The 72,089-nt window shown below is 33.4% G+C and overlaps 2 protein-coding genes across 3 annotated transcripts; one reads left to right on the top strand and one right to left on the bottom strand.

The window, feature by feature from the left end:
• Positions 1 to 38,817: 38,817 nt before the first annotated feature.
• On the top strand, positions 38,818 to 41,712 carry LOC127247913 (transmembrane emp24 domain-containing protein p24beta2-like). The gene is made up of 4 exons (XM_051270000.1): positions 38,818 to 39,220; positions 40,187 to 40,373; positions 40,464 to 40,571; positions 41,187 to 41,712. Exons 1-4 carry the CDS (start codon positions 39,008 to 39,010, stop codon positions 41,318 to 41,320), a joined length of 642 nt encoding a protein of 213 aa, XP_051125957.1. The 5' UTR covers positions 38,818 to 39,007; the 3' UTR covers positions 41,321 to 41,712.
• A 711-nt stretch (positions 41,713 to 42,423) lies between these two features.
• Positions 42,424 to 48,749, bottom strand: LOC127247588 (acetyl-CoA acetyltransferase, cytosolic 1). Of its 2 annotated transcripts, none has more exons than XM_051269508.1 (15): positions 48,631 to 48,749; positions 48,028 to 48,083; positions 47,575 to 47,673; positions 47,307 to 47,480; positions 47,025 to 47,130; positions 46,422 to 46,560; positions 45,972 to 46,049; positions 45,829 to 45,894; positions 44,985 to 45,070; positions 44,715 to 44,814; positions 44,512 to 44,622; positions 44,210 to 44,251; positions 43,905 to 43,991; positions 43,420 to 43,524; positions 42,424 to 42,782 (listed from the first exon to the last, which is right to left on the bottom strand). In XM_051269508.1, exons 2-14 carry the CDS (start codon positions 48,056 to 48,058, stop codon positions 43,435 to 43,437), a joined length of 1,209 nt encoding a protein of 402 aa, XP_051125465.1. In that variant the 5' UTR covers positions 48,059 to 48,083; positions 48,631 to 48,749; the 3' UTR covers positions 42,424 to 42,782; positions 43,420 to 43,434. The 2 variants fall into 2 exon arrangements, with proteins under 2 accessions (XP_051125465.1, XP_051125466.1); XM_051269509.1 differs by lacking the exon at positions 48,631 to 48,749 and adding an exon at positions 48,159 to 48,447.
• Positions 48,750 to 72,089: the final 23,340 nt, after the last annotated feature.

The following is a 72,089-nucleotide window of genomic DNA, read 5'->3' as shown; positions in this document are numbered from 1 at the left end:
CCAAACAATCATCCATGAGCACACACTTTACGGTCATATCAATATAAAGGAGGTAGATTTATTTCTTGTTGAGGACCATAATTTTGACACACCCTTGTGGCTGTTGCGAGGATACGGTTCTCTTCCGATCCAGAATTTGTCATTCTGTGCTGTGAGAAAATAAGAGAACAGTTGAGTCGCATTAGATGGGAGCTTCAGAGACTGTTTTGAAGAGGTTCGACCTCGTGATTAGTCTTGTTTGAACTGGACATAGGACGTGTCCGAGTCGTTAGGAGATGATAGGCCCCTATTGGTTAGGGCCTTTATCATAACAATTGTCCAGATCGAATACTCATTGAGAATGATTTTAAATACGATGACATTCCTTGGCCTGGATCTATGATACAGACTCATCTAATGGCTAATACTCCGTTAACCAATAAATTCTTAAGTTTATCATATCAAGTCGAATCTGTGTAAAAAAATTTTAACAAAACATTTCCAGGTTCATCATGAGGATCTGAGGACGTAACTCGAGACTATTAAATCAATTCTTCAAACTTCTTCTAAACAAACTGATGACCTTTACGAAATACACTTCCTGCTGGCAGATGTAGAGACCAATTATACTACTTTGGTTTAGCAAGAACCATGAACACGACGTACCTTCGGAAGTTATGCGGCTTTCAATAGAGGAAATGGAAACGGGGATGGATAACACAGGCAGGGCTGATCCTGAGGCACTAGCAAACTACGTTAGGATTATGCCCTCACCCTTTGAGAGTACGAAAAATAAATATTGGCTTTGCTATGTTTGGAGTATCAGTGGGAACGGGAGTCTCAAATATGGCTCCAGTTTTAGTCGGTAGTTGATCGTTGGATTTGGGAGATTTAAAAAACATCTTTAAGATACAAAAAATAATATATGTATAAAATAAAAATAGTGTCGTGCGTGTTCGTGTAGTAACTCCAAAAACTTTGTCAAAAATAAAAATCTCTTTAATCGGTGAATGTTCTGATCGAACTCAGGAAATATGCGAATATCTTATATTTAATTAGAAAAAGTGCAATGTGTTAATATGATCGAAATGGGCTGAAAAGATAAATGGGCAAAAATTAAATCTAACTAAAAAGTGATAAAATATATGTATGTCGTAGATGATGGAATGAAGCGTTTGTGTGTGACTTGTGCGTTGCTCAATGACTAGATTTCCGTTGATGAAATGAGCGGAATGACGACAGTGTGCTAGCGAAAAATATATGTATAATTGCGGGGTGGTTTGGAGGAACGAGTGTGATAACACTTTTTCGCTTCAGTCCGACTCTTGACTTGGTTGATACTTGACCTTAGGGGATTTACAACGAGGCTTCAGTGACACCCGACAAAGAATATTATTTGCTAGAAAAGCCGCTGTCACCGGACATTTATGTGATCCGATAGACAAGCACTTATGTCTAATGAATTATTTTTCCACTGTTCCGCTAGTGGTTCTACCCCTCTGATACCTCTCTTTAATCGGGGTTAAATTCGGCTCACAATTAAACAGGTCGACAAGGCCCCCGTGTATTTAGTTTCTATGAACCATCTAATCTCTGTTAATGAATACGACGCGTCATAGAAATTGATGTTAACCCTTCTTCCGCACTTCCACAACTTTGTCGAAAGTCTAGTTTGAACAGCTCAAGTGCGACACATGGAATTTTTTGGTGAAGGTGAAGTGGAGAAGTATGATATGAATTTTTATTAGCTAAATAAATGCAAAAATTAAAAGAAAAAGACAAGAAAATCAGCTTGCTCACGACACGAAACTGAAAATCTCATATTATTAAACTAGGAAAAAAATATAAGAGAAAAAAAATGGAGAAAAATGGAGTGCATGGAATAATGAGTTGTATGTATATGTATATATACAATGAGAATGAATATTTATAGAGGAAGAAACTTTTAGAAGGTTAACCGTTACAACCATCCATAAATAACTAATAATGACTATTTATAGCTTACTAAAAACTACATATCTTATAGAAAGTTTTAGAATAAAAATACACAAAAAAACTAAAAAGTAGTTGAATAATAATGCAAGAATTAATGAGGCAGTTGGGAGAGATATGGTGTAGTATATGCAGCAAGGTGCATGAGCAAATTTATTTTGGCTGACACAGTAAATGCAGAAGTTGGGAGAGTATATATTAATACTGCCGTCGTTAGAATTTCGCGCTTATAAATGAAGTTGCTCAAATTAATGCAACCGCCGCTTATTTTCTGCGCTCGCTGATGTTTATGCAGACGCTACTTGCTTTTCGTACTGAGTAAATGTGTCGTTGGTCAACCGCCGCTCATAATTGCCGATGTTGCTTTTTGTGTAGCTGCCGCTTCGCTCACCTCCATGTAGGGATTTCTACTCTGCTTACAGATTTCGTGCAGCTTCTCGCTGCCTTTCATGCAGCCACCGCTCGCTCAATTTTAGGCATAACATTCCGCTTGTTGACTGCACAGATTTTCGCTTGTTGACTTTTGACTCGCTATCATTGACCATTGATTTTGACCTGCCGTGGTGTTGACTTTGATGTTGACCTTGACTTTTGCACGTACGGCTATTTGTCGGTGTTGAAGCCATTTTTTTTTTTTCGCTTTTTTAGGTCAAATTTGGATCTCAAGTAATTTTTAACCATTATTTCATCTGCATATATGATAAACACCTTACAAATATTTATTTTAATAAATAATACTTATTAAGTAATATTAATTTACCCAAAATTAAATATTTAAATAGTAGATAAATTAATATTTTACAGACGAGATAAACTAAATTAATAATTTAGAAAACAAATCAATTAAATTAATTTATACACCAAAATAATTATAAATTACACCTAAAATTGATAAATTAATATTTTACAGACGAGATAAAATAAATTCAATTATTAGAATAATTTATATATATAATACCACAAAACTCAACATAAATAAATTAATTAGTTAATTAAATATATGCTAAAATATACCAAAATCAAGATTTGTCAATCTCTTTACACTTAACTTTTATTTCTCACCGAATAAATTCATCACTACAAAATAAGATGAATTTTACTACGAATAATTGTTATTAAATTCGTTTTATTTTAAATTAGCTATCACTTTCGCTACAAACTATGTGATTGGTCGCAATTTAAATAAATTATGAGAGAATAATTTCTATAGAATTTATTCATCACAAAATTGTTAGAATAACTGCTACATATATTTATTACTCTTTATTTGTCACAAAACTAAAACTAAAAATAAAACCCTACCCATATGATAACTTTTGATGAGACTTGCCAAACGTTAATTTAATAAAATTTTATATTATTATAAAAAAATATATTAAATAATTATTTATCAATTATTAATTAAGAATTAAGATTTGAATTAATTAAATAGAAATATAAAAAAAAATAATTTAAAAATTATACACTAAATTCAATTTTCTATACACTAAATTCTTCTCATTTACTCCATATTTTTGTTAATTTAATTTTTTACTCCCTATTAACTTAAAATTCCTACAATACTCTTATTAATTTTCTTTTATTAATTTCAATTTTTTTTTTTATCTTTTATGTATACCTTAATTTCTACCGTATAATTTCACTTTTTTATAATTAAAAAATAAATAAATAAGTAACAATATGAAAAGTAAATAATTATATATATATATATATGCAACCGTTAAATAATACTTAATACAAAATATTTATAGAAGAATATCAATTTTGATTGAATAATATATGTGATACTCAATTTTGCAAATATTATTAAACAATAAATAGGTTATTTTATATAAATACTTACAAATCAATTACATTTATATTTAAATGTACACAACTATTGAATCTTAATACAAAATATTTATAAAGGATATTAATCTTCGATTGAATAAAGTATAAATAACATGTACTTCGAATATTTTGTAACGTTAGTGGTCATTTTACGAAAATGATAATAATAATAAAATTAATAATTGTTTACATAAATAAGAGTTTTGAGTTATATTAGGTATATAGAATTATAAAATAAAATATTATTTTGAGTTCAAAATTTAAAGTTTATAGGTGAAAATGTTTAAATTATAAATGAGAAATTATGAAGAATAAAAATCTAGTTACAAAGAACAAATATATGCATAGAAATTGAGAAAGAAAACAATTTTTGAATTAAAAATTTTAGGAGAATTATATAATTTAAAATATAAATATATGAAAATAATATTATATTATTATTTTTTTATATGTTAATAATTATTTATTAAATTTAAATTATTTTATTTTTATAAAAATACAATAATTGTAATTATAATTAAATTTAGGGAAAAAGTCAATTTTGGTCTCAATATAACAAAAATGTATCAATTTTAGTCTCAATATAAAAAACTCATCAATTTTGGTCTCAATATAACCAAAACTCATCAATTTTGGTCTCAATATAAAAAACTCATCAATTTTAGTCCAAATTTAAACAATTTCAATCAATTTTGGTCCCATTATAAACAATTTTAATCAATTTTGGTCCCACTGTTAAAAAACTAACGAAAATTGCTGACGTGGACATGACGGAGGTGACGTGGCAATTGACCTGGAAAGTACACGGCCATGTAGAATTATATACGGTCATGTTGTTACATGGCCATGTATATTTCAGTGTATAATTATACATGACCATGTTGTTACACGACCATGTACACTTATACACGGCCAGGGCCATGTATATTTGTGTATAATTATACATGACCATGTTGTTACACGACCATGTAAAATTATACACGGCCATGTACATTTCTATTTTAGTTTAAAGTTTTTTTTTTATATATTTTTTTAAAAAAAATTATTTTGAATTTAAAATAGTTGATATAGTTAAAATGAACAAAATTAATAGTAATTATAATATTAAAATTTATCAATTTTAATTCAAATATAAAAATTTATAAAATATATTCTTTTGAAAGGTTTTGTCTAAAATTTTATTATTCATAAAAAAATTTTCTCTTACAAACATCCAATTACACAACTATTTTTTAATTTTGTATATTATAGTAGTATTAAAAATTAATTTATTATTTCAATACATTAATTGAATGTTTGTAAGAATTTTTTTTTTTTGCTAAATAGTAGAATTTTAGACAAAATCTTCCAAAAGACCATACTCGATAAATACTTATATTTGAACTAAAATTGATATATTTTAATTATATTATGATTATTATTGATTTTTTTTTTCCATTTTAACTATATCAACTATTCTAAATTTAAAAATATAACAAAAAATTAAAATTTTAAACCGAAACAGAAAGGTACACGGCCGTGTATAATTATAGCCGTGTAACAACATGACCATGTTTAATTATACACTGAAATATACATGACCCTGTAACAACATGGCCGTGTATAATTGTACATGGCCGTGTAACAACATGACCATTTATAATTATACACTGAAATATATATGAAGTTGTAACAACATGGCCGTGTATAATTGTACATGATCGTGTAACAACATGACCATGTATAATTATACACTGAAATATACATGGCCATGTAACAACATGACCGTGTATAATTGTACATGGCCGTGTACTTTCCAGGTCAATTGCCACGTCACCTCCGTCATGTCCACGTCAGCAATTTCCGTTAGTTTTTTAACGGTGGGACCAAAATTGATTAAAATTGTTTATAATGGGACCAAAATTGATTGAAATTGTTTATATTGAGACTAAAATTAATGAGTTTTTTATATTGAGACCAAAATTGATGAGTTTTAGTTATATTGGAACCAAAATTGATAAATTTTAATTATATTGGGACCAAAGTTGATTTTTTCCCTTAAATTTAATATTATAAATTATCTATTATTTTATTTAATGTTAATTGTCCTAATAAAAAATTACACAACACACATCCACAATGCCGCCGCGCCGCCGCTGCACCAGGTCATTCTTCGTTTCTCTTCTTCTTCCTCCCCGTTCTTTCCTCTTTTCCTCTTCTTTCCTTTCTTCCTCTTCTTTGCTTCCTTTTCTTCACCAATTCACCAACGCTGCTACTCGGCTCCAGCATCTTCAACCATTCTCCCGCTCGGCTCCGGCTAGGGCGGATCTAAATTCAAAAAAGTATATAAATGGTCTAACCGCCGGTTTAAACCATAAACTGGCGGTTTGAATCGGCGGTTCACGGTTTTGACAAATAACGGTTCGGATTCGGTTCGTGTGTTAGAACCGTAATTTCCAGTTTGAATACGAATCGGATGGGCAACTAAAACCCTACTTCACAAACAGCAATACCAAACATTTGCTCTCATTTTCATTTTCCAGTATGGTGGTGCAGCGGAGTACGGTGTACGGTGGGAGGATTTTGCTCGGTAAGTTTACGTACGAAGAGTATTGGTAGGTTTTTTTTTTTTTTCTTAAATTCGCTGGTGTGTAATTACGTAAAATTTTCTTCTATTGATATTTGAAATTCTTATTTTATATTGTTGTAAGCACAATGTGGTTAGCACAATGTGGTTGGACTTCTCGACTCATGTTTAGGTTGAAAATTAGAAAAGAGTGTTTTGATAGACCGCGTGGTAGCCGAGAAACAAACAACTTTATTTTGGTAATATGCTAGTAAGTGAAACTCTACTTCCTTGTTTGTGTATTGAAATCTACTTAGTGCTTATCTTCCTGCACGTATTGATTGTTGTATTTGTATCGTTTGAGTTTCACTGTTGGATATTTGCTTAGCAAGTGATTGTTTCTAGAGGAGCTTGATGTTGTTGTTGGTCTTTTGGTCAAGAGCATCTATATCATGATATGCTTATTATTTGGAAATAATTTATGGTATTTTCAGTTCTATGTGATGACTTAATGATGTTATTTTGCTGATATTTGAGAGCAAATGAAGTTTATTGTATTATCAAGTTTAGCAATATCTAACTCTGTTGTGCAATAATTGTAAAGTAAAGTTGTGCAATATCAACTACATACTACATCACAACAATAATAATAATAATAATAATAATAATAATAATAATAATAATAATCATCAGTAATGAGTATTCATTTATGTATCAGAATACGTTACTTGTCCATTAGTTTATTTTGATTCTACTTTTAATTAATCAAAGTATCAAACAATCATAAGCTATCGAGTGGTAGCGATATCATATCACATCATAAGATAGATAGATAGATAGATGACAAAATCACAGTGGTTTGATGAATTTGCTGAAAATTTTTCTCTAAAATTTCATAAAATCTACTTGTGATTTTTAAAATGTTGCACACTTGTCTCTCCTTTTAAATTGCACTGATGAGGTTAAATATTTACGGACCGTTATGCTCTTGCCTTAACCCTATATTAAATCTAGAAATTAAATTTTAATTCCAAATTAAATTTCCAAATCCACCTCTCTCTATCTCTTTACTCTATACCTCTTTCTCTCTCTTTACCCCGTTTCTCACCAACGCCATCTTCTCTCCCTCTGCCAACCCACGCTGTCCACAGCGCGCACCAGCAGCCGCCAACTTCCACCCACCGGCGGCGGCGTCGTCTTCTTCTTCCTCCACCATCGTCACCGCGAGTGCCTCCCTTCTCCGCTAATTTTAGTCGCTTCGCACAGCTCCTTCCTCAGCCACAAATAGCCGTAGGCAGCCGCGGCGCGCCACCAAACTGACTGTGCATTTGGCCGCCTCTCCCTCCGCAGTCCCAATTTCACTTATTAATTCGATCCAAATCTTTCTATTCCATGAAAATTTCTTGGATTTCTTGTGAAACTTGTTCAAATCTTCCGACTCAATAGGAAAGGATTTGAGACTATGGAATTCTGACGTTGATACGATTGCCTTTGAATTTTATTTCCATTTTGTTCCGAGAAGGATTTACGGTTTGAACCAACCATTTTCTCCCTCAATAATATATAATGTGATTGAATAAAAAAGGAAGTTATCAAAAGAAGATGAATTGAAAATTAAATTATTATTATTATTATTATTCTTTAATTAGGGTTTTTTTTAATGTATGGAAAATGAGTTAAATGCTCCTCCCTTAATTAATATATGTTGAGATGCCCCCAGAAGGATATTTTTGTAATTTCACATAGTTATATATCAATTTTTGTATTAAACATTGCAGTCTGGGCGCGTGAGAAGCACTTTCTGTTAAGTCCCGATGGAAAATGAATTTTTTTTAATATTTTTTAAATCACAAGTAGGTTTTTTGAAATTTTCGGACCACAACAAATTCATCAAACCATAGGGAGATTTTTTGCTATTTTACCTAGAAAAATAGATAGATGATAATACTCTTAGATGGATGATATGTCTACATATGAATCTTCTATTTTGTTATGATAATAAATAATGCCAAGGGTTACCTCAGGTCTCCATACACACACATATATATATATATATATATATAGGTCTATATATAAATCTTCTACCTTGTTATTATTGCTCTTCTTTGCCATCCACAAGTTAGAGAAGATTCTCTGTTTATTCTTTCTTTTCACTATTGGACTGGGGTCTCATACTCTCATGAATTTAATCTGATTTTTCATCCAGAAAATTTAGCCGTGCTATGAGGAAATCATTCAGTGGTTTATGCACTGCCATAGATTTCATTTTGTGCAACCAATTAGTATTTCTGCAATATTGGTCGTTTTCTTGCTAGGTGTAAAATCTCATTCATAAGGTGTTTAGTAAAATTATAATAGTTGAATGAAAAATCACCAGTACTGCTTCTTTGCGCCATGTTTATATTCTTTGATTCATGTAGAACTTGAGTTTTATGGAAACTAATACATCTTTTAAATCTTTGTTCGCTTTCTCCACAGTTATATTCGTAATAGATAATTGAGTGATAAGTTGTTTTCCGGTGTTTTGATCCTGTGATGCACATCGAAACTTGATCTTCTTTCTGCACATTCCTGCATTTCTGTGTGGATTAGGCGAACCACGATTCTACAATAGGCTTTCAATGTTTGTGAACTTCCTGTAAGATGCTCGAAGTAGTCGAGTTTTTTGAGTAATACATGACAACAAATGCTGGAATTTCATTTCCATCTAATGGATTTGGGACGACTGAGCTTGCACGATGATTTAACTTTGTTTAGACACGCATGCTGGGTTGCAATTATGAGTTTATTCATTAGTCTTTTCCAGGAAGAGTAATCTTTAAGTCTGATGAAATCTCGAAACAGTTTCTTGTCTTTGCGATTTGTTATTGCTTTCTCAATGCGCTATCTAGGAGAATGCATTTCTGAAAAAGTGAAAACCGTAATCTGATCTGATATGATGTTATTTTGTACAAATTGTTTATATATCCTCATGATTGTTTTTCTGTTTCAGAGTTTTTGGGAATTGTGTGGGGATTATATTTTAAGAGTATAATTTCATAAGTTTTGTTTTGTTTTGTTTTGAGCATGTCTTTTGTCTTAATATGATTTATATGTATATATATACATATACACATTGTTGCTGATAATGTAAGTAGACAAGAAGCCTTTATTTTCTTATTTTTTATTTTTTGGAAATAACATGTAAATAAAATTACATACATATCTTCATTAATAGGAATTCTCAATTGTTATTTTTGTATGTAGTATATAGGATGTGTTTGCAATGATGGTGAATGATTTTGGTGGATTTTGCGGTGTTCATTATTTTGCAATCATACATATGTTGGGGCTACGGATGTAGGGGCTTTGGGTTAGTGTGAAATATAATAAAAAATATTGGTGTAGATTAGTATTAAGTTTGTCTTTTATGCAAGTTCAACTTCATCTACAGTTGCATCTAATGTTGTGCAACGATGTTCCATTAGGATTCAACAAGATGGGAGGTTAGGCTTGTGTTTTAATTATTTGAATAAGTATTACGTTCTTTAAAAGTATTTATAAGAGGTTAAATCATTGTAATTCTTGCAATATTTCAGTGTTTTTTGTCCTCGACAAGGTGTGAGTAAATTTCACAAAGTTTTTTGCTCAAATATTCATCCAGATAGGACTATATGGAAAAAGGTCCTGAGAGACATAAAAGAGTGGTATTGGCATGAGTTAAAAGTTAATAGATTTATGTATTAAATATCAATCTTGTGAGCAATTAAAGTCTATTTTTTTAATTGATGTAGTACTTTAATTCACATAGAGGGTTTCTCAATAAATTACATTGTTCTTGTTTGATGAACTCTTAATATTAATCTATGTGCATATGACTTTCCAATACAGAAGTATGTCACTTAGGACCCTTTGGTTGAAGGAAAAGTAAAGTATTAATATGAGTTGAAGGCATCCGGTGCATATACTCAGTAGATATATGATATTCCAGTGAACAGGGGAGGAAAGAGGATGAGCAGGTCAATCAGACAGTCTTAGATGAGTAGCATAGATTATGGAGTTCTAATAAAGCAAAGGAAAAGTCTGAAACTGACAAAAAGAATAGGCGTAGAGGTAATACGTCTACACCATCCAAGTCGACACATACTAGGGGTCTCGATCTTTTGTGGAGACATCAGAAAAATTGGTATGTAATAATTCACTTATTTATTTTGATTAACATTTATCCAACTTAATGATTGATATATTATTTATCTTTCTAAAAAGATGTTCAATAAGGTTGGAACATATATACAAGGATCCACACCAAAGAACACAATCGGAACACAATCAAGACAAGTTGTAAGTTATTATGAAATCAATAGACTAAAATTTGATAGTTTATTCAAGTAGTCTTTCTCAAAACTAATGTTTGGTGTCTTACTTGAACTCATATTATGAGGACCTTAAAGCCATCGAATAAGATTTGACTCAAGAGGGAACAAAGTACGATCAAGAAAAATTGTTTCTCAAGCTAGTACCACGAGATAAGAAAAATCGTATTTTTGGATTGGGGTCATTGGCTTCGACAGTCCCTCATGTACAATCATCTTTTTCGCACTAGCGACGGGGACACTACAAGTTCATTCGCCAATGATGATCAATAAAAGAAGGTAGAGGACGATGTTGGGGAGATCCGCAGTCACGTGTCTCATGTGGACCAGCGTATGACTAACTTGGATTTTTAATATCAAACCATAATAAATCAGAATTTGACAATCATGCAAGAGCTTAGGCGGATGAGAGAAGGTGAATTCTACCGACGTGATCCTAATTTTGATGGTGGTGGCGCTCCGGTATTGTGATTTCTTACTCATTTTGGATGATATTTGTTGGGATTATCGGAATAAACTAAATTTCTTAATTAATAATTAGGGTACAATGTCATATGTATACAAGAGATATTGGACCGGGCTATATATATAAATATATACAATATATATCAACACCCCTCCTCAAACTCAAGGTGGAACTGTGGAACCCAACTTGAGTTTGCTAAAAAATTACTGAAAACGGCCGGGAAGATGAGGCTTCGTGAAGCCATCGGCAGTCTGATCAACAGAAGAAATGGGAGACAATGAGACGTTTCCATCAGCAACGTGATGGCGTACAATGTGACAATCGATCTCAATGTGCTTCGTACGCTCGTGGAAATCATCATTCGTCAAAATCTTCATGGCGCTCTAACTGTCGCAATGAATAATAGTAGCATAGGACTGAGGCACACCGAGATCAACCAGTGGCCAGCGAAGCCATATAAACTCGGCAGTGGTGTCAGCAAGAGCTCTATACTCGAACTCCGCACTGGATCGGGAGACAACTGTTTGTTTCTTGTTGCGCCAAGAAATAAACGAGTTGCCAAGGAAGAAGCAAAACCCAGTGGTTAAACGGCGATAAGAGGGATCTCCCACCCAATCAGCGTCAGAATACCCGATCAAAACCAAGGAGGAACGAGCTGAATAATTGAAGGCCATGGAGGAGAGTGCCTTTGATGTATCGGAGAATCCGTAGAACAGAAGAATGATGAGTCGTCTGAGGAGCAGACATAAACTGACTGACGATATGGACAACATAGGCAATATAAGGTCGACAGTCAGGTAGATCAGACTTCCCACCAGCTAACAATACAAAGTATGATCATCGAGGGGGATGCCGTCCATCGGAGTAAGACGACAGTTAGAATCTAGAGGCGTAGGAGTGGTCTTGGAGTCAGTGAGACCGGCACTAGATAGAAGGTTGGAGGCATACTTGGCTTGAGAGAGATAGTATCCGTTGGAGGTGTCAGAGATCTCAAGACCGATGAACCAAAGAGGCCCTAAGCTCTTGCAGCTCAAAGATACTGAACACATCATCTCCCATATGATCATATCATCCACATAAAGTAGCAGAACAGTAATTCCAGCGGACCCACGACGAATGACAAAAACCAAATCATGATTGCTAGAAGTAAACCCAAGTTGGAGCAGAACAAAGCTAAATTTCAAAAACCAAGCTCAGGGTGCCTGTTTCAAACCATACAGAGCACGATGAAGTTTACATACCTTGGAAGACGTAGGAAAACCAGGAGGATGAGACATATAGATGTCCTCGGATAGATCACCATGCAATAACGCATTCTTGACATCGAGCTGATGTAGGGGCCACCGATGAGCAGAAACGATAGCTATAAGACAATGGACGGGGTAAGATGAACAAACAGGGAAAATGTCTCCTCATAGTCTATACCATACTGTTGGGTGTAGCCTTTGGCTACCAAACGAGCCTTGTAGCGCTTGATGGATCCATCAGAGTGAGTTTTGATCCGGAATACCATTTACAGCCGATAGGTTTCTTGCCAGAGAGTAAATCAACCATATCCCAAGTATGAGTTTTCTCCAAAGCTTGTAACTCCTCAGACATAACCTGCAGCCATAACGGATTTGCATACGCTTCACAAAAGGACCTGGACTCATGGTGGGACAGGGTGGCAGAGAAACAATGATAATCAAGTAAGTGATGAGGTAGATGACTAACCCAAGTGGAACGAAGAGGGCCACGATCAGGGTCCAAGGTCGGAATAGTGACAGGTTTGTTAGTAGTAGCAAGCTCGGGGGTCAGCGTCGGTTTAGGAGGCGCAACCGGGACGACATTGGGAGCAGGTGACGGAGCTATGTCAGTGGAAGGAAACAAAGATGGTGAGGATGAGGTAAAGAAGGGGGACGAACGATCAAAGGGAACTCGAATGTGGGATAAGGTAGAAAACTTAGTATGCTCCCAAAATGTGATATGATAAGAAATATGTATCACATTGGAAACGGGATCCCAACAACAATAACCCTTATGTTCTACTCCATATCCCTAAAAACAACATAGACGCGTGAGAGGTTCTAACTTAGTGCGCTCATGAGGAGAAAGAAGGACGAAACTGACATAACCGAATGGGCAAATAAAACTATAATTAGGAGCTCGATTAAATAGTCTTTCAAAGGGACTGACATCACCCATGACAGAGGAAGGGAGACGATTTATAGTGTAGACAACAGTAAGCGTGGCTTCCCCCCCAAAAATGATCCGGACAAGAGGCAGACACGAGAAGGGTGCTGACTGTATCGAGGATATGACGGTGTTTACATTCAACACGGCCATTTTGTGGAGAAGTGTACGGACAGGAACGCTGGGCAGTGGTACCTGATCAGAGAGGAAACGAAGAATGGAGGAATATGTATATTCTAGGGCGTTATATGTGCAGAGAGTTTTTATGGTGGTGGAAAATTGGGTCTGTATCATTTTGGAAAAGTCCATATAAATAGAGGAGAGTTAAGAGCACTGTTGCATTAAATAAATCCATGTAAAATGTGAATAATCATCGATAAAAATGACAAAGTAACGAAAACCATTCATAGAGGTAGCGAGTGAAGGTTCCCAAATATCAGAGTAAAATAATGAAAATGGCATATCTTCTATAGAAGTACTATGAGGGAACGATGGAGCAGGTTGTTTCCCCCAATGAACAATCTACACAATTAAAAGACTAAAAAATGACAGAACTCAAAAGACCCTGACTAATCAAAGACCTTAGTTTATTGGAGGACGCATGACTAAGGAGATGATGCCACTGAAGGTAGGATGGTGTAGAGGTGGTGGCAGCAGAAAAGAAGGACGAGGGAGTTGAAGTGACTCAAGCTCAAATAAGTGGCCCGTCTTCCGGCCCTTCCCAAGGGTCCTCCCAGTTTGCGCATCCTGAACCTGCACACCAGAAGAAGAAAAGATCACCGTAAGACCTTGATCAACTAATTGACCAATGAAGATCAATTTCAAAGTTAATTGGGGTACAATAGGTGTTATGGAGGGATAAAGACGGGGTGGATACATATCCGGTATGGGTGATGCGCATATGAGTACCATTTGCAGTAAGGATAAGTGGTAGGGATGGAGTAGTGGATGTGGAGGTCATAAGGTGTATATCAGATGTCATATGGTTGCTACAAGCGGAATCAAAATACCAGGGAGGATTACCTAAGTTGGTAGACATTGCGGTATTGGAAGAGAGAACCTATTTAAGAAGAGCTTCCAAGTTTTAAATCGTAGGAGGCCCAGACGCAGGCATGACAGAGACTGTGATGAAGAAGGTACTAGTTTGAGGAGGTCCACGAGTATGCCGAGGCTTGTAATTAGTGCAGCTAGAGCGAGACAGCCTAGTAGGGCAATACTGTATAGTGTGTCCCAAAACATGACAATAGTGACAATCTACCTTGGGGCAATGTCCGAAGTCATGATCAGAGGACTGACATCGCTTGCAGCGGAGTGGGCGATTTTGACTAGGGTTCCGAGTGGTGACAACAAGAGCAGAATCAAGCGGTGGACCCTTGGCCAGGTGAAGACGGGTTTCTTCAAAGAGAATCTCCTGAATAGCCGCATCCAATGTAGGGAGTGAGGGTCGATGGAGCAGGGAGGCACAAACTGCCTCATACTCTGGATGAAGAACCATCAAAATGTTAATGAGGCGGAGATGATTAGGACTGATCTCAGCCTTATCTAACTGATGCCAAATGGGTTGTCCCTGAGCAAGAAAGTCGTTGACAGATTGTCCTAATTTCTGTTTTAGACATGTAGTGTGCTCCAGAATTTATAATAATGTGCCAAACCAGTAGCGCGGAAGTGGACTGCCAAGAAATCCCAAGTTGCCTTAGCAGTGTCAAATTGGGCAAGTTGAACCTGTATCACAGGATTAGATGTTGTGCAGCCATGTAAGAATCGGATAATTCTTACTGTCTCAATCCTCCAATTTCTCAATATATGATTCGACTGCTTTGGTTGTAGGCGCAACATCTTCTATATAAATAGGAGCAACGGGAGCAATAATATCCCCTGTAACAATCCGCCATAACTTTTTGGCTATCAAAAAATTTTTCATCGATTGTGCCCACATACTATAATTATATCCGGACAAGACAACGTTTATCGGAACATGAAGATCCATCTTATTGAGCCTGAAAGAAGAAAAATTAGACGATTATTAAAGATTGTTCAAACTGAGAAATTGAATATACCATCGGAACGGAAATCAAAAGATTAGCACTACGGTCCAAAAATATCCGGCAACCGCCACCATATGCACCTCCACACGCCGACGAGGCGTCTGATGAGAATTTTCGTCAGGCGCGTGGTGGCTGCACATGCCGCCGTTCGGGTGATTTTCCAATGGCTGGCTCATCTCACAGCGGCGCATCTGGTGGTGGTGGTGGTGACGGTCGGGGAGTACCGAAGCGGCAGATTTGATACTAACAGTGATTTGGTTGTTTTTCGATTGTACGGGGAGAAATTGGGCAGGGCTCTGATACCATGTTGAGATTATTGGAATAAACTAAATTTCTCAACTAATTATTAGGGTACAATGTCATATATATATATATATATATATACAAGAGATATTGGGCCGGACTATATATATAATATATATCAACAATATTCTTTTGATTTTCCGTATATTGTTGATTGTTGGATTTGATCATACTTTATCTTGTTTTGTTATATCATAAATATTTTGGGTGATAATTTGACATTCGGTTAATGTTAATGCATGTATTTTGTTATTGTTACCAGTTTTCTTATGGTTTACGCATTATAATATTTTAGAATAGCATTTATTTAAATGTTGACATTTGATTGCTTAATATTTATATTTTGAAAAAAAAAAATTAAGTGGAAATAACTTTTGCTACGGATATTTGCTACAAATACTATTCTAACAATTTGCTACAAATACCACCCTAAAAATTTGGGACAAAATCATATAGCAATATTTTCTACGGAATGTCATAGAAAATATTTGTAGCAAGAAAGTTTGCCATGGATTCCATCACAATTTTATGTCGTAAATCTTTGCTATGAAATATTCTAGCAAATAGTTGTGATTAAAATTATGTGAGAAAATAAAATGTATCACAATTTGCTTAGCTGATTAGTATTTACTACGCCCAGAATCATATATGGGACGGAAATATTCCATAAAAAAACTGATTTTTTTTTTGTAGTAAATTAGTGAAATTAATCCAAGTATTTTTTAAACAATGATTGAATATTGTCGGCAATATCAACAGTAGTGTGTAAGCGAATCTTAGTTAAAGTTCATATCCTTAACTCATTTATGCATTATTGCTTGTCTACAAATATTATAAATTATGTCTCTCGAAATATTTTCAAACTCAAATATTCGGAGTAGCTTCTAAAGATGATACGACGATTCAAAGCTTTAAATATATTGTCATAATAAATTACATTGTACAATAAATTAAAAAATAAGGCGGTCCGGTAGACTTCGTACGAATAAATTAGATTCGACATTTTTTTTGCCAAGTCAAGTCGCATATAACACTACAAAAAAATAATATATTTGTAATGGAATTTCGTCTCTAAAGTTCACGTAGCTAACGTAATTTCATTCCTAATTCCGTCTCTAATGTCATTAGTAACGGAAAAAGTTGATTTAGTGACAAAAAAATTTTGTTACAAAAATAATTTTTTCTTGTAGTGTAAAGATAATTGAAATCCTCATCACACTAATCGTTCGTCAATCTCGTTTTAAAAGAAACTTAATTAATCCAGTCCGTTAATAAGTGCAGCTAACTAGACAAAAGTTCTAAAAATTAGACAAAGTATGGAACAAATGAAACGAAATGAGATATCAACCAACTCTGTCAAAATTCCGATTTATACTTATACTCAAAAGAATTTCAATTATTGAAAAAAATTTGAATTTAAACTCAAATTAAGCACAATAGAAATCGATTTACTCGAAAAAAAAATAACATATTTCACAGCTAATTTTAATTTAAATAAATAATTAAATTTTCTAAATAAAATATTTTAGCTCAACATAAATTATACAAACATAAATTAAACAATATAATTTACACAAAATAAATTAAGCAGCATAAATTAATAAACATAATAAATAAATAAATATGAATAAACTATGGCAAAATAATTTAGCCCACATAAATTAATCACACATTATTTATTGCGGCTAAATGATACAAAAAGTAAAATTACTGCAGGTGCCTAAATAAATTATTACTACTACTCTAATCGAAATTAAACTAAACTAACAAATTGATAAAATAAGACTAATCAATATACTAATTAAATACTTAGACCATCTCCAACTCATTCCTTCATTTTTGCAGTAACTACAGTAAATGCAGTTGATCTAAGTAATTTTTCTATAACCATAAACTTCAATTTTTCACTCTAAAGTATATTTCCTATATATTTCTCTTTTATATTATTTTATATAACTTTTTATATTTATAAATTACACCTCAATTTTAATTTATTTTTACAATATAACCCAAATATATATAATTACACATTATTTTTAAAAAATTATATAATTATCTATCACTTTTCGAAAGGTAAAATTATATATCACTTTTAAAAAAAAATAAAATTATATTACTTTCCAAAAAATAAAATTATACATAATTTTTCAAAAAATTAAAATTATATATCATTTTCTAAAAACATAAAATTACACAATATATAAAAAAAAAGAAAAAACAAAAACAATACACAAAAATCATATATAACCGCACAAACTCCACTCCAAAAATAGAGTGGAGTGTACAGTATTACTCCAAAAATGGAGTAACAAAAATGTGTTGAGGGGGGGGGGAGGGGAATTTGGGGGTGGATTAGAGCCCCTCCCCCAATTTTTGCCCTTAAATAGCAGCAGACTCAATTTAGAATGAACTACTGTAGTTAGATTGAATGCTATGATTCAATCCTAAACTAGTAAATAACATACCTTGACGAAGCATAACACAAATTGATTACAGATTGAGAATAACTAACAAAATTAATCTAAACTAAACAATTAATCACAAAAATTATACTATATCCAAGTCAAGACAGTTTTACTAGGCTACAGAGGCCAATATAATTCTATGACTCGATACATAACAACTTAGTGCATAACCAATAAAAGCAAAAAAAAGAAGAAACGAATATCAAACACATTAATGAAAATGAAACCAAGCCTAACCTACATCTAATCACAAAATAGATCAAAATTAGTTCCGTGCAGCAGCACGAATTACAACAACAAATATAAGGATGAAATGATGAGCAGCGGACCTGTACTAAACTAAAGCTAACTAAATAAAAGAAGGAATTACACTACAACAAATCAAAGGATTAAAACAAGCAGCAAGGCTGAACTAGGACTTATATTACAACAAAACTAATCTAACTACTAAACTAAACTAGACCTACAAAGCAAACTAGAATAGAGTAATCTAAGGTAATACTAAACTAACCTACAGTACTATCATAACAGCCAGTTCACACTAGAAAACTATTAGAGAGCAACACTAAGATGGGCAAGGAATCAAGATGCAAGAGGAAGAGGAGCCTTGGCCATTATTGGTGTATCAACGACGGGGACGAGCTTAGACCTGTTATTCGCAGGTTTAGACTTATTTGCTCATCTTTCTAATTAAGACATTATAATTGGATTTGGGGTTGGACTTTTATTATTAGCTGGACCTAGTTTTTTTTCAATAAGTTAATAGGAGTATTGAAAGAGGCAGCTACGGTTTGAAGACATTATTATTGATTTGAAGAAATAAAGAGCCTGGTGGCTTTTGGGCAAACGGTTGTTCCGTTTGATTGTTTTCTATTACTTGTTTATGTGCTCTAACAATTGGTCCGACCTTCTGGATCCTGATCCTGTCGTCATGGCAACAACACGATCCACAACAGAGTGACTGGACAAACTTGAAGCTGATCAAGCCGAGGTGAAGGAGAATATGAAGACGACAAACATCCAACTGGAAGAGATCATAGCGACTCTCACTAAATTCTCGAAAGTGATTCTAAAACCCTATGGATCGCAGCAATCGGAGACAGGCCACTATACGGAGAATAGCGTGATGGCGGAGGGTGGCACATCGCCACCCTCAGCAGCCACAACACTACAACCAACACGGCTGGCCATGCCACTACAACCGGCAATTGACTCCCGATTGCAGCCGGGGCCCTATGCAACTTCCATCCTTTAATGGTTCGGATCCGATAGGATGGTTGGGTCGCGCGAATCAACAGTTTGAAATTCATACCACCAATCCGGAGATGAAGGTGCCTGCGACAATGGTGGCTATGGAAGATGCTGCATTATACTGGTCAACCTGGTTACACTCGCACCAACCGGGACTGATATGGGAAGAATTTTCACAACGCTGGTAGCGAGATTTGATACGCATTTTAAAGGGAGTCCCTTTGCACGATTGGCATATATTAAATAAGAAGGATCTATGGACGATTATGTAACGCTATTTGTTCAACTGGCTAGCCAAGTTCCAGGTTTGACAGATGCACACTACCTCGGATACTTTATGAAGGGCTTAAAGGATTCTATCCGAAGTTCACTTTGTCTTCTTAGACCTGGGGACCTCGAAACATGCATGGAATTGGCTAAGGATATTGAGGATAATATCGAGGTGCAGGCTAGTGGCCGCGCATTCCGAAGTTTCAACAGTCAGGCATCACGCGCGAACCTCATGTCTCGACCAAATCCCTTGAACACGAGCACGTTTAGAGGGGGAGCCTATCACCCCAAGATTTAGCTGATCTGAGGGCAAAAGGGTTGTGCTTTCGCTGCAAGAAACCATATTCACCGGGACATGAATGTCCCCTTAAAAAACTGCGAGTCATGATTGCTGATAAGGGAGAAGAGGTCTTGGACCTTCAACAATATGAGTACTAAGAACTCACTGGACAGGAAGAATGGTCGGAAGAATAAACATATGCACTTATAGAAGAGGGTACCTTACCGGTTTTCTCTATGGCGGGTTTACCAAGTCCGCAGACTATGCACATGCTCGGGGTTATGCAAGGAAAGACAGTGACAATATTGATCGATAGTGGTGCTAGCCATAACTTTATATCATCTTCCTTAGTATCCGACTTGCGACTACAACCCGACCGTACAGAAAGATTTGGAGTTCAGTTTGGGGATAGGCGGAGGCAGGAATTTGCAGAAGTGTGTCGGGGTATTACGGTCTCCTTATCCGAGTGCGAGGTAACCACCGATTGTTTTGTATTTCCACTTGGAGGGGTCGATATTATTTTGGGCATAGCCTGGTTGGCCACGCTGGGCGAAGTTCGAACTAACTAGGAAGCCCTAACGATGTCATTTGAGTGGAAAGGGAAACGAGTGTTGCTGAAGGGTGACCCGGCTCTCTGTTGCAACCCAATAAGCTTGAAGATTATAAGTCGAGTTCATAGGGCAGAATTTTGGGCGCTTGTGTTGGAAAAGAAGCCTACGGGAGCCATAGAATCAAAAGTGGGACAGCTCGAGGATATCCTACAAAAATTTACAGAGATATTTGAGGAGCCACAGGGTTTGCCACCGAGACGGCTAACTGACCAGCGCATAGAGCTGAACCCCGGAACAAAGCCGGTATCGGTTAGACCATACTGATATAGTTATATTCAGAAATATGAGATTGAGAAATTGGTGAGCAATATGATAATGGCGGGAATTATTCGACCAAGCTCGAGCTCCTTTTCCAACCCGGTTTTACTAGTGAAGAAAAAAGACGGAAGTTGGCATTTTTGTGTTGATTACGAAGAACTAAATAAAGTAATAATTCCAGATAAATATCCCATACCAGTAATTCAAGAGATGTTGGACGAGTTGGCAGGAGCGGTCATTTTCTCGAAAATTGATTTGCGGTCAGGGTACCATCAGATTAGGGTGGCAGCTTGTGATATCCACAAGACTGCATTCCGGACCCACAGCGGGCACTATGAATTTCTAGTGATGCCATTTGGATTGACTAATGCACCGGCTACATTTCAATCGATAATGAACGACCTATTCAGGCCATTCTTGAGGAGATTCGTCTTGGTTTTCTTTGACGACATATTGGTTTACAGCAAGACGTAGGAGGAACATTGAGAGCATTTGATGCAAGTTTTGCAGATTCTAAAAAACCAAATGTTTAAGGCAAATTGGAAGAAATGTTCATTTGGAAGTATAAAGGTAGAGTACTTGGGCCATATTTTTTCAGCAGAAGGTGTTGCCATGGATCCAATAAAGGTGAGTGCAGTGGCGGAATGGCCCCGACCCCGCTCAATCCGTAAAGTGTAGGGATTTTTGGGACTAACTGGATATTACCGATGATTTGTATGAAGATATGGCATTCCAGCTCGACCGTTGACTACATTATTAAAGAAAACAACTTCTGCATTATTCGCATGTACATCGGAAGTGGAGATTGCTTTTACTAACCTTAAACGCGCCTTGACCGAAGCTCCCGTACTAGCCATTCTTCAGTTTGATTGCATTTTTTTGATTGAATATGATGCTTTTGGCATAGGAATCGGTGTTTTTTTTATGCAAGATCGACGCCCTCTTGCCTATTTCAGCAAATCATTAGCCGACCGAACTCTAACGAGATCTACATATGAGCGTGAATTGATGGGTCTCGTGTTAGCGGTGCAACATTGGCGTCCTTACTTGGTGGGGCAGAAATTTGTGGTCCAAACTGACCACCGTAGCCTCAAGCATCTACTTTCTCAAAGGATTGTGACGCATTCACAATAGATTTGGGTAGTGAAACTATTAGGTTACGACTTTGAAATTGAATATAAAACAAGAATTTCTAATGCCGCCGGAGATGCTCTATCCCGTAAGAATGAAGATGAAACTCTGACAACATTAAGTGGGCCGGAATGGGTGGGACTGACAGATGTCTTGAAAGAATAAAGCCGTGATGACTATATCCAAGGTATTATGCAAGCAGTATCACAACAACCAAACAGTCTTCCAGGGTATGAGGTGCAAGGTGGTCGATTATTCTTTAAAGAGTGTTTGGTGCTAGCTGTGGATTACCACTGGATCCCGCACCTTTTACATGAGTTTCATGATACTCACTTAGGCGGGCATGCAGGGGCATTGTGGACATATAGACGTTTGGCTATAAATGTACATTGGAGAGGCATGTTCCAGCGTGTACAAGAGTATGTAGCCCAATGCTTAGTGTGCCAAAAAGCAAAATATCAAGCTATGTCTCCGGCGGGTTTACTACAACCCTTACCGATACCTGATCAAATTTGGGAGGATATTTCCATGGATTTTATCACTTGCTTGCCGAAGTCACGAGGATACACATCAATCATGGTGGTTATTGACAGATTATCGAAGTACGGACATTTCGTCGCCTTGAAACCACCAGTGACTGCCTGTATGGTTGCAGAGGCATTTCTCCGTGAGATTGTACGACTGCATGGCATTCCACGATCCATTGTCAGTGATCATGATCCTTTATTTGTTAGTGCCTTCTGGAAGGAACTATTTACACTTTCCGGAACCCAATTGAAGTTCAGCTCAACATACCATCCTGAAACAGACGGCCAGACAGATGTATTGAACCAGGTGGTGGAGACATATTTGCGTTGTTTCACTTCTGAACAACCGAAACAGTGGGTGCGGTGGTTGCCGTGGGCAGAATTTTGGTACAACACCCCTTACCAAACAGCAGTCCGAATGTCCCCATTTGAGGCGGTCTATGGAAGAGAGCCGCCCACCATTCGACGATTCTTGCCGGGGGAGTGTCAAATGGCAGCGGTGGCAGATGTGTTGAGCAGTTGAGATGTGATGATCAACCATCTTAAGAAAAACCTAGAGCATGCCCAACAACATATGACCAAGTATGCGAACAAGCAACGCAGGGCCATGGAGAACGCAGTAGGCGACCATGTTTTTCTAAAGGTACGGCCCTATCGACAGACATCCGTAGCACAACGACCACATCACAAGTTAGCTGCCCGCTTCTACGGCCCTTTTTCAGTAAAAGGTAGAGTGGGCCAAACAACATACAAGCTTACCTTACCGTCATCTAACCGGATTCACCCAGTATTCCATGCATCTTAGTTGCGACGTGTGGTAGGGGACCATCATGTGGAGTCAGAATTACCAAACAACTTGGAGTTGCCAGTAAGTCCAACCTTCGAACCTGACTCTATTTTAGCTTGGAAAAATGTGCGAGTAGGCGATGAGGCGACTTGGTTGAGCATGACTCATTTCCGGCGTCAGTTTTCAGACTTTGACCTTAGGGACAAGGTGAATTCGAAGAGGGAAGGAATTGTTAGAGAGCAACACCAAGATGGCAAGGAATCGAGATGCAAGAGGAAGAAGAGCCTCGGCCATTACTAGTGTATCGACGACGGAGACGGGCTTAGACCTGCTATTCGCAGGTTTAGACTTATTTACTTATCTTTCTAATTAAGACATTATAATTGGATTTGGGCTTGGACTTTTATTATTAGCTGGACCTAGTTATTTTTCAATAAGTTAGTAGGAGTATTGAAAGAGACAGCTAGGGTTTGAAGACATGCGCACAGCTGCAGCTTGTTTACAAAATATTCATCGAATTCCCTATATTCAAAAAACACGTGTAATCTATTGCAATATCTTCATGTTAATAATATAAATTCAAAGTAACATGACTTTCCTTGATGTTGTGACGGATTAGGTTTGATGATCAAATAACAAATAGAAAACATAAAGAATACACAAATTTACGTGGTTCACCAATAATGTGTTGGCTTCATCCACGGGCAGGAACGGAGAACAATTTTTATTCACAACGGCTAGGTTATAGATTAGAGAGCCGAGCCACTTGGCCACTTGTTAGAATGGAAATGTATGCCTATTTATAGCATAAGCCTATGCCAATAATATTCAAATCATATTTCTAAAATTAGGATATAATATCTAATATACAATCATATCCCTAAATTCAAGGCATATCAACAAATCTTTGTCTTGACTTGAATCCCACTTGCAGATGCATCATTACAATGCCAGATGAACAAGTGACAAACTAGTTTCAACGTAGATCAACAAATCTCCACCTTGACTTGAATCTTACTTTCAGATGCATTATTGCAATGCCAGATGAACAGACTCCTCCATTCTAACTCGTAAAGGTATTTTTCATCTTTGGTGTTCCACCCTTCTTGCCACATTGAATCCAAATATTCCTTCGTGATATCTCCAAATTGGATTGATGATAGATCAAGAATATCGGGATTGATGGAATCCTTGCTTGCACCTTATTGTGTCATATACTTTACTTATATTATTTCGGTAGAATCTTTCTTCTGGGTTGTGATGACAGGACTATTGTCCTTTGATGAGCTGGCCTGGTGTCTATTACTCTCATTTCTTGGAGATTTGGTTTGTGGAACCTTGACTTTATGTCTTGAGATATAGTTCGACCGTATTTGTTGATCGGGCATTAGGTCCTCCTTTTGGGTTGTACATTTAGCAACTACATTATCAACCAACGCATGCACAGTTGATTGTAAATATAATCATCCGTGGGGATCTTAATCTCTTTGGGGGTGATATCCGCCCAATGAGATGTCGGGACTCCCATTTTCTATTATCCAAAACCACAACCGTAATGTTTGGTCGATTTTTTATTTTCTTTGATAACTTTTTAGACATCAGAGGGAAGGTCGTTAGGAACAGAACAAAGGAGTTGCCCTTTTTGTTCTATTCTCCGGGTTGCATATAGCCTTTGTAATCATCGTAATTGTGACCAGGAAAGCTAAAGATTTTGTAATTCCAAATCACACTGGAACATTCTATTTTCTATTATGTCTCATTTATCAGTATAATTGCCTCAAGGCCTTGGAACCTGTGATTGTGGTTGATACACCTTCACGTCTCTTTTATAGTCGACATCATAATTTTTATCATTGACAAACACCTCAACCACTAGTTTGATGAAAGTTTGTTGTTGACCCTGAACCCTCTGAGTAAGAGGCATGTGATCATCATCATCCTATAATGAACTTTTGGTGTGTGGGTTGGTGAAAGTTCAACGCGGACCCTAACCCTTTTGACCAAGATGAGTTTGATCATTGACATTCTGCAGAGCATTTCTGGCCTACGGATGTGTGGCCTGACGATGAATGTCGGCGCCATAATGGTTGCTTGTAGAATGCTCTTGTGGCTTACCGAGATAAATTATCCGCGCAGAGCCATTTTTCAAGCGAGAGCTTATTCTTCGAGCATCTATCATAAAATCATTTCGGCGGCTAGGTGGTGGTTTGAAAATATTAGAATCTTCAACTTTCTCATTACCTTTATTACGCCCACATGGTGACCATCCTTAGGGCGCTCTGTCATCTTGCAGTGACTCTTCTTTTGGTGAAGTTGGTTGTATTTTTATAGCGGCAATTTGAACCTTTGGAAAAGATTCATTACCCACTTTCATACCAGCGAATTTACTTATTTTTTAGTGATTTCTGTATGATTGGCCTGAAATGAAGGCAATTTTAGTGGCATGTCCAAACGAATTATGCCACTTATAATATTTATGCCCTTTGATTTCCTAGGGCAAGGCCAATTTCTAGCCCTTGGAAATTCCTATTTGGCCATCTTTTATTAGTTCGTCGGAAATAGCATCAACATGTGTGACATCGAATAAATAGTCTTCATTTTGGAGTTTGGGTAAATATTTACCTTTCGGGGGCTTGAGGTTGGACCAATTGTACGGTTTTTCTGGTAGAAACTCTATTGTTGCCTCTTTGATAACATCCGGAAATTTGTATCTGTTTTTCTACGTCAATTACGACTACCTGATGTCCAACCCGTTTATCTCTGCTATTTTTTCATGGAAAAGATGTTCCAAATGTGCAGCCTTAGCCGTCAATTGTGCTAGATTTTGAACTTCATGAGCTGTAAGAATATCTCAATAACTCGGCAATATGTTCCTAATTGCGATATTAGCAAGAACGGACTCACTAATGATCATCGGGCATCAAGCCTTAGTCTGTTTGAGTTTTTTGTTAAAAGATGTGGCTGATTCTCCAAATTTATGTTTTGTTTCCATAAGATTTGTGAGCATAATCTCCGGAATGGGGCTGTAAAATCTGTCATGAAATTCTCACTCAATCTAAGTTCAGTTATGTATGAAGTTAGTACAGAGGGATGAATACACTGTAAAGACAGTCCTTGTAAGATTTAACAAAAACAACTATAGTTAGTAAAATTTATTAAGGGATAATTCCCTAATTAGGATTGTGAATCTGGTCATGTGCTCAACAGATGACTGATCATCTTCTCTGGAAAATATTAGGGAATGGATAATTGCGTTCTACCCAGTCTAGAAAGGGATTCAGGTATGCAAGTCCGTGCAGCCCTTGGCTTTGGACGCCAAGGTGTTGGCGTACAACATCTTGCATCATTCTACTGGTTAACGTAAGGCGCGGCTCCAAGGATATTGTTGTATGGTGGAGTGATCCGTTGTTGATGAGTGAGCTACAAATATGGTTCCCATTGTGTATGGGCGCTGGAGCATAATAGCTCGGCGCTCTCTGTGTTTTGAGGTACACTATAAGTTTGGGTCATGCTTGTGCTTATGTAGCCAGAAAACTATGGATGAGTTACTAGCAAATTCCTTCGGATAGTACCGTATTGCCGTAGGCGGTTGACACGGAAATGTGAGCGGAGCGGAAGGCCATACGTGGAAGTGAGCGAAGCGGAGGTTGCATTAATTCTCGCTGCATTTATTGCCGCTGGTCAATGGTGCATTTACTGCGCCGTCACAATAATTCCTGCACAGAATTCGCTGCATTTATGTCTCCTGCACCCTCAGCTCCTGCATTTACTACACTCTCCCAGCTCCCTTAATTAAATTCCTGCACTACTTTTTAGCCAATTTTTGGCTATTTTTGTGTAATTTTTATTCTAGAACCTTCTAGAAAATAGGTAGTTATTAGTAGTTATATTAGTAGCTATTTTTAGAGTTAGTTATTTAAGGTTATTTTTAGAGGTAGTTAGTCGTTATTTTTAGAAGTAGTTATTATTGGTAGTTGTAACCGCCAAACTTCTAAAAGCTTTTTCCCCTATAAATATCCCCTCTAAATATATACACCATACATACATATACACACCATATATACACAATAATACAAATTCCATACACCCCATTTTCTCCATTTCTTTTCTCCCATAATTTTATCTAGTTTAATAATACGGGATTTTCGGTTTTGTGTCGCGAGCAAACCGATTTTCTCCCCTTTTTTTCTTTTAATTCCTGCATATTATTTTAGCTAGTAGAATTCCTATCATATTTCTCCACCTCACCTTCATCCAAAAATTCCATGTTCGATTTGAATTGTTCAAGTTGGATTTCGACAAGGTTGCGGAAGGGCGATAGAAGAATCGACTATTTCAGCCCTGTTTCGTGCCAAAAGCATATTCCGGGTAGTTCAACGTAGCTAAGTACGCGGGAGCCTTGTCGACCTGCTTAGTTGCTGTTCTGAATTTGATTTCGATTAAAGAGATGTATCAGAGGGGTAGAGCCACTAGCGGAACGGTTGGAAGAAGAATAATTCATGGGGCATAGGCGGTGGTCTATTGGGTCACAAAAATCTCTAGTGACAGTAGAGTTTCTTGCTTATAATGTTCTTCGCCGGGTGTTGCTGAAGCCTCGTTGTAAATCCCCTAAGGTCGAGTACCAACCGAGTCGATAATCAGCTTAAGCGAGCAAATGCGATCACGTTCATTCCTCCGAGCCGCCCCGTAATTATACATATATTTTTCGCTATCACGCCATCGTCATCCCGCTCATTTCATCCATGGAAATCTAGCCATTAAGGAACGCAAAAGTCAGACACAAACGCCTCGCTTCATCCTTTTCCCTAAAAGATATTTTTTTAAAAAATCTCCAAAATTCTTCGATCAAATTTTGGCGCCGTTGCCGGGGAATAAGCCTAGTATGTTTGTTTTCATTGGAAAATATTGAGTTTAATGCTAATTTAATTTTAATATTGAATTTTATATTATTTTGAACCTCTAATCATCGACCGTATGCTTTGTAGATTTTGAGAGTGCGATATGCTTCAAGGATCAAACCTGCACAACATTTATCTTCGGGAAGAAAATTCAGAAAATTTTCAAAAAAAAATAAAAAAATCGCTACATCAGTGCATTGCTCTGCGCTGCTGTATTCTATTTACCCTTTGTTTATATATATATATGTACATACATAATAATAGAATAATACTAGTAACAATAATAATAATAATAATAACCGTAATAATAGTAATAATAATTATTATTATTCAAATAATTAATCATTAATAATAATATGGCGCCCCTTTCCTTATCTGTTTTTTTTTTGTTCCGTTGTTTCCTTATATATATAATAAATAAATAATTAAATAATGAGTATACTCATCATATTTATTTTTTTGTTCATTCGGAATTTTTAGCGACCGGTTCATTCATATTGAAAGCTAAATCCAAATAAAACCGGCGTATATCCTTGTGAACAAGTTGTGATTTGTGATCGCTCCTCCCAAGCGGTGATCCGCCTAGTTGAAATCACGGCAGTTTCAAGCCCCAAGCGCAGCACAGCTAATGGACCAACATATTTAAAAAGAGCAGTAATCGTTTGAGCGGCAGCGGAAACATTCAGCCCAGCGAGACCCAAACCAGCGGCGCTCGGCTATTGCAACCTGGGCGTTGCTTTCCTCTCCTCAGCGGAGAGAATGAATCGTCATATTTCAATCCTGGACGCAAAAATTCAGAACGTAAGGATTTATCAATTTCAAGTGAAGAAATCCCCAATTTCCAACCAGTTGCACTCTATCCTTGTCATTTTAATGAAGCCCGCTCAGTGATGAAGACGCCGAGTCCATCCGCTGCAGCGATGGTAATTGAATTTGTGCAGTTTCTTCTAAGCGCCAACCGGCGATCTGCCCCAGCCAAGCGGCCAGACTGCAAGTGAACCTATGGAGTCCAAAGGAGATGCAGCAATGAGCGATGCCTACATGCAAAGCAGCGACTTCAGCCGGACACAAGCGAGCGAAAACTTCGGTGAGCAATGGCACCGATCAAGCCCTGTCTCAGCGCCCTTTTTAAGCAGCGGCCATGAGCGGCGATTGTCCAAACGGGAATTAGCAGCGCCGTTTGTAACCAGTCAATCAGCAAGCAAAGAGATGGACAATCTCAAGCGATAGAATGGAAGTCGCTCCTCAGCGGCGTCTTCTTCACCCAATTTAGGGCAAAATTATATTTATTATTATTATTATTTTATTTTATTTTATATATATATATTTAATTATTTTTTTCAAAAAAAAAGGGGTTTGCGCTTCATATATATGTTTTTAGCAATTATTATTATATATATATTTTTTAATTAATTTTGTTTTCTTCTTCACCCAATGCCATTCAAAGGATCAGTTCATCTGAAGTTTGAAATAGAATCAAAGCGAAGCGGCATTAATGTCTCTGTGTGCAAGCGAAGCGACGAAAACAAGCGGGGGAGATGTGAACGGGTCTGCAAGCGAAGCCAATTTCAGGCAAGTGCAGCGAAGGGACGCAGACCAGCCCCTCCTGCAAGCGAAGCTATGAATTTATTCTTCTTTATTTTGGGCAAAAGTTCATTTTGTTCCACGGCGCCTACTAAGAAAATCCCAAATCATAATCTTGGGCTAAAGAGATTTCAGATTTCAAATCAATAGTCGGTAATTCCAGGTAAGAAGATTTTTATTTGTATATTCTTTCTTCCCCAAATTATTTCTCTCCCTTTTTCATCGTTCTCCTTTTTTCCATCGTTCACCCAGTACTTTCTTCCCTAAAATTTTCGCCATTTCAGTAAGCCCTAGCTACTTACGCCTTCAATCTCTTCGTTCCTTCCGTCATCTTCATCACCTAATTCTGAGAAAAATCTGAATTTCACACCCGATTTCTTTCAATTTCGTCAAGCCCTAATTCTTTTACCGCAAGTTCCCCCAATTTCTTTATCGTAACCTCTTTTCTCCCACCGACGACGATGAAGCCAACCACACCACTTGCTCCAATTCTAGCTGCCTACGAATCCACCAGTACACATTGGAAGAAAGGTTGTATTATTCAATTTCACCTTCTCTTGCCTATTTTCATAGAATTTCTTAATTTCGAACATAATACTAATAATCTGAAAATTTGCAGGGGCTGCTATGGGATGGATTTTACCTCTTGTAATTATGTTAATTATGCTCCTTCTGATATTTAATTTAGGATTTAGTTGTGATTGAATTAAATTATGTTGGAATTTGGATTTGGGTTAGATTGGAATTAGTTGTCGAGTGTGTATACATAATTGGTATTTGATTGGTGAATTGTAGACTGTGTCTAGGAGATTTGAGTAAGATGAGTTGTGAGTTTATTTCTTATGATGATTTTAGGATTAATCGGTAATTTAGACAAGACACGAACAACCTCCCAGGGCTGATTGCAGGCTGTGTTGGATTGATTTGATTTGAGGATTGATAATTGAGGGCATTCGATAAAAATCTGCATACAACAGCTACTGGTGGTTGCAAAATCTGAAATTTTCAGATTCATTCCGTGGTGAATTGACGCTAAGGAGGAGGCTGCTTTGAAAATTCCGAAGCAAGAAGACTTATGTAACTTTGAAAAGGGAGTTTTACTGTCTTTTATCTCTTGAATTCTTTGACAAATAATGTGATTGTATCTAATCTTTCTCTGTTGAAAATAATGTTTGTTTTTATTGCAGTCCCTACCGAGCTTACTCAAGGTTGTTCGAGGGCGAACAACAATTCAAGTGTGAGGAGGGAAGTCATCGGCGCCACCAAAAATTTTGAACAAAAATCAGGCTGCAAGACATGAATCAGGGAAGTTCTTGATTCCCTTATCGATTATTTATGCCGGCTTATTTATTGATTGCGAACTTGTTAGATAGCAGAATATGTGTTACTTAGATAAATTAGTAGTTGTAATATAGTTGTATTAGGTTAATTTTCAGATTGGTTTAGAAGTAATGATAGAATAGTTTAGCTTATTGTGTAGATAGATCAGTTAGTTGTAAGTTCTGTTCATAGTCTAAGTAACTTAGTCTTAGAAATAGGCTGTTGTGATTAGTAGTTAGCATAATTGGCTTAGTTATTATTATAGCATTAGTTCTATATAGTGCATCATTAAGTTTGTGTTATGTAGTTATTATAGTTTAGGCTGCTGGTTTGGTATCAATATTATTCGAATTTGTAAATGATGTAGCTTAGCTTTTCTGTAATGTAATATATTACCCCAATTTTGTTGCATAGTTTGAGTTTTTAATTTTGTCTTGCTGTCAATTGTTGAAACCAGCTTGGTTGGTTTAACTTATTGGTTAGTCTAGCTCTGTGTTAGTTTTAGTTTAGTTCACGTTATTAATTTAGATAATTAGCATGAACAGCCTGCTTGTTTGAATTAATGTGTCGGGTAGTTTACTTCTATGTTTGATTTTAGTCCATGTTACTTGTTTTTTTTAGATAAACAACTTGCAGCATGCTTGCTTGTTTACTTAATTAATTATGTATTTAATTAATCCGTTTAGTTTAATATTTTGTGTGTTGTTAGTATTTCAATAATCTAGTGTCAAAAGTTTATATATTGTTTTAGAATTTAGTCTTTTCCCAGGCTTTGCTGCCATTCTTTAAATTCTATTAGGATAATTGTTGTTTTATGAATTATTTATTGTTTTTATTTATAGCAAATATAGGGTTGTTCAATGGATATTTATTTGAGTACTTGTTTGGCTTAATTTTAAGATTAGTAGGTTGTAGTCTATTTTTCTTGAGATCATTAGTTTAGGATGTTGATTATTTGTATGCTTTTGTTTAGCCGTAGTTTAATTCTAGTTTTAATTTTATAATAATGTGTATTCTCAGCCGTAATAAATAATATATGCTAATTAATTTATTTTGGCTTAAATTATTCATATTGATTTTTAATTTATGTTCTTTAATTTATATCGATTAATTTATTTTGTGTAATTTATTCTTGTGTAATTTATATGAATTAAATTATTTTATTTATAATATTTAATTTATTTCTTTAAAATAAAATTAGTCGTGAAATATGTTATTTTCTCGAGTCAATCGATTTTCATTGTGCTTAATTTGAGTTTGAAATTGAATCTATTCAATAATTGAAATTCTTTTGAGTATGAGTATAAATTGGGATTTTGATAAAGTTGGTTGATATCTCATTCGTTTCATTTATTCCATACTTAGACTAATTTTTAGAACTTTCGTCTATTTAGTTGCGCTTGTTAGCGGAAAGGATGAATTAAGTTTCCTTAAAAATGGGATTGACGAACGAATAGTGTGAGGAGGATGCCGATTATCTTTATATGCAACTTGACTTGGCAAAAAAAAAAAAATCGACGCAAAAAAATGTCAAAATTAATTTATTATCGGTAGCAATGTCTACCGGGCCGCTTTGTTTCTTAATTTATGATTTATTATGGCGGTTTATTTAAAGTTTTGAGTCGTCGCATCATTTTTAGAAGCTACTCCGAGCACTTAGGTTTGAAAATATTTCGGGAGACATAATTTCGAATCTTTGCAGATGAGCAATATCGCGTAAATGGCTTAAGGACCTGAACTTTAGCTAAGATTCGTTTACACACCACCGTTGATATTTCCGACAATATTGAGTCCTTACTAAGATTCGTTTACACACCACCGTTGATATTGCCGACAATATTGAGTCCTTATTTAGAAAATACTTGGTTTAATTTCATTAATTGAATTTATTCGAGGACGAATAAAGGTTAAGTGTGAGGAGTTTGATAACTCTTGATTTTGCCATATTTTATAGCTTATATTATTTATTTAATTATTTGTTTATGTCGAATTTTGATAGTTTTTATGTTAATTTATTCTAATAATTGTATTCATTTCATCTTATTTGTATAATATTAAATTATTAGTTTTTAAGTATAATTTATAATTATTTTGGTGTATAAATTAAATTAATTGATGTGTTTCTTGAATTATATTTTTTGGCATTATTTATGTGCTATTTAAGTATTTAATTTTAACTAATTAATTTTATTTAATAAGTATTATTTATTTCAATAAATATTTATAAGATGTTCTATTTATATAGGTGAAATAATGCTTGAAAACTGATATGGGAGTCCAAAATTGGCCTTAAAAAGTGAAATAATAGCTTCAGAAGCGAAAAAACAGTCACTGGCGTGAAAGTCAACAAAAGTCAACGGTCAACGCCATAAAGTCAAACCGCGAAACTCAAAGTCAACCGAGCGCGGAAGACGGAAGGCAAGTGACGGCTGATACGGAAGGTGAGCGACGGCTGACACGGAAGGCAAGCGACGGCTGCATAGGAGTGCGCGAGCGCGGAAGGCAAGCGGCGGCTGGAACGGAAAATGAGCGGCAGCTGCATAGGAGTGCGCAAGCGCGGAAGGCAAGCGAGCGCGGAAGGCGAGCGGCGGCTGTATTTATGAACACGGAAACAAGCGACGCTGCACGGAAATAAGCGACGGCTGCACGGAAACTTTGGCATTGAAGTGAGCAAAGCGATGGCGGCTGGAACGGAAGGCAAGCGGCAGCTGACACGGAATGTGAACGGAGCGGAAGGCTATACGTGGAAGTGAGCGAAGCGGCGGCTGCATTAATTCTTGCTGCATTTATTGCCGCTGGTCAGCGGTGCATTTACTGCACCGCCACAATAATTCCTGCACAGAATTCCGCTATATTTATGTCTCCTACATCCTCAGCTCCTGCATTTACTACACTCTCCCAGCTCCCTTAATTAAATTCATGCACTACTTTTTAGCCAATTTTTGGCTATTTTTGTGTAATTTTTATTATAGAACCTTCTAGAAAATAGGTAGTTATTAGTAGTTATAGTAGTAGCTATTTTTAGAATTAGTTATTTATGGTTATTTTTTTAGAGGTAGTTAGTAGTTATTTTTAGAAGTAGTTATTTATTGGTGGTTGTAACCGCCAAGCTTCTAAAAGCTTTTCCCCTATAAATATCCCCTCTAAATATATACACCATACATATATATACACACCATATATACACAATAATACAAATTCCATACACTCTATTTTCTCCATTTATTTTCTCCCATATTTTTATCTAGTTTAATAATACGGGATTTTCGATTTTGTGTCGCGAGCAAACCGATTTTCTCCCCCTTTTTCTTTTAATTCCTGCATATTATTTTAGCTAGTAGAATTCCTATCATATTTCTCCACCTCACCTTCATCCAAAAATTCCATGTTCGATTTGAATTGTTCAAGTTGGATTTCGACAAGGTTGCGGAAGGGCGATAGAAGAATCGACTATTTCAGCCATGTTTCGTGCCAAAAGCAGATTCCGGGTAGTTCAACGTAGCTAAGTACGCGGGAGCATTGTCGACCTGCTTAGTTGCTGTTCTGAATTCGATTTCGATTAAAGAGATGTATCAGAGGGGTAGAGCCACTAGCGGAACGGTTGGAAGAAGAATAATTCATGGGGCATAGACGGTGGTCTATTGGGTCACAGAAATCTCTAGTGACAGTAGAGTTTCTTGTTTATAATGTTTTTCGTCGGGTGTTGCTAAAGCCTCGTTGTAAATTCCCTAAGGTCAAGTACCAACCGAGTCGATAATCAGCTTAAGCGAGCAAATGCGATCACGTTCATTCCTCCGAGCCGCCCCGCAATTATACATATATTTTTCGCTATCACGCCATCGTCATCCCGCTCATTTCATCCATGGAAATCTAGCCATTAAAGAACGTAAAAGTCAGACACAAACGCCTCGCTTCATCCTTTTCGAGATATGTATATTTTATCGCTTTTTAATTAGATTTAATTTTTGCAATTTATCTTTTCAGTTTCTTCGATTGCATTAACTCATTGCACTTTTTCTAATTAAATATAGAATATTCGCATATTCCCTGAGTTCGACCCGGACACTCACCGGTTAAAGAGATTTTTTATTTTTTACGAAGAATTTTGGAGTTACTATACAAACACACACGACACTATTTTCATTTTATACATATATCTATTTTTTGTATCTTAAAAGATATTTTTTTAAAAAATCTCCAAAATTCTTCGATCACTGATTCTCCAAATTTATGTTTTGTTTCCATAAGATTTGTGAGCATAATCTCCGGAATGGGGCTGTAAAATCTGTCATGAAATTCTCACTCAATCTAAGTTCAGTTATGTATGGAGTTAGTACGGAGGGAGGAATACACTGTAAAGACAGTCCTTGTAAGATTTAACAAAAAAAACTATAGTTGGTAAAATTTATTAAGGGATAATTCCCTAATTAGGATTGTGAATCCGGTCATATGCTTAACAGATGACTGGTCATCTTCTCCGGAAAATATTAGGGAATGGATAATTGCGTTCTACCCAGTCTAGAAAGGGATTCAGGTATGCAAGTCCGTGCAGCCCTTGGCTTTGGACACCAAGGTGTTGGCGTACAACATCTTGCATCATTCTACTGGTGAACGTAAGGCGCGGCTTCAAGGATATTGTTGTATGGTGGAATGATCCATTGTTGATGAGTGAGCTACAGATATGGTTCCCACTGTGTATGGGCGCTGGAGCATAATAGCTCGGCGCTCCCTGTGTTTTGAGGTACACTATAAGTTTGGGTCATGCTTGTGCTTATGTAGCCAAAAAATATGGATGAGTTACTAGCAAATTCCTTCGGATAGTACGGCCGTATTGCCGTAGGTGGCCAAGTTTGATGCTTCCTGGCCATTAGATGGTGCTGGCCTCTCCATCCGAGTTGGAATGAATTCTTCCAGGATAGATGTTGGATGTGGTGGAAGACCTGAGGATGTCGTGTGGACGACATTGGTTTCTTCCGTTGATATTATTATTTCTGAATGAGCCATCAGGTGATGTACAAGTCTATCTGATTGTAATCTGATGAATTCGAAATGATTTTCCATGATGAAAAAGTTATTGTCCCACTAGGCGTGCCAAAATGTTAAAGTGGGTTAACAATTTTCAACTGATGATAACCAATGGCTTCTTTCCGAAGGATTTAGAATAATTAAATCCTTAATTTATACCAAACGTAGTGCTTAAATGTTTGATAGTAAGAAAAGTTAGAGAAGAATTAGGAAGTGCGAAAAATTATATAAATTGCAGAAAAGTAAAAGAAATTAAAGTTTGATTGAGATCTTGGAATCGGAGTTTTACAAAGCATACATCAACCTATTAATAGAATCTAAAAGTTGTCTTACGAATCGAACACGGCGTTGTGCTATATTAACAATGTGAAGAGATGCAACTCTTCTATATGAAAAATAATCATAATTAAATAATTTTCTAAGTTATTTTCTAACTTTCTAAAATTAAAAACCATTGAACTTCTTAATTTAGATATGATAAAATAAAATAAATATAATATTGTAATATTGGGGGTGCCCTTTCTTCTGTAAAACACGGCCAGACCTTTGTAAAAATATCTGAAAATATGCTCAACCTTCTCAAACTATAAAAACACGCCCAGACCTTAAAAATTATATTTGAAAATACACTCGTACATTTGAAAAATTACATCCGATAGCACCTTGCCTTTTGAAAAATATATTTTACGCACCCGGACTATATTAAATATATCTGGCAGCACCCTGTCTTATGGAAAATATATATGACAATGCCCGTACTATATAAAATATATTTGGCAGCGCCCCACCTTCTTAAAACACACCCGGGCCTTTGTAAATATATCTGAAAATACGTCAGGCCATTGTAAATACTTCTTATTGCACCCAAACTATCCAAAATATATCTGGCAGCGCCCCGCTTTTTGGAAATACATCTAACAACACCCAGACCTCCTGAAAAACACGTCCAACCTTTTGCAATCATCTGTCACCACTTGTACACCTATTTGGATTATGTGTCTTCTATCTAGGCAACTTCTGCATTAACCCGGGCAACTTTTGCATCAATGAAAATGACTTTCGCATCAATCCGGATGACTCCTGCAGTACTCCGGAAAACTTTTTTAGTAGTTCAGATGATTTCTGCATTAGTTCAGACAACTTCTGCATTAGCCTAGGCGATTTATGCATCAATCCAGGCGACTTGTGCATTAGCCTAGGAGATTTTTGTATCAGTCTATACAACTTCTGCATTAGTCCAAACATTTTTTGCATCGATTTCGAATGCCATCTGCATCCATTTGCAATTCGAAAGCTGATCGCCTATACCACCAGTCGGACATGTATATCCATCGCCACTACTCTAATTTTCCTATGTATGGTCTTAGTTTATTCTTTTGATTGTTATCTTGATTCTTGATTTTCTAAAATTTCGACCAATCAATCCCCTTTTTATTTATTTGTTTATTTATCTTTGTGGGATAACACCTTATTTATCCAAACTCTTTATAGAGCTCCCAATTTCATAACAAATATTAAAATTTGTTCTAATATACAATACTTTATCCTTCAAACTTTTACCCGGAAGACTATAACAAAACTTTAGATTGGTTTCCATCCCACCCGTCATTACATATAAATCAACGAAAGTTCAATAATTAAACTTATCCCTATCAATATCTTCAAATTTGACTTTTATGCCTTTCATGTACTTTACAAAATGAGTCGCAAATTATATAGTCATCTTCCCCATTAGAACAAAATGATGGAATCTTTCCTATGGTATTTGCAATACACGGCAAATATTAAACTATTCCACACCACAATTGCAAACAACTACTATATTGAATTCAATCTTTTATACATTTAATTTATATTAATTATAAATGACTAAATATATATTTTATTTGCATATTCATATTATAAAATACTCTCTTCGTCTCAACATAAAATAATAGGGACATTTGAGATGTACACGGAAATTAAAAATAATAGTATTATATTGATAATTGGTATATAAGTATGTTGAGACTAAAATATTCATATTTTATGTAATTATTGTGAAAAAATTATGATAGTTTTGTAAAAATACAAGGAAATTGTTACCAAAAATAAAAATGAGACAATTGTTTGGAACGGATGAAAATGTCAAAATTGAACTATTGTTTTAGGACAAAATGAGTATATTTTTATGATAATCTCTTTTATCTGATTTTTTTTTTATTGCTATATAAATTTTAAATTATTTAAATATACTCCCTCCGTTCCAGATACCATGTCCAACGTTGCCGTTTTTGTTAGTCCCACATACATGTCATTTTCATTTTTTGAAAAATGATTACATACTTTAATCTCATTTTAAATTTTTTAATTTTTTTTAATTTTAATTAAAGTTATTTTAATCTTAATTAATAATTATTTATATTATAAAATAATTATTTTCACTAATACATTTTTAATTATATATTAATTACATCCAAAAATACTTTTTATCTCCAATGTAGCAGAGATGGTACGTGGTAATATGCGAAATGGCAGGCGATTCAGAGTGGTCCGGGTGTGCTGTAATCATGACATGACAGCAAAATAATTTTTTCTTTTTTATTATGGGAAGGAGAATTATTATTTTTTTCTTTTTTATGGGAAAGATTGGAAAATATTTTTTTCTTTTTAATATGACAGGTGGACGGGACTATAATCGCAGGAGCTTTTGAAGATACAGGTGGACGAGTGAGCCATGCACTGAACCGAACCATGATCAGAAATATGTGCAAGAACCGCAAACCAAAGAGCGCTGTGATTCTTCTGCGTCTTCATTTCATCTTCCTCATCCTAATTCTTCTTTCGTCTCTTTCTTTTGTGAATGAAACCCTAGCAGCCAGCTAGCTACCTAAATTAACATTATTCGCCAGAAATTACTAAGAATTGGTGGTCAGAATGCCGAAGGCGGCGACGGCGGTGGTCTGGGTGGTGTGGTGGCTAACAATGGCGGATTTAGGCGGAGTGCTCTCGATCCGGTTTGGGATCGACAAAGAGGAGTGTTTGTCGCACAATGTTATGTACGAGGGGGAGACTGTCCACATATCGTTCGTCGTCATTAAAGCAGATTCGTCTTGGCATTTTGGTGGCGAAGAGGGAGTCGATCTTGTTGTAAGGATTCATGTATATGTATATATATGCCTATTTATTTCAAATTAATTGTTTCAATATTTGGTTTCCCATTGACGAGTTGGATTTTGTTTTGATTCAATCAGTGTTAGATATGATTCGATTTTTTATTGCAGTGATCCTAATAACTAAGTAGTGTATGTATTATATATGCTCTTCTGGGATTGGGATTTTAGGAATTACATTGATGGAGTTGATTCCCACATTGAGGAGGTCTTGTTTGTTTTCATTCATGTTCCTGATTCAGTTAGTTACATTCTGTGATTTGTGCAAACTTGATGTATAGATAGTGGATGGATCTATAAAATCGAGCTGTTCTGTTTGTTGTAATATTGAAGAAATTCATTGACTCTGCATTTAGGGATGAATTGAATGATCACAGTGCTTGAGAGAGCTAATTGCTTATTAAGTTGCTAATGTTGAAAAGAGGTCACGAGTTTGATTCTCGCTCGCTAGCTCGTTCTTAGCGATAGTGTCATGTTTAAAAGGCTCTGATGAACCATGTGGATGCGAGCAGAGCTTAAATCCAGGCTACTCGAGTTTTAGATCATTCAAATGGGACAAGAAAATATTGAACTTACTACAATTTGGTAGTTTCTTTTGGATATGTTTGATTTATAATTAAAGGTATAGATAATTTGGTAGGGTATGTAATTAAGAGGACACAAACGGCATTTAAATCAAGCAATGCGTTTAGATAGAAATTCTTGGAGCTTTGAAAATAATATGGGAATAGTAAAAAGTTTTGATGTTATGTTTTATGAGAAAAATAATCTATATGTTTGATGTGATATTTTTGAAAAAGTTATTATAGATGAATAGTGTCAAAAGTTCTAAAAGTGTCGGTATAAACAGAACTTAATAATATGTAGCCCCACAAGAGTGTAGCTTCTTCGCCTTAACTTAGTTTATTGTTGTATCCAATAACTTTTAAGATTCGATTGTCAGGTAAAAGGACCGGATGGTGAGCACATTCATGATTTTCGCGACAAGATAAGTGAGAAGTTCGAGTTTATGGCTCAACACAAAGGCATACATAGGTTTTGCTTCACGAACAAATCTCCTTACCATGAGACCATTGATTTTGATGTGCACGTTGGTCATTACTTGTACTACGATCAACATGCGACAGATGGTATGCGTGTATTTGTATCTCTCAGTATATCCTTTTTTCACTTTCCATATTCTTCACTTTAATTGAAACAAAACTTTTTTATTTGTGTAGAACATTTTAATCCGATGCTAGAAATGATTTCCAAGTTAGAAGAAGCTCTCTACAACGTCCAATTCGAACAACATTGGTTGGAGGCACAAACAGATCGCCAAGTTCTCGGTAACTTATCAAATTATATGCGCCCGATCACACACATACATGCACAATCATTACTTTTCATTTTTATTGGCATTCTCTATTACAAGTTTTATGCTATTTCATTATAAACTGCTGTAAAATCTTTTATTTTTTGGATTTTATAGTGCATTGTTATCGAAAACACATAGGTTTTGTTTATTTGTGAATTTGGATTTAGATTTTTAAATAGTAAAAGAGTGAATTTGATTAGTTGTTTAAAGTAATATAATAGATGTTGATGTGATATTTTTAATGTAAAATTATTTTTTCAAATAATAAGAAAAATAACAAATAGTTACATAATTTGATATTTTTTTAAAAAAATAAAATTAAATGAACATTAAAAATCTTGTCAGAAATTCATAAGAGGTTTGCGTAATTATAGTTTATACAAAAAAAAGGAAGAAAGTTATAACTTAATATAGGATTGCAACACATCACTTAAGATTCTTCTTGAAAAAGCTATTGTCCAATTTGCATAAGCATCGAACATGCATGCTTATTATCCTTTTTCTTCCAAATAGATGGACCGAATCAATCTATCTTATACAATCATAAACACTAAGATGTGGTATGCTTTGTTTTTGATATCTTTAGTGAACGAAGCAATGGGCAAGCGAGCGGTGTACAAGGCGATATTCGAGTCACTAGCGCTCGTTGGAGCTAGTTTCCTCCAAGTTTATCTTCTCCAACGACTCTTTGAACGAAAACTTGGCACATCTCGGGTGTAAGTAGCGTTTGTAAGCTTATATTTTTGCACGACGGCTAATTTACGGATAACTTGGGTCTGGAAATCCCCTTGGTTTTCTTTTTTTATGACGTTGGAACCCGCAACGGCTAACTGAAAGTGCGATATGGGTAAAATCCCCGGCCGAATCTAATAGCCTACAAACTAGGCCCCGACAGATTGTCTTATTTAAGCATATAGAGGTGAGATGGTAACAAGCTAAGGGGAAGTCAATCCACACGAGTTTTGTTAGTATTAAGGTTGTTATGCGATAGCTTCTTTTTGTTTTTTGTTTTTTTTAAAAATTGTTAGGTGATAACCTAGCTGACCTGAGCGAGCTTAGCTTTGGTGTTGTTTTTCATTCATTCAATTCATTGTTGGAAATTATGATTTACAGTTAGAATGGGTTTGATTAACTGCTTTGCCATTACTATTATTTTCTCAAAAGAATTCCATGGCCATTTAATCCATAGATTTTTTTTAGAGTTCTGAAGTTTTGAAAAATTAAAAATAGTAAAATATTATGTTTAATTTGATATTTTGTGAAAAACAAATATATTTGATATAATAATTTAAAGGAAAAAGATAAAAAATGATCCCAATGAAAACGAAATCAATCAATTTTGATTCCATTATAAAAAAAAAAAGAAATTATCATTTTTTATTTTATTAGAAAAATTTTTAATCACTTTTGGCTTTACTAATCAACACGGCCATGTTTCAAAACAACGTGGTTATGTACAATACCAAAACAAACACAGCCATTTAAAAAGAAAAAAAAAATATATATATATATATATATATATAAAAACAAGAAAAATATCGGTGAGTGTTTGGTACGTGTGCTGTGATTCATTTTCATTTTGGTAATTAAGTTGATAGACAGACAATTAGTTTGCTCTTGCTTCCAAGTGAAACTTAAAACATCAATTATGAATCAAAACACTGGTGTGCAAGTTGGAGTCCGGCAAAATAATGGCGGCATTTCTCTTCTCCAAGAGTGAGTCAGTGGAGGGGTAGGGCAGGGCAGGCAGGATGAGAGAATGTTTGGAATTGGAGTGCTGCTGTACTGTGCTGCGTTGAGTTGAGTTGAGGGTTTACACTCCATTTCAAACTCCAATCAAGTTTACCTTAATATTAACAAGAGTTGAATGGCGCCATTCACACACACCCCTTGGCCTGAGGAGGAGACTCACTATCAAATCCATTAGGGTATTTTTTGGAATAATGATGATGATTGAAGATGGTGATGATAAAACGAAAACAACACCAATAATCACTAACATCTCAGTCTCCTATTTTTCTCAACTGGACTAATTTTATTCAAACGGAAACACATAGCATAGCAAGAGGTAACAAAACAACGTCTAAACAAACATACACACACACAACTCCTCTTGGCTCCCTCTTCCTTCCTTCCTTGTAGGATAGTCGGGCTGGCTTGCCTGCCTGCCCCGTGCAAATTTCTGCAAAAACATCAGCCAGTTGGACCCGAGAGTCTTTACTGTAAAACATCATCTATCAACTATATACTATAGTATACTACTACATGTGTTGAAATTTAAATACATAAGCACATCCTTGTATTAATCAAAATAATGCATAAGTAAACATTTATTAGTATACAAAATCTGTGTAGAACTATTTATTACAAGAGATTAGTTTTCCTTTTTTACTGGTAAGAAAGTTTTTCTTTTTATTGGATTTCATTTCCTTTTTCTAGAGATATCCTTTCAATTATTCTTGTGTCTATAAGATGAATAAAAATCAAAGAATTCATTCCAGAATTCATTCAACAGCATAGATTATTTTGCTAACACAAAAGTGAATTATGAATAAGATAGACATCGGATAGATATTTCAAACATTAAGATACCATACCCCTACCATATATGCATTTTACACTACAATGTTAGTAGTATATAAAAACAAATTATGTGGATTTATATTGAATATAAAGCATGCTTTTTATCTACACAAATTAATCAACAAGTTTCTGGATGCATAAGTGATTCCAGCTTGGGCTCACAAAGAATTAATTACTAGTGGAGTTTGCATATATAATCTGATACCAGTATAGTTAGTTATGAGATGGGGACGTACCAAAAAATTGAAAGATTATGCAAGCTCGACAACAAGGGCTGAGGCACCTCCTCCTCCATTGCAAACACCAGCAACACCGTGTTTTCCTTTCTTCTGCCTCAATACCTGATACCAGCCAACATTGCTCAAGCTTGTCAGCATGATGTCCAAACTCATATTTTATTTTGTATTTGTAACTAAGAATAATAATAATAGCAACTGTGAAAATCATGAGTAATGAGAAACGCCCTGCCACGCTTGACAACAAAAAACACTGTGATGTTTCAAAAATAGCCTTTCTCAAAATAACTGACCCTAAACTCCACTGTAATAAAAGTTAAATATAGAAACTATTTTTATTATGTCATTCAATAACTACATGATGTGTGTGTGTCTGTAAATTAAAATCTACTACACCCACAAATAAATTATATATAATAATATATATTCACAGTATCTGGCACAAAATAATAAAATGAAAAATGAACAATTAAAGAAAAGTATACCCCCAAAAGAGTAACCACGATACGAGCTCCACTGCAACCAAGAGGGTGGCCAAGTGCTACAGCTCCACCATGTACGTTAACTTTTTCCTGCAAAAAGGATATTTAAAATAGATGTTTAGATTCATAACTATGGAATACATCTAGCACAAGAAGCAGCGTTCAAACTTCCCAATAAGGGTTTTTGAGTTAACACAAAACAGAGTTATCTCAATGATTCTTTTGTATACACTTGTTAGTTTAATTTATATGCAGATACTCCAAGATCACTCACTCGAGGCTGAACAAGATTTGAATTGAAAACTCACCGGATTCAGATTCAATAACTTCTGATTTCCGAGAGCTACGACCTGCATAGAATTACATACGTGGAATTAGACTGCAAGCTTTTCAAATAGTAATGTAGTGAACTCATCTAATGTAAATCTTCTTGTGTTGACTATTGAATAAGTGAACAAATCTAAAATGTGCTCAAGTTAGACTCAGTAAGCAAATATTTCACTTGAGCTCAAGCTTGTGCTTGTTTATCACAAAGCAAATAAGCAATCAAGCTCAAGCATGAAATTCCTATCAAACCCTAGTCCCTACTCTTATCTAGTGGTAAATTTACCGCAAAGGCTTCATTGATTTCGTAATAATCTACTTGAGACGCTTCTAAACCAGCATTTGAAATTGCTTTGGGTATTGCGAGAGATGGTGTAGTTGTGAATAATTCTGGGGCCTGCAAATGTTCATGATTTAATCAGTTTAGAATTGAACATGACAAGTTAGATAAAGGTGAAATAGGGATTAAACTTTGACATGAATGCCTACCTGAGCAGCATCAGCATATCCCGTGATTTTTGCGATGACTTCAAGCCCAAGCGACTGTGCCTTTTCTCCACTTACTAATACAACTGCAGCAGCACCATCGCTGCATATGAAAATAAAATTAGTTGATCAAAGTACATTAGGGCCAATCACCGAAAATCAACACTTTAATTAATAAGCCAAACAAAAGTTTCAGATAGTCAAGTATTTGAACAAGAATGAATTGAATTAGAAACTAAGGTTGCTCAGAAGGATGAAATAATGCCCACAGACCTTATGCTGGATGCGTTACCAGCCGTGACTGTGCCACCATTTTCCTTGAAACTGGGTCTCAGCTTCTTCAACTTTGCAGCATCAAACTAACCAGGACAAAAGAGCATTTAGTGCTGAGAAACAGTCACTTTGTGTTCGCATTCAACTCATTAAACACACAAGCGCGTGCCACATGGTTATACAATGCACCATAAATATACAGAGATAGTTTCTGGTTGGAGTCGGAACAACTACTAAGGACACTAAGGCGAGATTCTGATGTCTGAAAAATGGAAATAGGCTTTACCTTTCTTTCATTAAATATGCGCATGTCTTTTGATGCTATATGTTTCAAAGCGTAACTTAGCATGCTTTGCTTAAACAATCACCATACAATTCAAATTGCCAGTTATTATAAACAATTTTTAGTAATAATAATAAAGAAAACAATCTCCATGTCGTGATGTTTTCCTAAATTAAATATATTTTCACATGTGTATATATATATATATATATTCAAACATGCCATTACCAAACTTAACTTTCACAACGTTACTTCCCCCTCTCTCAGAAAATATAAGCAATCTAACAATTTAACTATTATTCAATCTCATTGCAAATTGAAATATCATTAACCACTGTATCATAGACATAACCCTAACCACTAATCTTATGTTCTATAATCTATATCATAACAAAACTTTACTATGCAAATTTCAAGTCAACAAAAAACACAACTTTATTACACACAAGCAAAATAAAATTCCAAAACTGCATCCAAACAATGAAATTGAAAGAAAAAAAACAAAAACAATACATGCAACCACTGTATTTGCATTGACGAGGGGCAGACAAATAAACTCACCTTCCCAAGACCTTCATCCTTCTCAACAATTGTAGATGGTCTTCCTCGCCCACCTGACACCTCAACCTGAATGCAAAAGATTAAAATGCATCATAAAAATGTACAGGAGCTACCTAATGTAAGCTTAGGTCCAGAGGCCATACAGGAACAATCTCCCATGTGAAGGCGCCAGCATCTTGAGCAGCAATCCCACGCTCAAAACTTTGGATTGCATAATTGTCCTAGACAGATTAAGCCATATAAAAAATACATCCTAGCACATTCTTCCTATTTGAAACTAAAAAGAACATGAAAAGCAGAGAGTAAGCAGGACACCCCAAATAACAAGCCAGATTCGTATCACCCTTGCCATAACACAAGACATCAAAATTGAAAACTCAGATCCAGGATTAAAATCTAGTGTTGATATATAAAGGCACAACAAGAGGGAAATGGAAATTTCCTATCAATGAGAAGAAATGCAAATAATACCAGCCTTCAAAATGTATCTGCTTACAGAAAACAAGTGGTATGCTAGAAAACAACTCATAGAAAGGTTGATAAAACCTTTAAAACTATATGTACATATTTGGGACCAAAGAACATAAACAAACCTGTTCCTCTCTGGTAATATTGTGTTGTTCAGCACATAATTCAGCACAATTCCCCATGCTACAGTCATTATATACATCCCAAAGTCCATCTTTCAGCATTCCATCAACAAGAGAATCATGTCCAAGTCGAGATCCTTTCCTGTAATATGCCAAGTTCAAATAATTAAGAATAATACGGCTAAATTTCAGCATGCTAGATAACAAAACAATTTCAACTGCAAAAGATGAGAGTCTAGCTGCTTTTCAAGAAGAATACCACAACCCAATAAAAGAAAGAATTGTGTCACAAAAATCATTAAATCTTTTATAGTATCTAATTATTTCGAAAAATCATGAAGTACATGCTCAAGAGAAGGCCTTCATAATAACTCTCAAATTCTTTCATAAAAGTATATGATCTAAATATTAGAAGCGGCATTGTTTAATAGAAACAATTAGCACAGAGAGGAGACAGCCTTCAAAATAACTATTTGGTTGTCACATTCATCAATATTTGGTTTCTTTTAGTTCACAATTTCATGTTGATGTAGAAATTTATCCTATTCTAGTCAGATGCAATTCAATTAAAGGCTTAAAGCACATATTCCTTACAAGAACACCTACCTTGCCTCCGCCAGGTACTTTGGGACATTTGACATGCTCTCCATGCCACCTGCCACAACAACATCATTGATTCCCAACTGAATGCTTTGGGCTGCCTGCATGATTGCTGTAAAAATAACATCAAGTCAGAAATCATGTATGACAGAAACATCTCATTCTGGGGGGAAAAATTACCATAATCTGTATAGTATTACCAGAGGATCTAGGTTTCTATTTGGTTGTCTCATTCTGGCACAAACTAACTTTTGAGAGGATCTAGGTTTTTAAAGATAAGAGCCAAACCTTTCATTCCAGAGGCACATACTTTGTTGACAGTTGTGCAGACAACAGTATTGGGGATCCCAGCGCCTAAGGCTGCCTGCCTTGCTGGGGCCTGTCCTAAGTTTGCGCTAAGCACATTACCAAAGATAACTTCTTGTACAAGTGATGGGTCCACATTTGCTCTTTTCAGAGCATCTGTATATGGCAAGTTGAACGAACTCATTATATACTAAATGCTAAAGTTAAGACTTTCCATTTGAACAACGGAACACTAAGTTTGTAGTCTTACTCTCAATAGCAATGGATCCAAGTTTGGTGGCCGGTAATGATGAAAGTGTACCAAGAAAACCACCCATGGGTGTTCGGGCAACACCAACAACACAGACATCTGAATTATAAAGCATAAGCGTAGTTCATTAGGACAAGATATAGAAAGTTCAAATGTAATCTGGCAATAAGGGAATAATTGGAGGTGCTTAGGAGTTTTGAAATTCAGAAATTTTCACATTCAAGGAAAAAAGGAAAACGAGACAAGTATAAAACCAACATAACCAATTCAATCAGAACGGTGAACAGAACCAAAGGAGAAATATTACTAAAACAAGCAGCCAAAAATTTCAACTAAATTGGTATAAACGATAGCAGTAGCCTGCATCATAGCTATTTGATGCAAAACAGTTGTTCTTTTCCTTTATTATTAATATTATTATTACGCATTGAAAGAGAGTCAAGGAAAAATCACCTCTAGGCTTAATCGCTGCTGCTGGAGCCATGATCAAGTTGTGCGTAATTTAATTTCTGTTACAGGAATTGCATCAGAATTGGAGGGAAAAAAAACAAAACAAAAGAACATAAAATGGTCGATAACTTAACATTGCACCGGAAACAACGGCTTACACGTGATCCTTAATTTCCAAAAATAAATAAGATAAATCCCCTTGACCAAAAGAAATTAAAATCATCCAAACTCCTAACCAACCAAAATCCTCATTCAATCAGCTAAACTGCATCAGCTTAAACTTTCCTCTCTCTATCGCCACATTAAAGGCTTATGATTTTCATTTCCTCAATATGTTCCACATAATAAACACACCACCCACGCCGCACAGATCTCCGGCTGCTAACTCGATTCCAGCAAATTAACAAACAATCAGGTATCGGATGCACTAGATCCAACCACAGCACAAAAACACCGAGATACTGGGAGGGAAAACAAGCAGGAAGCTCTTCCGTGTTAATATGCATGAAAAATTAAGCGATTCTCGGGAAGAAGAAACGGCGATCGGCAAGACAAACGGAATCTAGGCATGGTGGAATGATAGCTAAAATGTAAAAGAGAGTATACCTGTGGAAATCGGCGAGAAGTGAGGAGGCAGCAAGAGAGAAAACACACGTGAATGGCCGATGTGGAAAGCAAGCCGAGCCGGTTGTCGTCTATATATAGTGGGGGTGGGTGGGGTGGGGTGGGTTGGCGGCACGATTTAGGTAGTCTTTCTTTTTTTATTTAAGCCTTCGGAAACAGGGAAGATGGTCACGTGATAGCCAGCCAATGCAACGAGTTGGTGCTCAACTAATTTATACATTAACTATCTCTTATTGTCATTAATTCTATTATATTATTTTTTTTATCTCTCATTCGTATAATATTTATTTTAATATCTAAATTATTCTATTTATCATCTGTTATGGTAAATCATATTCAACTTATTTCTATATATAAACAATTTAATCATTTATACATATTTCCATATATTTTTTTTATTATCTAATAATATTTTTAATTTTTAAATATTAACCTATAAAAATTTTAATAATAGAATATATTTGAAATAAATCAACATGTATATTAACTAAAAATAATATAACAAAAATCATGATAATTAACAATAAATTTAAGAATTATTATTTTTATTTTCAAATCATATACAAATAATATATACAGTAAAGTAACAATAAATAATTTTAAAATATGATAGATAAATACGTGAGAATTAGTTAATAAATTTTAAATATATATAGTTTATGTTATATTTATAATTTAAAATTTTGAAATTTTAAAAAAATTTTGATAGTATTTAATTTAATTCTTTTTTAATTTTTGTTGAAGGTAACCAGTTCTTAGGTAATAAATTTTGATAACTGAATTTCTTTTTTAAAGGTAATGAATTTTGTTATAGTAAGATAATAAAGAAGATGATTGTAGCGGATGCTCTTATTGAAAATGTATTAAATACAATTGGTGGTATTTTATAATTTTATTTTATTTTTTTATGATCCTTATTATTGTATTTTTTTTATAAAAATAATACAATATTAATTTTTATATCACTAATAGTATAATTTACTATATCTAATATAGAAATTAAAAAGAAATGCATCCATTTGGGATGTGTTTGTTTTTAATTTTAAATCTAAATTAAATTATTTGACCTGTAATGGTGTGTTCTTTTAATTTAGTTTCGACAATTTTAGTCTAGGTTTAATATTAAAATAATGAATAATACAGTTTTTTTATGAGAAAAAAAAAATTATTATTTTTAAAAACGTTATAATACAAATAATAAAAATTTGAAATTTAAATGATATTTGTAGAATATTATGTTATATTTAAATTGAAAATCAAATAAAAAATTTTAATTCAAATAAAAAAGATATACTCCTTCCGTCCTGAAAGTATAGTTTTGGTTGTGTTTGGCACGAAATTTAAGAAATATTGATATTATATTGATAGTGGATAAAAAGTATAGCTAAAATATATTTTTGTCTTGTGAGTGTATTAGTGTAAAAAGTCACGACAATTGTATAATAATAATGAAAAAATAAGGGTAGTTTTATAGCGATATAGTTATTTATGGAAATAAGACTATTATTTTAGAACGAACAAAAATAGTAAACAAGACTATTGTACTGGGACGGATGGAGTATTATCTAACTCATTTATAACACGAATTCGTCTAATTCTTTTTTAATAGGCGACCTTGTAATATTCTGAATTTAATTATATGCAATTCTCCAACAAATTAAACCTGAATTGACTTTAACCTTAATAAATAAATAACAAAAAAAACACAGGTGTAGAATTTGGCAAGTAAATTCAAACATATATACAAATTAAACATTTTCAATATTAAAAAGAAAAAATTATGAGGTATATTTCTATATGTTTTTCTTTTCTTAGTTATCATTTTAAATTTCAAATTAAATATTTTTTATTTAAGATATTATACAATATATTTATGTTTATGTTATAATATTAAAATTTTGATTTAAATTAAAATTATTATACAATATTTTTTTTTTATTTCAAATGGTATAATTCACATAATTTAAAAGATTCCAAATAAATTAAATTACAAATAAATATACAAGAGTTTCTAATAATATTAATAATAATGTGCAGAGCAAGAGGATTTTAGTCGAGTAAAAAATGGTCGATCTTTTAGTTGTTTTTTTTGTTTTTTTTTTTTTTGTTTTTTCAATAATAATAAAAAATTATCTATCTTTGGCGAGGAGCCAATATTGACTCAACAACGCGCACTCACGTACATGGAGAGAGTAACGATGAAGTTTTACTTGTTTGTTTTGAATCTGTATTTACATATTATATTTTATATACCGCCGTGTCTGATACGAAATTTAAATTTATTAAAAAAATACTTCCTCCGTTCAGTTAAAAATTATACACAATTCTATTTTGAGACGTCCAATTACAAAATAAATATTTCATTAAATACCTCACTTTTATCCACAAATACCCTTACTTTACATCACATCATTATTTTTATACCAAAAAGTAAGGGCAAAAATGTCATTACACTACTTTTAATTACCCACTATAATTAAAAAACTATTATTTCTTAAACATCGTGCCAAAAGTAAATGTATATTTTATCCGTGGACGGAGGGAGTATTACAATACTCCCTCCGTCTTAATTACGAAAATGATTTAGGGGCGTGTTTGGCAATTAGCTGATAGCTGTTAGCGGTTAGATGATTCAATTAACTGATAGTTGTTAGCTGATTCAATTAGCTGATTTAACTAGTTGATTCGATTAGCTGTTTGTATTAAAATATTTGGTAAAACAACTGTTTAATATTAGCTTTTTATACGTAAAATGACAATTGAGGACATTTCTATTTTATTGTTGTTTCTAATATATTCAATTATTTTCTTTTGAGTTTAGAATGTTTAAAATTTTTTGTTATTAGTTATTGAAAATTGTAAAAGTGTTATAAAAGTATTTATTTTTATTACAGTTAAATTTAAAAAATAATATTTTTTTATTAAAATATATAAATAGCTTTTTTTTATTGAAAATGATGTAAAATATAAAATAATAAATTTTTCGTGTATATATTTATTATGTTAGTTATCGATTAGTTCATTATATTTATAATTTTCAATAAATTTAATTTATTTTTAGTATAAAATTTATATAATGTAATTTTAATAAAAAAATAAATTAGTAATATTTATATTTTTTATTTTATGTTGATTTTTATAAATTTATATATTTTACAATTAAAATAATTTTTATATAAAAAATTATTATTTTAAATTTATAAAAGTAAAACTATAATATAGTAAAATATTCTAATATAGTTAATTAATAATCAAAATATATTTATTTGTGTAAAATGTATAATAAATTTTTAAGGGGATATAAGGAATAAAAAAATTTTTACAAAAAAAAACTATTTCAAAATGTTGGGTAAGTTAACTTTTCAAAAATTAACTTTTTGGGTCCAAAAAGCTAATTTACCAAACACTTGAATTAGCTTTTTGACTGGTCAAACAGCTAAAAGCTCTTCAATAAGCTATTTGCCAAACACCCCTTTAATTTTTTTTAGATAGGTATATTAAAATACAGGGTAAACTGTTTTTTAGTCTCGTAACTAGATCTTCTTATCATTTTAGTCCCGTAAATGGGACATGTCGCAAACTAGTTCCATAAATGAAAAATTTTCGTTGTTTTAGTCCTCTGGCATCGGAGACGCACGCGTGGCTCGCCGGAGGCTATGTGTCCGCCAGGTGTCGCCGTGGATTTTATTATTTTTTATTTTTTTAAAATTGATTTTAAATTAATTTTCAATTTTATTTGTCTTTTTTAATTTTTTTATTTGATCCAATTGAAAAAAATTAAAAAAATAAATAAAATCCACGTGTCCGTCAAGTGTCTCTAACCTGGTGGACACGTGGCTTCCGACGAGCCATGCCGACGTCTCCGGCGCCGGAAGGACACGTGGGTTTGAGTGATTCCTTGTCTTATTCAATTTTATCTGTCACTTGTAGATTGTTGTGAAGCAATGGGTTTCTTTCAGCCATATTGTAATTTTGTTTAGGATCTATTCCGAATATTAGTTTTTATGTGTTATTGATCTCGTGTTACCGATTTCGGGTTTAGGTCTGTCGATTTGATCTGCGAATTGGATTTATTATTTGGGGGTGGGTAATTCGTTTCGGTAATTCATTTGGAATATCTAAATCTCTATCACTGAAATTTTATGAATCACAATGTTGTAATTTTTGTTTATAATCAATTTTCGAGTCGCTATTCTTGAATCACATTTTTGGAACCCTTGCCGTTGTAATTTTTAGCATCGCACCTTTTGAATCGAATTGAATGTTAAGGATTTATATCAAGTATATGTTGTTTCTCCCATACTGGAAGCCGTATCGTACTTACGAATCTGCCTTAGGAATTTTTCGTGTTCCTTTAAATTATATGTTGATGTTGTCCTCCAAAACAGACGTTTCAATTCTAGTCCCTTAGATCGCGTTTTGAAGTTGTTGTACATGTGCCACAAACAGAATCGATGCTCCGCCCTCGGTGCTCGATCGGCAATCTCCTCTACCAAACCCTTTTTTTGATCGAAGATGAACGTCCACTCCCTTGTCCTCGAATCCCCAAGGTCTCGCGACAAGCGTTTTAAAAACCAGTCTCACATTTCGTACCTCTCAATCTCTACAAACGCAAATGCAAAATGGCAATGGGGTAGATATTCTCATTCGAATCTCACACGATGGCCATGAAAAGCTGCCATTTGTATAATCTCTTAAGAAAACAGCCGTCCAACCCAATGATGTCCGACAGCCCGCCTTGAAACTATTCTCAGGGCTACCAGACAGTAATTCATCTTCTTCAGTACTGGAAGATTAAGTCTACGATCAACATGCAAAATACAACTGATCCCCAAGTTGTACTTGCACACTCTAGCACAGTAATCATAAAGTCTATTGTACTGCTCGATCGTGCTTCCCCTTTATCAACTCTAATGCATACCGCTTGGCTCGGTACAATGTCCTTAATTTTTCTCCCGAGGTACTTGTAGTTCGTTTGTGCATTAGCTGACTGATGTGCACAATTATGGACTCACTTTAATATTTTGATTTGGAAAGTGTCTTCCCCCATGACACAAAATGCATGTATCCTCCACTCACAACCTTTTTTGCACATGATTGTCACCTTCATTTTTTTATTCTTTAGTAGATTCAAATTCCAACCACGAAGGACAACCCAATTTCGAAGAGCCCATCTATATTTATCTCGACTGACGAATTTCATCCCAACCTTCAAATCATGTGCAACTAAGTCCACGTCATCATCCTATTCCTCGAACACCAGACCCCCATCCCTCACTGCGAAGAAGCCCATCCTTCTCACTCGGGCAATAAAAAATCAACCCTCGACTGCCGCATTTCCTCCCTTTATGCTCGCACTCCCTAGCCCTCCCATTTTCTTTCACTTGCGGGAGTTCATCTATCGGATATGCCCCATCTCATCCATAAGCGAAGTATCTGAGCAAAGATCCCCATCCACATCCTCGCTCTTCTACTCTTCGCTATTTGAGCCTCTCTTCGAATTGTCATTTTCCATTTCACATGCAGTCTCCTTCTACCACTCTCGATAAATCTGTACATCCTCTCAATATTCATCGGCATCGGTGTTGTGACTGTCATCCTTATCATTCTCGTCACCCTCATCTACATAGTTTATGAAATTTTCAGCCACATGTTGATGAAAATAAATAAGAAAATAAGATAAAAAGTCATGTGAAATACTGCCAGATAGTGGGCTTGCATGCTCCGTCTCACGCCAACTAAGAGCTCTCATTCCTTTAGTGTAATCTGTATACACTGGTTTCTCAACACCTATGTACTCGAATCCCCATGGCTTTCCTCGTCATCATCGTCACCATCGCTCTCCTCGTCATCGTCGTCACCATTGCTCTCATCGTTCATTTCTGTTATGCAATATCTTTCCCTTTTCGATCAATTTGTTCGTCGCGCGGATCAAATCCACATGTTAAGTCCTCAACCCCTTGGATTTGAAAATCATCATTCCTAATCCCACATATATCATCCATGACCACTGCATCGTCATCATCCATATCATCACCAACATCCTCACCGTCTTTGTCCTGCTCGACAAACACGTAAGGCGGACTGCTACTTTCCCGAATTTTCCCCTACTTTGCTATGTCATTCCTGATATTTGTACATCCGTTTCTAGATTCTTTGTGAGACTCTCGTACCGATTGCATATCATCATTGGAAAGCCCTTTTCATCAGCATATATGGAAATTATATTTTTTCCTTAATGGATCTTGAACATTTCCATAACATCTTCGTCGCATCTAATCGTATGAATCGGATTCCAAAGATTAGCACCATGGCCGTTGATGGGGTTGCAGTGTGTGAGCTCTACAAACCCTTCTCTTCTACTGGCACAGGCATACATATATCTAAAAGAGCACCATAATAAATCCGATCCTTGTCGATTTCAGGAAATCAAACAGTCCTACCACCCATGTAACGACGACAGCCCTCCCACTCAGTATACCCACCAAACCACATACATATAGTGTATAAATTGTCCATTATTGGAGAGGACCACAACCAGTCACAACCAGTAGCAATCTACACCCACAACAATATCGAATTTTAGAATGAATCAAACGCCATCAAAATTGGTAAATTCCTACAAAAGATACGAAAAAAATATGCATAATAAATATTGGAATAAAGTAACCCAATACAAAAAGAAAAAAACAAAAACCCATGTTTTTCAAGAAACTAACATGTTTGTGCCATATATATGGCTAACCGCGTGTGGACCCTCGTGAAACAAAAATAAAACTTAAAACAGTTGTTTTTGGCAAAAATTAATGTGTTCCTACTCACGATTCGACACACATTTGCAGAAGTTTACCTAAATATAAAGGGCTCGGCGTATTGATCCCTAGATTGGTCTGTCAAAATGTGATCGGCATCGAACAACTTCTATTCACTGTAGGCGGCGGGCGACCGACCACTACGATCGAGATCGTGCGACAGAATGGCGTGTTGAGGTAGGTGGGAGTGAAATCGCGGGAAGAGTGTCCTACGGTTTGCCCTAGTTCCTAACTACAAATTACACTAAGAGGCAAAATGGTCCACCAAGGGTTATATTTAACGCCGTCAATGCCTTTTGGAAGATGGGATGAGTGTCCAACGTTTTAAAAATCACAAATAAATCTTTTGGAGTTTTAGAACCATATGAGGTTTTCAACAACTTCGTGAAATCATAGTGTAGTTTTATGTCATTTTGCCAATAAACAATATATCAAAATTTTCAAATTTGGTTCTTGATAGGAATACTTTGTTACGATGTACCAAAATTAAACTCTATATACCGATTGTTTTGTACGGTATCAATAAACAAACAAAAAAATTAGTATAATATACAATATACTTTGGTATTTTTGGTATACCGTACCGAGTCTATCTCTAACCGAATTGCATATATTATATTAAATATAATAAAATATAATATTATATGCCAAAATACTAAAATAAAAATTAATTTTATCATTTTAAGCAGACAATGAGTTTTTTTTTTTGTTTAACATGGAAAAAAAATTCAAAATCAAATTTCATAATTTCTCAATAATAAACTACCAAATCAAAGATTAATTTTTTTATATATTAAATTATAAACTAATTTAAAATTGTAAACATTATATAAATATATATATTTATATTATTATATTAAATTTATATTTACAATCAAACAAACAATAAATTTGAAAATATTAGTAATTTAATAAAATGTTGCTAAATTTTTAATTTTATTTATTATTTATTAATTATTACAATATTAGGAAGACGGACTAATTTGGTGGGACGACTAGAAAAAAAATTGGATACTATTTTTATTTTATAACAATTAACATATATGATTACTTTTAGTAAATTTATTAACTTTAAATATACTTAAATCAACTTCATTAAATTTCTAACATTTTATAAGTATCTATTCAAAACTCTTTTTTTTTTTAGTTGTCCTTAATAAATAAATATTTTATATATATTTAAAAAAATTTATTTTTTAAATAAAATCTGTTTATGTTAGTTATAAATAAATATTGTAATTTTTTTATTTATTTGTATTATATAAATTTTTAATTTTTTATAAAATAATATTCATATTTTATGCATTTTATTGATATATACCTTTTTAAATATTTAAATATATATTTTAAATTTATTTTAATTATAATTACTTTATGGACTCATTGTTTGTTTTGTATTTTGATTTGAAGAGAATCTATTTTATGTGAGGTATAGAGATTTGTGTAGGTAATATAAAAATAATTTGTTCATATATTCAATAGTGGATAAGAATGTCACATAAGATAGGTTTGACATAACATATGATATTATGGATCATGGCAAGTGATATTGATGAGTTAATGGATAACTGATAAGATATATTTCAGTCCTCACACTTTTTATTGTCTTTGTTCATATCAGCACTTTGTAGACTAGGAAAACATTTCCAACAAACAAATGTATTAGAAGGTATGTAGAGTAAATATTACGCATGCAACATATTAAGGCTACTCACATTATAAGCAAATATTTTTCATTGATGTGTACATAAAATGTGTCATTTAGTGCTTTCAGAACGGTGTGGTGAATAAAAGTTTTTTCACTACATGTCGAATATGTATTTAGTTACTTATAAATTCTATTCATCAATAGGAGTACATGCAATCATATCTGAAGTATATAAGTTAGTTACATGAAGGAACATATGCCTTCATCAGGGGTATGTTGCTCAAACTTAGGAGTTTCTCGACACTCAACCACAAAATTTTGCGAACTGAATTATATTTATTAATTCGTGGGTACGTACCTCTACTACTAAAGTTCATATTTAAGGAGAGCCGTATATATCGTATGTTAAAGTAAAAACTAAAATATCCTGAAAGTTTTTAGCAAAATGTAGCATCAAATAAAAACTAAAATAATCCTTAAAGTTTTTAGCAAATAATAATATCAACAAATATCTACCCCAATTTGACAACCATCTGCTTCAAATTTCAAATGTTTTCAATTCATGCATAACAATTAACATATAATTATGATACAATGATACTAGGCAGTCCCTCCAGGGCCTCCGATAAAATCTTTACAACAATTTTCACTCAATATATCTTAACATCGTCGAATTCAACAATTTATCATTTAGGCGGGTAAGTTTTTGTGTTGCATAAAACAGAGCTCCCGACGAAGATGAGTATATATATAACACCAATACAAATAGCAGGATTGGATAGATAATATAAAATGAACAATTAGGATGAAAAATACCGAATATTATCTCTTACAAATTGATTTAAAATAAAATAATGATAATGAATATAAAAGTTATTGAAAATCGTCCACAAACAATGCCAGAGAAGATTTATTTTTGGAAAAATACAGAAATGTCTTATTGGACTGAGTTGCATATCTTCAAGTTTTCTTATTCATCTCATTTTTCTCTCAAATAATCTTGAAAAGTTTTTACATAGTACAATAGCATTATCAGACATATACACATATTTTGCGTATAATCCAAAAACTATAGAGACTTCCTTAGAAGAAAAACTTAATTCATATTCATCTCTAATTCAAAATGACCCCGATGTGAAACATATTGACAATCAGCCACAAGCGATTCCAAAATAGCTTCACTTCTGAACAAATAAGAAAATACAAAATCAAATGAGTTGTAGAGCTTTCTGTTGTTCTTCGTTCAGCATAACTTTTAGTTTAGCCATTTTTGTATAGAAGAAGCGTATAACAAATTTGGAGGTAAGTCATTTGTATCATTTTTCGGGTCTACTATTGTTTCAAACAAAGACATATTTTTATAAGTATATCCAGCACCGATACAAGTTTATGACATAATTACGGAGGTAAATAATGTTCCGGTTGAGACATGTAAATTACTGTAATTGAGTATATTAATAAAAATTTTAGGTACATTATTCTGAAATTTTCTTTGTACAATGGGATAAGTTTGGAATACGCAATTAGATAACATAGGTTTATACAAAGTTAACTAAAGTACATAAAATATCCGTTACATTATATTGAGATTTCAAGGGTAAAATGGATAGTAGAGAGTTAATTATAAATAGAAATGAAAAGTAGATAATGCAGTGTCTTCTTAAAATAGGGAGAGGCTGAACTTAAATGTTGTTTACCTTTGGGGGATTTTAATCCAAGTTGTCCTTACATAAATAGTTATTAATTTGAGATTTAAATATTGAATATTAAAAATTTTAAATTTGAGCTTTTACTTGTAAGATTTTATATTTGGTTTTACTGTTAACTTTTCTTTTCCTCTCAAAATGTGAAATCACACTCCTATTTTTTTTTATTATATTATACTAAAAAATTTAATTATATATTCAAAATATCACATCAATGCATATTGATAACACGTCAAACAATTATTTTAATTCAAAATTTTACTGTTCAAAACTAAAATCTTACAAGTTAACACACATTTAATTTGATATTATATAAATATGTATTTATAAAATATTTTTTAGTATGAAATTATTTTAATATAATATAAAAAATAGAAATTTTATTTGATATTTAAAAAAAAAAAAAAAAAAACAAAACGGAACAATGGAATAACTTTCATCATCTAATGCTTTTGTACGGAAAATTGGTAAATAATAAATATTTTACGTAAATTCAACAAAATACAAGATTTTTTTATTTATATTTAAGTAATTATACAATAATTTGTTATAAAAAAATTTTAATTATTATTTTCTTAAAAATAGTATTATTACAATTAATTAGATAAATGATTTGTCGAATACAAAAATTATTTGTGACAAAATTAATTAATATTTATTTCACTCTAAAACATAAAATTAATAAATATATTTCACTCTACTACAATAGCCGTATCAACTAAATTAAAAATAATTAATTTTTTAATAATCATGGAAAAAAAAAAATAGAAAAACCTGACTTAATTGGGCAGGATGAAAAGAGTATTTGTTTAACAACTAATAAAGCAGATATTTTTGGGAAAGTGATGAAGCACTAAAATAAAATTTGGTAATAATCTGACAACATGAGTTGATTTGGTTGAATGTTGGTGCCTAATTTTGTGCAGCCGTTGTGGACTTGGTTCTAATTTTCAGTACACATCACCTCTTGGATTTAAATAGTAAAATTTTTAAATTTAAATAATTGTATATTGTGATATAAATAGGTATTGATGTAATATTTTGAATGTAAAATTGATTTTTAGTATAATATAAAAAATAAAAAATAAGTGTTTAATTTGATTTTTTTGGAGAAAAAATGAGATAATCAGTGGATTTAAAATCCATTTCCCAAACAAAAGACACATGTTTGTTAGTGAGGTTTTGCCTTTTAAGTTCTAACTATAAAAATTTTAAATTAAAATAATTATTTAATATGTTATAAATATATATTGATGTTGTATTTTAATTATAATATATTAAATTTAAAATTAATATATGATTTGATATTTGGATTAAAAAAAATTAAAATAATAAAATTTATCTAAAATCCCACAAATCTAAAAATGATTTTTTTTAAAATAAATTAAATATTATATAAAAAAAATTCTTCGTCAGGTCATGCTACACCATTAAGCCATATCTCACTAAGATATACCAAGATGTGTGTTTAATTATAATAATAATAATAATAATATATAAAAACAATTAATTTATATATGAGTATTTTTATTTATATGTAATACTTAAATAAAAATTTTAAATTATAATCAAGTTACTAAATTTAAAAATATAAAATTTTAACAATATTAGAAACTTAAAATTATTAAATGCTATATTTATAATGGTAGAGTACAATTAATTTAATATTAAATTATAATTTTAGTTATTATTTATATAGTATACTTAAATTAAAATATGAAAGTATAAGTCACCAAATTTAAAAATATATATTCTTATATTAGATAATTTAAATTTTTTAAATATAACTATAAATTTTAAAAATAAATTTTAAAAATGTACTAAAAAAAATACAACTATATTAACATGTCATTTTTTGTAATTTTAACCATTTAAAAATATTTTTAATTTTATTATATTTTCATATATATATATATTTATAAAAAATATTCATATATAAAATCAAATTATTTTTGCTTTATCTTCTACTTATTTTTTAAACTAATTCAAAAGAACCCTTATTATATTAGCCACAGTAAATGAATATCCGGACAACATTTTTTATTCTGTTACTTATTTTTTAAATAATTTATGCAATAATCATAATCATAATAATAATAATAATAATAATAATAATAATAATAATAATAATAATAATAAGATATGTTGATCATGAAAACAATACTATATTATAATTAATTCTCTATAAATTTTTTTTCTGACGATTCAACCAATTTTGACTCAATAAAAATAGCACCAACAAAATTTGATTCTTGATTTGTTTATGTGACATCAAACGTGAAACTTTATTGACTTCAGAAGTATAATAATAATAATAATAGGAACAAATAATTAATATGTGGTGGTCTACACTGGTATGCTCCAAAATAATACATTTATATTATCTTGTCTTCTCACTCAATTTAATAATTTGCAATTTAAGCAATTTGTTCCATTCAATTATCTCATTCAAATAATAATAATAATAATAATAATAATAATAATATATTTCATTTTCAACCACTAGTTATAACTGTAGTGAATTAGTACATGCTCGTTAACACAAATACGTTAACCATCTCATATAAAATTAATTTATTATCTTTGAATTTATCAAAAATTAAACCCTAAGTGCAAGATCTTGTTGAAATAATTGAGATAAAAAAAAGTATAAGACAAATAAATCTAACCTGATTTTAAAGCGTTGTTGAATTCGAATCTACAAATTGATGAAATGTTTTGTGTTCTTCAAGTTTATGATGGAACCCCTCTTGAGAAAACTTGCAGACTTTATATCGTTATTTTCACGATTAGATATGAAAAGCAATGAATGTTCTGCCTAAACCTGATATCACAACTCTAATATATATCTCTTATTATTAATTGGTCTCATCACCTCATTAATAAATTACCGGGTTTTTGCACATAGGAGACCCACATTTACTAGATGCATTTTAAGCCCAATAATTTTAATAAATCACTTAATATAGGTTTAATCTGACTGATAGTCAAATAGTTACATTTAACCTACAATTGAATTTTTAATCCAATAATCTCCTACTTAGGTAGATATACATTGTATAACATTATGAGTTCATGAAATTTTATTTATAAGATCTTTAATGTATTTTATCAATCTTATCTATAAATTACATCAATGCGGATCAAAGGGGTCATTACTGCAATTTATCGCGATGAGACCGATAAGTGGTTACAACATTAATGTAACTTAAGATTCGATCAAGTGCGGATGCACAGTATAAGAAATTTTATGTAATGTGATCTTAACATGTCTATTTCCAATTGATCTACCTTAAGTTTAATTCAAAATAACTGATACGGAATATTTCAAACTGAATACTGAACATTACTAATCAGCTTTTACTAAACTGAAATATCAAGATATGGTTCTACTCTCATATGCGCAAAATGCTCACTATATAACTTACGTGGAAACCATTTAATAATTAAGCGGATCCACAATCATAGAAGCTATACATATATGTTCATTAACTAATTCATGATATGAAGCCATACAATTAAGTAATGTAATGATTATTATTATTAAATAATGTACAAGTTCCAATCGATTTTGAATTCTTGAAGAGAAACTCCTTTCATTTCGAATGAACAATAATAACCAAATTTGTTCAAAATAAAGATTGAAACCGGATTCCGTCTAAAGAAGGTACCATAAAAAATGTCTCATCCAAATCCAAATAATAACCAGTACTTAATAATAACCTAAAATTATCAATGACTTCAACTTTAACTTTCTTGTCGTCATCCATATAGATGTATTTTTTACTATCAATTGATTTTCGGCAATAAAGACAATCTTGCATAGGTACACTGATGCAAGTTTTTACACAAACTCCACCCACATGTGTGTCTATAAACTGAAATTAAATTAATTTAAGAACAAACTAAAGTAAGAAAAGTGTCTTTCATCACGCGTCATTCGTGATATTTAGCGCAATTCTTTTTATCATGTCCAACTTTCTTGAAAAATAAGCAAATCTTATCCTCAGGACGAGCCTGATGAACTGGAGATGGAAGTGAGAGCAAGACCAATATCTAATTTAAGTGCTCTCAATTTAAAAGTAGCATTAGACATATTAAGGATATATTCTCTTATATTTCCTTTCCTGTTGTACCTCATGGTAATGAGACTTCTGAGAAAATTACTCATTTCTGCCTTATAGCTTTTGGTGAAACGCTTCTAAGTTTTGACAATGAATCCATTGACAGTAGTGATATCATCAGATATCGTACCTTAAAAAATTTATGGAATATTTTTATTTATGATCATCAGACTTAGGCGTTTGACCTATCACACTTCTCAAATAACTGCTTTCTATCTGCAGTACTTTTCGTCATATGAGTGGTTGGTCTACTCTTAATGCCAAGTCAAGATTCATGCAGTCCAAATTAATTAATATTGATTCTTGGCAAAACAGCAAAAAATCCCCCCGTGGTTTACCAAATCTGCTGAAAACCCCCCGTAGTCCTAAAACTCCAAAAAAACCTATTCGTGGTTTGTAAAACGTTGCAAAAAATCCCCCCTCCATTAGGATTTAACAGAGGTTGTATATCACGCGCCTAAAATGCGATTTTTGGTCCATAGAGTGATATATTTCTGTATAAAATTACTAAAATACCCTTATTGACTACTTTTTACAACTTCTTCTTCTTCCTCGTTCTTCTTCTTCCTTATTCTTCTTCTTTCTTCTTCTTCCTCATTCATTTTTTTTATTTTAAATCCGCTAAACACAACATAAATTTTACCAAATTTATCACAATTAATTGACCGGACATGGAGATGGAGATGAGAATGCGTAAGTTATTATTCACCGTCGATTTCTTCTTCTGTTTTACCAAACCCAGAAACACTTCTTCTGTTTTTACCAAAGCCATAAATCTAAAAATTCAATTTGACATCAAGATTTGAAATCAATCCAAGAAGAAATAAAGAACTTGCTGGTGGTTGCAATCGTGTACGAAAGAATTAAGGAGAAAGAATAAAGAAGAAAGAAAATTGGGGAAAAAGAGATAGAGAAAGAAAAATAAAATTGGAGAAAAAAAACCTGATGTCCAGCCCCTTCTTTCTCATCTTCTTCTTCCCCTTCTCTTCTATATTCTCTTTCTTTTCTTCCTTGCTCCAACCGTTTTTGCCCGTCATCTTCTTTCTCTTCTTATTCTTTTGCAATTCTTCATTCTTCAAAGAACAATTGGAGATGAAAAAGAAGAAAAAAAAAATTGGGGGAAAAAGAAGAAAAGAAAGAAACGGGTGGAATTGCTATGGCCTGAAAAAGAATTGGAGAAAAAGAAGAGAAAAATTGAGGAAAAAGAAGAAAAGAAAGAAGCGGGTGGAACTTCTATGGCCTGAAAAAGAATTAGAGAAGAAGAAGAGAAAAATTGAGAAAAAAGATGTGTGAAGAAGAATTTTGGAAAGAAAAGAAGATGGAAGAAAGAAGTTGTGGAGAAGAGAAGAAGAAAGAACAGAAGAGAGAGAAACCACAAGGGCATAACGGTCTGATACAGCTAAAATTTAACGGCGTCAGTGTGATTTAAAAGGGGGGGGCGAGTGTGCAACGTTTTACAAACCACAAGTAGGTTTTTTGAAGTTTTAGGACTACGAAGGGTTTTCAGCAGATTTGGTAAACCACGGGGGATTTTTTTGCTGTTTTGCCTTGATTCTTTCCCGTGCTTACATTTGTTCTCATACTATGTTGAGACCGAAAAATATATATATTAATATTTATAAAGCATAATGAAGCTCAAGAATAATGCATTCTCATCCCAAGACACTAAGTACAACATCAACGATCAATCTTTTGATCAATAACATTGATTGCTAGCAGTCATCTTGTTGCAATAAATATTTACAGATAATAATTAATATTAAACATCAAATCACTCTTTGAACTGATTCACTATTCACATAAGTTAAAGTCATATAATCATCCCATATATATTATCGCAGATGTATATTTCATTATGTCAATTGTCAACTACCTTTGGGCCGACGAATAATCACATGAAGTAAAATATACATAAACACTTATGTTATCAAATAAAAATTTCATATAAGAGAGGTTGCTTTGGCAACTTCAAATACTTGATTTTCACCGTCAAAACGTAACAAACATTATTAATAAAATTTTAATATCCTTAAACCAAAGTAGAATCAAAATCACGTTCAATGTGTACAAGTTTGATTTTATAAAAATAAAGAATGTATATAAGCAACTGAATGCACATGTTTATAAACAATTGAATGCTCCGTATGTGAATTTAAAATAAAGTAGCAATCACATCACAAGTTATCGAGGAGCATCAGCAATTGTCTTTGGATAAATTGTTGACTCGCTAGTGATAAACTTATTTTGACGATTAAATATTGACAATAAAATAGTGTACCAAACAATATTCCGTCTTTGGACAGATCTATTGTTCACATACAAATAACCAAAGTATCATCACTACATTCAATGTCATTAAATATGTATGTAACTACTTAATCGCTGACTTTTCTTTATGTCAAACAACAGTCTTATAAGTCACACACAACATTCTATGATTCTAATATATAAAATAAACTGATTTACACAATAGAGACTGTTTTAACAGTATAACTATTTCAACCAATTCATAAAATATATTATATTGTATTATTTATTGCTAATTAAATTCACATTAAAATAAATATGTATGTCCAATATATATGACAACCATAATAGCAACAGTTAATTTATGGACGTATTAAAATAATCAAGTAGTCTAAAAATATAATATATGCGGCAGAATTATACAGATAATAATACGCATTTGTTCCCATACCATGTTAGAACCGAAAAAATATATATTAATATTATGAAGCATAATGAAGCTTAAGAATAATGCATTATCATTCCAAGACATTAAGTGCAACATCAACGATCAATCTTTAGATCAATAACTCTTATCAGTCAGATTAAACCTATATTAAGTGATCTATTAAATTTATTGTGCTTAAAATGTATTTTGTAAGTGCGGGCCTCCTATGTGCAGAAACCCGATAACTTATTAATTGAGTGATAAAACCAATTAATAATAATGGATATATTAGGGTTGTGGCCCCAAATTTAGGCACAATGTTCATTACTTTTCATATCTCATTTGAAATTAACGACATAAACCCTGGAGGTTTCTTGCGTCATGGACTTGAAGAACACAAAACCCTCAATCAATTTTTATATTCGAATTCGACAACGCTTCTGAAATCAGGTCAGATTTATTTGTCTTATTTCTTATAAGTTCTACAAATATATATGACCTGATTTCAAAAGCGCTGTCGAATTCAAATCTACAAATTGATAAAGAATTTTGTGGTATTTAAGTTTATGACGTTCTCCTTATATTTATACACAAAGGCCATATACAGTGTATATATATGATTGGTTTCTTTATTTTGTGTTATATTTATACACAAAAGCCATATAGACTATATATATATATAATGAGTTTATTTTGTATTTTTGAGTTAACAATTTTATGTTAGGTATGAGCGATTGTATTAGTAATATAATTTAATATTTTGTGTTGTATTGTTAAATTATTTTGTGAGCGAATAAAATATATATTATATATTATGTTAATATATGTATATTATACTTTTCAAATAATATTTATAGATAATTGTTTCATCTAAAAGCACAAAGGGAAGAAACCTATTGTGCATACAATATTATTATTATGTTTTGCTAGCATAAAAAAATACTCTCTCCGTCTCATATGTATATATTCATTTACTTTTTGTACGGAGATTTAAAAATATTAGTATTATATTGAGATATAGTCGAAATAAAAGTAAAAAGACTAAATTAACCTTATTAGTATTGTATGATAAAAAAGTAATGATATTCGTGTAATATATTATAAATTGGAAGAGTATTCGTAATGTTATGTAGATATTATAATTATTAAAAAAATAAATAAATATTTTGTTATGGGAGATACCAAATAAAAAAATTGTTAGATTATTAAGAGATGGAGGAAGTATAATCCAACTTACGTACCAATTTGTTTTTTTAAGTAAATTAAAATAATATTATTTTATCACAAAGCAACTAATATGTAATAGCTAAATTGCTTATAACGGAGATGATTGATTTATTTTCAATATTTTTATTTATTACTATTTTTACCTTAAAATCATTAGATAAAATACTTATTTATTTATCTAAAATGTCATGTAGATATATATAATATAAAATTTTATTTCAATTTATTTTAAACCTACCTATATTCCAAACCTAAACTAACCTAAGACATTTCAAAAGAAGCAAATTCGAGCAATTAATGAATGCAATATTCGTTTACTAATTTGATAATTTAATGATTATATTCTACTAAAGTACAATTAATCATTAACGGGATTTGGTTTTAAATCTCATGTGACTATTTTTATTTACAATTCGTTTTCAGGATTTTTTTCTGTTTGCAAAAATTGTCTAGAAGATAATTTTATAGTATTGCAATATATTAAATTCTTAAGGGTCCGGTGTGTTTACTTGGGGGATTGGATTTTAAATCCACTATTCATCTCATTTTTTCTCTTAAAAAATATCAAATCAAACACTTATTTTTTATTTTTTATATTATACTAAAAATAAATTTTACATTTAAAACATCACATCAACACCTATTTATATCACATCATATAACTATTCAAATTCAAAATTTTAACTATTCAAATCCGAACTCAAAATCCAAATCCCAAACAAACACACAAAATTAGTCATTTTAAATACATTTTAGAAATATTGTTTAGCTAAAACTACACTTAAAATTCACACTCTATTTCAAAAACATTCTATATTTCGTTTCAATTCTTTTTTATTCAATTCTTACTCTATGATATGCTTTTTCTGTTGATCTTGTATTTCTCTACAATTATATTATTTGCATTCCTTTTAAGGTGTCAAATGGGCCTTGATTTTTAAAATAAATAAATAATTAGAGTCTTTACTAGTCGGCCCATTCTAACTCTAACGTAGGACATAATTTTTTAAACAATATTTGCTCTTGGCCTTGGTCCTAACTCATAATCAAGGCGTATGTATGCAAAAAATATGGTATATGATTTTGATATTTTAGTATTCAATATATATATATCCATAATTCGATACGATACATTATATAAATATTCTACCGAATTTTTGTTATGATATCGATATAGAAAAATATCATAAAAAAAAAATTGGTACAATATAAGGTGATGCGGTATAAAATTTTCTATATTCACCCTTAGTTTAGCTTAAATGGTTCTGCGCAAAATAAAAGGTAAATTTTATAATACAAACTTGTACTTTATTATAAAAGAACAAAATATTTTATTCTTTTTTTTTTTTTAATTTATAGTATGTAATATGTTTATATTAAATTAAATTAGAAGTAATCATTTTTGTTCAAACCTGATATTGATTGTAAGCACACATCTAAATATGCAAAAACACAAATAAAAGAATAAAATATTTTAAATAATTTTTTTCAATAAAATAAATAAATAAATAAATAATTGATCAACCATTCATTTCAAATTCATTTTAAAAAATGATCGAATATGCAAAACATTACCATCTCTATTGCCTTTTTGAGATGATTGCTCTCAAATTATTTCACAACCACAACTATACGGCCATGAACCTCTTGGAAAAGCTTTAGCATTTATAGATAAGCTAATCATGGTATGCTCTTCAATGACACAATTTACCAAGACATGAATATGCACAATATCTAATCATTGGCAATATTGATATCACTTCAGAATCTCTTTCTAACCAAATTCAATCATTTATTTTATTCAAAGTTAAGTTATTTAAGATAACTTACAATGAATTTTGGCATATATTAATAGACTTGTGAGCTGCTGTTAGTTAGTTGCCGTGGTTGTAACCACCATAAGGAGTTTTGTGATCCCTCTTAATCTGCAAGTAGCTGACGATTGGTATAGATATTCCTCTTGACAACACAGGTCGTAGGACTTGGAGTTTGGAGGGAAATACATGAGTCTAAGAAGAATGTATAGTATGTTTGGATAGTCGCGTCAGCATGTAAGTAGTTCGCATCAACGGAAGAAGTTCACAGATTGGCAGGACTTAAGACGGAAAAAGACTCTCTAGTAGAGGAGCTACCATCGATAAGAGCTCACGACTTTTCTGACTTCCAATTACAAACCTTGCATTTTCTAGACCTTTTATGTATAAATATGATATTTGGAAGCTTGGATTATTTCAAATGAAATATAATGATATGTATGTCCAAGAAAAATTCTATTGTGAATCTATCTCCTGATGGTACGGTACAATCACCACCTCATTCGATCAAGTTGCGAGAGATTTCATGGATTTCCATACGAACCTTCTTGGTTCCTCCTCGGACGTTCTGGATTTGGATGAAGAGGTCATCAAATTCGTCCCCGCCATTCCGGACTCCCTTTATGGGGATCTCCTGGCCCCGGTTACCACGGAAAAAGTTTATTCCATCATTAATTCTATTATAGTGTGAGTTACTCTGTCGAATTTTTTCATTGCAGTTTGGGACATCATTGGTCTTGATATGTTTACAACAGTCAAGTATTTCTTTTTTTCCATAGAAAAATGCTCAAAGTGGTGAACTTTGTTCTCATCCCGAAATCCACCTCCTCCCTCGGAGTCAGTGATTGAGAAAATTCTGGAAAATCATATTAAAATTGGTCTTCATGCTATTATCGATTTATCCCAAGGGATATTTTTCTAAGGGAGACTTATGACTGATAATATCCTCTTGCTTCAAGAGTTATTCAAGCATTATTCAAGGAAGAGAAACTCACATGTTGTATAAATTAAGCTCGATCTTATAGAGGCTTTTAACTTGATGTCTTGGGATTTTCTTCGGAAAACTTCTCCTAAAGCTGAACTTTTTGGAACAATTAGTTGGAATTCTTATGGAGTGCGTAGAGTTTGTTTGTTCCGCCTCTTGGTCCTTAGAAATTAATGACAGTACATATAGTTTTTCCGTGGCAAGAAAGACTTGAGACAAGGGGATTCCCTTTCTCCTTACCTTTTTATATTCTTTGCATGAAATATTTTTTCCGGCTCTTGAATTTGGAAAGCCAAACTAGGGAAATTCACTACCATCCGGGTTGTTCGCCTCTTGAAATTACACACCTTGCATTTGCGGACGATGTTATCCTATTCTCTCATGACGACTATCATTCCGTGGAATTCTCCATGATTGATAGCATTGTCCAATTTGGCAAAGTCTTTGGACTAGCACTGAACATTTTTTTTTTTTTTTGATGAAAAAAAAGTTCTTCGTGTGCTACGCACGCATTTAATCTCCTTCGGATGGATACTTGAGAGCTTTATAAAACAATAACATTCAATGGTTGTATTTACTTCCTCACTATTTTGGATGACTACTCGAGAGCTATGTGGACATATCTTTTGCCAAAAAAATCAAATATCCATCAACTCCTTGTCTAATTTATTACTCAGGTTCATGATCAATTTGGAGTTACTATTGAGCAAGTTCAGATATATATATTCCACAGCCTTTGTGATACCCCAAAATTAAGTAGAGATACATAAAGTTTAAGTAGATTAATTAAACTATTTATGTTAACAATATATGCATATTTATTTTTAAGAGTCTACTTGAGAAAACTCTAGAATTAAGTATACTTGCTTTAGGATAATTTTAGGATGGATGACCATTTGGAAAGTCTCTCATGGTGCATGTGAGTGAGAATAAAGCGCGTTGGAAAGACTTGTGTTGACCTATGGGGCCAGTCTACAATCCTAACACACCTAATTTGCATGGCTTGCAGACTGGAGGTGTTATAATTGATATCATATCCAACCTACAACAATCCATAACCATTAATCGGATTGTTGAGACTTAGTAGTTGACGGATACGGATCCTTGGGGTGCAACGTAAACGTTGCATTCTTATGTTGGAGAGGATGTGATGTGATACCCCAAAGTTGTGTAAAGGTGAATAGAGTGTAACTGGATTGATTAGACTATTCATGTCAACAATTTGTATATTTCTTTTCGAGTGTCTACTTGAGAAAACTCTAAAATTTATTGTGCTTGCTCTATGATAGTTTCAGGATGGGTGACCTATTAGAAAGTCTTCCAAGGTGCAAATGAGTGAGGACAAAACGCGTTGTAAAGACTTGAGTTGACCTGTTTGATCCCAACGCACCCAGTCTACTTGGCTTGGGGACCTTAAACTACCCAATAGACAAATTAGAAAGCCTATTTGGATGAAGGAATACGGTTATTCCTCTCAACCAATAACATTCTTTTCCTTGGTTATTTATTCACATTTGGTGTCGCTATCTCAAACCTACATCTTATGTATAAGCACAATAAGATCCACTACGGAAGCCAACTATAAATATAGAGTTACATCAATATGGTTTTCACCAATATCCACATGATGTTTGTCTGTTTACATTATCATAAGGACACAATTTAGAGTTTTGTTGGTGTATGTGAAATGATATCCTAATGATAGGGAATGATTCATCAAGCATTGATTACCTCAAAAATTTTTGCACCAATAGTCCATCATCAAGACATTAGGACGACAAACTTCTTCCTTGGAATTTAAATTGAAAAGACTCATGTAGGTCTTATATTTTTCAACATCAATTTATTGAAGATATATTGTAAGAAACATGATTACATAATGCCAATGCATGTTCCATGCCAACATCCTCAAGCACAAAGCTACAAAATCATAAAGTCTTATAGATTAATTGTAGGTAGATTGCTCTACTTAATTACCATTCCACCAGGTATTTGCTACACAGCTTAGGAACTTAATCACTTTATGAATGCACCCGCATTAGAACACTCGAAGACAACTCAATAGGTACTCAAGTACATGCAAGGTATTGAAAATCTACAACTTCTAACATTTTACAATGGACAACTTTCCTTCACATCATTTTGTGATGTTGATTGAGCAAGTTGCTTGAACTATAGGAAATCACATATCTTGGACCTTGTTATTTCTTGGAAGACTAAAAAATCAACCAACCATCGTTTAGATCCTCAACCAAAATTGAATATATAGCAATGACAACTATTATTTTTGAGTTACTATGGATCACAGAATTGCTCAAAGACTTCTAGATCTTGTCAACACCTACCATGTTACATTGTGACAATCAATCCTCTATCCATACGGTGCAACCCGGGGCGCCATGACCACACCAAACATATTTGATGTAGACTACCATTTCATCTGATTTTTTT

This window comes from Andrographis paniculata, unplaced genomic scaffold (assembly GCF_009805555.1).
Source record: "Andrographis paniculata isolate CXL003 unplaced genomic scaffold, ASM980555v1 Contig32END, whole genome shotgun sequence".
In the NCBI taxonomy this organism is placed as follows: domain Eukaryota; kingdom Viridiplantae; phylum Streptophyta; class Magnoliopsida; order Lamiales; family Acanthaceae; genus Andrographis; species Andrographis paniculata.
Note: the sequence above shows the minus strand (reverse complement) of the source record. Positions and strands in the feature narration are given on the sequence as shown.

What these genes read in the sequence shown, in the direction of transcription:
- LOC127247913 (XM_051270000.1), top strand. Translation starts at nt 39,008, where the DNA reads ATGCCGAAGGCGGCGACGGCGGTGGTCTGGGTGGTGTGGTGGCTAACA. An exon ending in AAGAGGGAGTCGATCTTGTT is followed by an intron (nt 39,221 to 40,186) that starts GTAAGGATTCAT and finishes TTCGATTGTCAG; the next exon opens with GTAAAAGGACCGGATGGTGA. An exon ending in CGATCAACATGCGACAGATG is followed by an intron (nt 40,374 to 40,463) that starts GTATGCGTGTAT and finishes TTATTTGTGTAG; the next exon opens with AACATTTTAATCCGATGCTA.
- LOC127247588 (XM_051269508.1), bottom strand. Translation starts at nt 48,058, where the DNA reads ATGGCTCCAGCAGCAGCGATTAAGCCTAGAG. An exon ending in AGCAGCGATTAAGCCTAGAG is followed by an intron (nt 47,674 to 48,027) that starts GTGATTTTTCCT and finishes TTTATAATTCAG; the next exon opens with ATGTCTGTGTTGTTGGTGTT. An exon ending in AAGTACCTGGCGGAGGCAAG is followed by an intron (nt 46,561 to 47,024) that starts GTAGGTGTTCTT and finishes GGCATATTACAG; the next exon opens with GAAAGGATCTCGACTTGGAC.